This window comes from Neophocaena asiaeorientalis, unplaced genomic scaffold, assembly GCF_003031525.2.
Source record: "Neophocaena asiaeorientalis asiaeorientalis breed wild unplaced genomic scaffold, Neophocaena_asiaeorientalis_V1.1 scaffold546, whole genome shotgun sequence".
In the NCBI taxonomy this organism is placed as follows: domain Eukaryota; kingdom Metazoa; phylum Chordata; class Mammalia; order Artiodactyla; family Phocoenidae; genus Neophocaena; species Neophocaena asiaeorientalis.
Genome location: NW_020175442.1, coordinates 9,073 through 81,161, shown reverse-complemented (window position 1 = coordinate 81,161; position 72,089 = coordinate 9,073). Strand labels below are relative to the sequence as shown.

Below are 72,089 nucleotides of genomic sequence, written 5' to 3'. Positions count from 1 at the left end.
GTAACCATTAATCAGGCAAGAAACATCAATGGATGCTAAAACTAATGGGTGGAAGTAGGACATGTAACAGAAGTCTCAAAGTATCTTTCCACAAAATATAACTAATAACTGTGGAAGGCAGCATAAAAGCTCTGAAAGATGTTCAGATACTATCCTGGAACCTGTGGGTACATTTCCTTACATCGTGAAAGGGACTTTGCTGGTCTGATTAAGGTAATGGTCTTGATCTGGGGAGTTTATTCAGGTGGGCCCAGTGGAATCCCAAGGGTGCCTGTAAGTGCACGAGAGAGGCAGGAGAGTCAGAGAATGAGATGTGATGACAGAAGCAGGGGTCAGAGTCAGAGAAAGATTTGAAGATGCTGCTCTGCTGGCTTTGATGATGGGAAGAAGGACCACAAGCCAAGGAATGCAGGCAGCCTATAAAATTTGGAAAAAATCAAGGAAACAGATCCTCACTTGAAGCCTCCAAAAGTAACACAGCTGTGTGACACTGATTTTAGATCAGTGAGGCCTATCAGCCTTTTGACTTCCAGAGCTGTAAGATAAAAAATGTGTGTTGTTTTAAATCACTAAGTTTGTGGTAATTTGTTACAGAAGCAATAGGAAACAGACACAGTCACAAAAGGAAATAAAGTAACTTCACAATAGAGAAATCTGACAGATACTATCTGAATGAAAGTGATTAAAATTAACACCATCATAAACAGACAAATAGTGTATACCACCTGTGTACCATCAGATACGATACAATGAAAAAACATAGCATGTGGTATATTTTAGCTCAAAATGCATAATCTGGGTTTTATCATGAGACAGCATCAGACAACCCAAATTGAGGGACATTTTACAAAACGACTGGTCTGTCATTTTTCAAAATGCTGCATGGTCAGGCCATTCAAGATCGTTGTTCTCTTGTTGTCTGTACAACCCCTGCTTGACCGGTCCCTGCTTCACCTACACCCTACTCACATGAACGAGCTTGCCCCTTGCCCTTTAGGCCAGAACAGCTCCACCTGCTAGTTTATTAAAGGGAAACATCTGCCCTTGTAATGGTTGTTAACTTGAGGGGCTATGAGGAATGTGCCCCAGCTGCTGGTTTCCCTGGAAACTGATGAGCTAACCTGACGTCAGTTCCCTTGGTAAATTGTAGCCTCCTTTCCTCCCAGGTAGCGAAGATTCCCGCCATGTACTGCCTGTTGTCTGCCGCACACGATGGGGTGTCATTCCAGGACCTTGCTTCAGACGTGTAAGATACCCCATCTATTAAACCACTGATGTCTCAGTCGCTGTCTCTGGGCTCTATCTTCAGTCTCGAGGCTGGGCAACTACAAGGCTTGCAGTCCTGCTGGTGCAGCCCAACAATTGGTGAGCCATCCAAGAGGCCAAGGAGACTCCTGTGAGTGCCAAGATGTCAGGAACTAAAGACAGGAAACGGAAAGTTGAGGGGGTACCCCGGAAGTGGCCGACCGCTAGCATGCGGGGCCCTGTGGCAGCCGACCGCCATGAGAGATGTCTTTCTCTTCCATTACATTGACGATATTTCCAGCCCCGTGCTTATGGCTCATCTGACTGCATGGGGGTGGCTGGTGAACACAGACGAAATGCAACGACCTGGATTATCTACAAAACACAAGCAAACCCCCGACCCACCACTCCTAAACAGTTACAGACAGAGGCATTATGGATATTAACTCAGGGACAGGCTTGTGAAATGGATGTGGCCAGTTACCTGGAAGGGTTTGGTTGGGGCTTGTGGCAACGGCAAAACAATAGGTGCCCTTGGACTTCCGGCCCCAGCTCTGGAAGGGGCAGAGCCAGGATACAGTGTGACGGAACAGCAGCCATATGCGGCCTACAGTGCCTTACAACAGGTGGGAGACGTTACAAAAGGCCTACCCAAGTCATCAACGAGAAAAACCACTTTTTGTGGTCTAAAACAGCTATGCACGCTATACAGGATGCCCATGGACATTGAGAGTGACCAAGGAACCCACTTTACTGGCCATGAAGTTCAGAAATGGGCTGATAAAAACACCATACACTGGCGTTTCCACCTGCCTTAAGACCCCACCGCTGCCGGGCTAATCGAAAGGAGGAATGGGCGACTTCAACAACAATTGAGGCTCCCAACACAGGGACACACCCCAGGAGCAATTGTCCCAGTGCCTCCGCCATGTTAACCCAGAGGCAGTTAGTCCACATCATCCAAGTTCAACTGATGACCATGGAAGGACCACCGCCAGCTATTGGTCAGGACAATAACTCGCTTCTGCCCTGGCCACAGGATCTCCGCCCAGAGGAACCCACCACGGAAAGGCCCTGGGACTGGCAGGTAAGCCCCCGGTGGTTTGAGTGTGCGACCCTGTGGGCAACAGGATTAGGAAGGACTTGCCGGTTTCACCTGTCTTCTGCCTGGCCCCAGCCGAGACTACTGAGGTAAGTAACCCGGGCCCTACTGAGAAAGGCACCGCTGTGTTAACCCTGTGGTCTGCTGTTACACCACCCCTCCCGGCCTCGGCACCGGCTGCAGGCACTGAGGGCGGACAGACAGGATGGCGCTGCCGGCCAGGACAAGAGCACAGGCAGGGGTGGTGTCATCTAGAACGCTGTTACTGCTTGTAGGTCGCTTAACGGTCATGATCTTCCCGGTATCGTGCCTGTTAAACATCTCACATTTCGTCCCTAGTCTGAGCAGAGGGAATCTGTTCCTACTGGGCAGCAGTGGTGGCCTCACTGAAAACGAGTCTGATTTCTGGGTCGACAGTGAGACGCTGTTGTCGTCCTGCTCTGGACTTCGTGGACACCTGACATAAGCGCCGGGCTTCCTGTGGATACTCCTCAGCTGCTGGCGTGTGTGCTGCATTTGCGGCATCTGGTTGCAGTGCACCTCTCCACACCTGACCCCAGGGGTACTGCGGAAGAGGGGCGGACCCAGATGGTTGGGGCCGTGCGGGGTGCGTGGGGATGGAGCGTGTGGTCAGCCCCTCCAGATGGCTGTTCTCTTGCTCTCTGTGCGTCCCCTGCTCAGCCAGTCCCTGCTTCACTCCCGTGACCATCCAATCCTATGAATCATAGGGCTTAATCAGTAACTGCCTACATGCTTGCCCCCTGCCCCAGCTGCTGGGTTCCCAGGTAAGTGATGAGCCAACCTGACATCAATTCCCCCTATAAATGGTGGCCTCCTTCTCCCCCAAGAAGCGAAGATCGCCGCCATGTCCTGCCTGCCGTCTGCCGGATGCGGTGGACCCTTTGTTTTGGACGTGTAAGACCCCCTATCCCCTACCCAATATGTCACTGATGCCTCTGTCACTATCTCTAGGCTCTTTCTTCGGTCTTGAGGCTGGGCAACAAGGCTTGCAGGCCTGCAGGGTGCAGCCCAACAAATGCCAAGGTTATGAAAGTCAAAGAGTGAGGAATGTTCTAGATTGAAAGATACTAAAAGAACATGACAGGTGGAGCAACATGTGCTCTTGGATTGAATCCATCACTGTAAAGAAGCCACTGAGGCAACTGGGAAAACTTGAATGGGGTCTCTGGGAGAAGGATATAGGGGACTTTGTACTATCCTTGTAGCTTTTCCGAGTGTGACTGTTTTACCAAACATTCTGTAAATGATTGTTATGGTAATTCAAGTCTTGTGGATGGAAGAATGTCAGGGAGGTTGGTGGAAGATGGAGGTGGGTATAAAACGTGTGGCTCTGGACAAGATGGCACGTGTGTAGGATGGGAGGAGGATTCGTGTAGGGAATTTCACCAGTGCAGTGAAATGGAAATTCACTTCCATGTTACTGAATGGAAATCAGCCAACAGCCGTCTTTGCCTGAGCACCTTAGCTTTGAACCAAGGTCCACAGACTTGCCAGGTTGGTCTGTCTTCTAATACCGCCTCTGGTCAGCCCCTGAAGGTGCCTTGGGAAACAGTTATGAGAGACAGTTGGAGCCTCACTTGGAAACTTGGAAAACATGGATGTGATGACTTAATTTGGCCAGCAGATGGCAGCAGGTAATTCGGGGAAAGAACGAGAGACAACTCGAATTGGGAGGTCCGACTAGGCTGCTTCAGCGTCAGCCAGGAGAGGGCAAAGGCCCGCTGGCTCATTGAGTTGTTGGCTGTCTCTGAATTAAAGGGCTCCTGCCAGACAAAACCTCAGGCAGTCCAACCTCACTCTCTGGAAATAATGAGGGAAGAAGGAGGAAAACCAAAAGAAAGTCTTCATTGTGTTTTTAAAGAAAGAAGGTTTTATTTCTTCCTAATAATGCAAAAGAGAAAAAAGAGAAGCCATCATTTAACGACCTTGAATCAGACGCCTTGAGGGTCCCAAACTTTAAAAAGAAAGAGTTGGACTCACAAATCATGGGGCCTAAAGTGGCATCAAGTATTTAGATAATAATAAAAATAGGGCTTTGGTTTTTATCTGTAAAACAGGGATGGGGACTTGAGAATTGTGTGAATATCTGTAGTGTAGAACAGGGACTGGTATATGGTAAGCATTCAATAGAAATTAGCTGCAACTATTAATTGAGCACTTACTATGGGTCAGGCATTGAACTAAGTGTCGAGTTGTATCCTTTATTTCTTATGATAGTCTTGTACTATATATTTTATCTCAACTGTTTAAAGCTTACTTAGGAAACTTGCCACTTAAATTTGTTTAAGCATTTGCTGACAGCCTCCTAGGGCCACTGCAGATTAAGCAGAGATAAGGACAGGCACGGCCTCTACCCTCCCGGAAGCTAGTGTCCAGCTGGGTGCATATAGCTAGTTAGGAACAGAGTCAAGAGTTAAATCCAAGACTGTCTGATTCAAAAACCTGCTTCCATTACCTTCCATAATAAAGAGACCTAACTTTTTCTGATGCCTATTTTGTGCCAGGAGCTTTACATATTCAGTTTTCATATAGACCCAGTGAGGTAGCAATTGTCATTACCATTTTACAAATGAAGAAATATTAAGTGAATTGCCCCGTGGCCATACTGATAAGGAGTAAAGTATTTTATGTACCTGAAGCCCATCTTTCCATGGCAATACAGGCTACATGATTCCTAGGATCAGAAGAGATCTATACCAGCATCACCTCATTCTGTCCAAACATGAATTCCAACACTGACAGGTCATGAAATCAGAAAGGTATCTTGGTGGTAAGGATCCTCAGATCTTCAGATTCAGCATCATTTTTGTTTGTTTTCTTGGTTGGCTGTTTGTTTTTGCATGTTGGTGAGACAGCTTTAGTCTTAGCAGCACGGATTCAGAATCGAAAAATCCAGGATTGACACTCTGCTCTTTCATGAGCTGCATGATTTTAAAGCAAGTCATTTAGCCTGTCTCGGACTCCATTTCCTTACACTGGGAAACTAAAAATTCAATAAGATAATTTATGTAAAACTGCTTTGTACAGCCTAAAGGGAAATCTAAGAATTATGTCAATCTTTGCTAAAAGTTTTTGCTATTGAATCTAGTTCAGAATCTGGTATTCAAAGTCTTTTTTACTCTGGTTTCAAACTGTCTTCCCAGTCTTAATTGTTTTCTTATGTTTTTCAGTAGACATAGAAATCCTAGTTAAAATAGGAAATGAAGGGAATTCATTGATGTAATAGTTGGTTGGTTAATGAAATACTCAAGGATTATTTCAGCTTCAGGAATAGACTGATCAGAAACTAAGTTTTATCTTTCTGCCTTTAAGATGCCTTTCCTCTGTGCTGGCTCTGTTCTTAGTCAGGCTTTCCCTTCATGGTCACAAGCTGGCTGCAGCAGCTCCTGCCTCTACGTCCTCTTAATTTCAAATCAGTGGAAAGAGAACTCACAGTTGAATCTGAATAGAACTCTGCCACATTCAAAAACAAGTCCTGCATCTGATTCTCCTTGGTCCAAACTGAGTTACATGCCCATCATTGAACCAATCACTTTGGACACGGGGCTAGGTTATGCTGATTAACTGAGCCCAGTTGGGCCCACATTTGAAGCTGAAGGTTGTCAATCTCTCACAACTAATGGGATAACTGCAGGGAGGGGTTATTCTTAAAGTACAATATGGAATATCATTCCAGTAGAAGGATGAGTGACTGTGGTTGAGAGGCAAAAACAGAAGTCTCCCACACCTACATTAGCCAAATTGAACTATCAATATTACATAGTAGCTGAAGCACATCCTGTAATTTCCCACTAACAGGCCTATGGTCATGTTGTTCTCTTCATCTGGAACATTCTTCCAAGCTCTACCAACCAGTTCTCCTTGGCCCTCACAATTCAAATATGATCATGGCTCACGGGGCCAGCTGCTCCGCAGCATGTGGGATCTTCCCGAACCGGGGCACGAACCCGTGTCCCCTGCATCGACAGGCAGACTCTCAACCACTGCACCACTAGGGAAGCCCTCAACCTTTTTTTTTAAACTGAGCATCAGTACTTCTCATAGTTCTCTTATTTTCCCATTATAATTTAATTATTTGTATATTTGTCTTAACTAACCCTAAATTTTAGATTGAATTCCTTATGTTAATGCAAAAGACTCTGATGATCTGCAGGGGAATTACCATACTTAGAAATAGTAAAGATGAATATTTTAATGAATTACTTAAAAACCTGAGTCAGTAGAATCTAAATGAATGAGAATTTATTATATTTAGAGACAGATTACATTTCAAGTAAAATTTATTTTCAGATTAACTGAAGTTAACCAGACACATTTTCATTGCAACCCTTATTGAAAGATACTGAGCCATCTTGAATGCTGCAGGATATCTCAGTGCTTGAAAGTGAATCATTCCAGGAATGGGTATTCCCCTCTGAGTAAACTGTGATAGATAAATTCCCCCTTTTATTGTCTTTCTGTGAAATCTTGACACTTTAGCTGGTTTGGTATTTCCAGGACCAAGCCAGTGTCCAGGATACTAGTACTCCATAAATGTTTAAATGGAAGAGTGAAGGAATAAGAGCAATAGTGATTGGGAAAAGTATGTGCTTATCTTTTTAAATATTTTGAAAGAAATCCCCAAACATCAGGGTTTTTTGTTTTGTTTTATTCTGTTTGTTTTGTTTTTTTGCTTTCGTCTACTTCTGCTTTAAAAAAGGGCATTAAAATAATTTCTGATGTATGGTTTTGAGTCATAAGCCAGAAGAATGTTAGCACTAAAGGAACTATCCACTGTCAAATGTGCCTGCCATTTAGCAGGCATTCAAGTGGTGTGGAAATGGATATAAAAGTGGCATAGGTGAACATAAGTTTACTATGTACAGAGTTAGATCCTGAAGTCTGAAAGGTTATACAGTCAGAATTCTGATAGTCCACTCAAAATGGGTAAATGAGGGTTTTAAAAATTTCTTTAACTTTTTAAATTAAAATATAGTTAACATACAATATTATGTTAGTTTCAGGTGTACTACGTAGTGATTTGACATTTGCGTACATTATGAAATGATCACCGTGATAAATGTAACCATCTGTCCCCATACAAAGTTATTACAATATTATTGACCATATTCCTTATGCTGTATATTACATCCCTGTGGCTTATTTATTTTATAACTGGAGTTTTGTACCCCCCACCCCCAGTCTGGCAACCACTCGTTTGTTCTCTGTATCTGAGTCTGTTTTCATTTTGTTTGTTTTGTTTTTCAGATGCTACATATAAGTGAGTTCATATGGCATTTGTCTCTGTCTGACTTATTTCAATTAGAATAATACACTCTAGATCCATCCACGTTGTCACAAATGACAAGATTTCATTTTTTATGGCTGAATGATATTCCATTGTACATGTACCACACTTCTTTCATTGGTTCATTTATCAATGGACACTTAGGTTGCTCCCATATTTTGGGTGTTGTAAATAATGCTGCAATAAACATTGGTGTGCATATGTCTTTTCCAATTAGTGTTTGTTAGAATTTACCCAATTTCACTTCTTTGGGTAAATACCCAGAAGTGAAATTGCTGGTTCACATGGCAGTTCTATTTTTGATTTGAGGAACCTCCATGCTGTTTTCCATAGTGGCTGCATCAATTTACAATTCCACCAACAGTGCATGAGGGATCCCTTTTCTCCACAACCTCATCAACACTTATTATTGTCTTATTGATGATAGCCATTATGACAGGTGTGAGGTGGTATTTTACTGTGGTTTTGGTTTGCACTTCCCTGATGATTAGTGCTGTTGAGCATTTTTTCATATGTCTCTTGGCCATCTGTCTGTTTTCTTTGGAAAACTGTTTATTCAAATTGTCTACCCATTTTTTAATCAAGTTGTTTGGTTTTTTTAATGTTGTTTTGTGAGTTCTTTGTATATATTGGATATTACCCCCTTATCAGATATATAACTTGCAGAAGTCTTCTCCCATTAGTAGGCAACCTTTTTGTTTTGTTGATAGTTTCCTTTGCTGTGCAAAATGTTTCAGTTTGATATAGTCCCACTTGTTAATTTTTGCTTTTGTTGCTCTTACCTGAGGAGACAGAACCAAAAAAATATTGCTAAGACCAATGTCAAAGAGCATATGTTTTAGGAGTTTTATGGTTTCAGAATTTACATTTAAGTTTTTAATCCATTTTGAGCTTATTTTTGTCTATGGTGTGAGAAAGTAGTTAAATTTGACTCATTTGCATGTAGCTGTCCAGTTTTCCCAGCACCATTTAAGAAGCTATCTCTTCCCAATTGTGTATTCATGCCACCTTTGTATGGATTAATTGACCACATAAGCATATATGGGGACTCTCTAATCTGTTCCGTTGATCTATGTGTCTGTTTTTGCGCCAGTACCATACTGTTTTAATTACTGTAGCTTTGTAGTATAGTTTAAAATCAGGGCATGTGATACCACCAGGTTTGTTCTTCTTTCTCAAGATTGTTTTGACTCTTCAGGGACTTTTGTGTTTCCATACAAATTTTAGGATTATTCTAGTTCTGTGAAAAGTGTCCTTGGTATTTTGATAGAAATAACATTGAATCTGTAGATTGCCATGGGTAATGTGGTTATTTTAACAGTATTAATTCTTCCAGTCATGAGCACAATATATCTTTCCTTCATTTGTGTCATCTTCAATTTCTTTCATCAATGTCTTATAGTTCTCAGAGTACAAGTCTTTAGCTTTTTGGTTAGATTTATTCCTAGGTATTCTTTTTTTTTTTTTTTTTAATTTATTTATTCATTTATTTATTTTTGGCTGTGTTGGGTCTTCGTTTCTGTGCGAGGGCTTTCTCTAGTTGTGGCAAGCGGGGGCCACTCTTCATCGCGGTGCGCGGGCCTCTCACTGTCGCGGCCTCTCTTGCTGCGGAGCACAGGCTCCAGACGCGCAGAGCTCAGTATTTGTAGCTCACGGGCCCAGCTGCTCCGTGGCACGTGGGATCTTCCCAGACCAGGGCTTGAACCCGTGTCCCCTGCATTGGCAGGCAGACTCTCAACCACTGTGCCACCAGGGAAGCCCCCTAGGTATTCTTTTTGATGCAATAGTAAATGGAAGTGTTTTCTTAATTTCTCTTTCTGATAGTTTGTTAGTAGTATATAGAAATGCAACAGATTTCTGTATATTAATTTTGTATCCTGCAAATTTACTGAATTCATTTATTTGAATAGTTTTTTGGTAGGTCTTTAGAACTTTCTATACATAGTATCAGGTCCTCAGCAAACAATGAGAGTTTTACTTCTTTCTAATTTGGATTCCTTTTATTTTTTTCTGATTGCTGTGGCTAGGATTCCAACTCTATGTTGAATAAAAGTGGCAAGAGTGGCCATCCTTCTCTTGTTCTGATCTTAGGGGAAATGATTTCAGATTTTCACCATTGAGTATGATGTTGGCTGTGGGTTTGTTATATATGGCCTTTATTATGTTGTGGTATGTTTCCTCTATACCCACTCTGAGAGTTTTTATCATAAATAGATATTGAAATTTTTCAAAATATTTTCTGCACCTTTTGAGATTATGTAATATTATTCAATTTGTTTAATGAGTTTATCACATTGATTTGCGGGGATTGAACCAGCCTTGCATCCCTGGGATAAATCCCACTTGTTCATGGTGTATGGTCCTTCTAATGTATTATTGAATTCAGTTTGCTAATAATTTGTTGAGGATTTTTGCATCTATTTCATCAGTGACATTGTCTTGTAATTTTCTTTTTTGTGTGATATCTTTGTCTGACTTTGGTATCAGGGTGATGATGGCCTCATAGAATGAGTTCAAAAGTGTTTCTTCCTCTTTGATTTTTTTTGGAATAACTTCAGAAGCGTAGGTGTTAACTCTTCTAAATGTTTGGTAGAATTCACCAGTGAAGTCATTTAGTCCATGACTTTTGTTGGGAGTTTTTTTTTTTTAACTGGTTCAATTTCATTACTGGAAATCAGCCTGTTCATATTTTCTGTTTCTTCCTGATTCAGTCTTGGGTGATTGTACATTTCTAAGAAATTACTGATTTTTTCTGGGTTGTCCCTTTTATTGGCATATAATTGTTTGTTGTAATCTCTTATGATCCTTTCGTATTCCTGTGGTGCCAGTTGTAACTTCTCCTCTTTTATTTCTGATTTTCTTTATTTGGGCCCTCTCTCTCTCTCTTTATTTTTTACCTTTTGGTGATCTTTTTTTTTTCACATCTTTATTGGAGTATAAATGCTTTACAATATTGTGTTAGTTTCTACAGTACAACAGAGTGAATCAGCTATATGTATACATATATCTCCATATCCCCTCCCTCTTGAGCCTCCCTCCCACCCTCCCTATCCCATCCCTCTAGGTCATCACAAAGCACCAAGCTGCTCTCCCTGTGCTATGCAGCAGCTTCCCTTTTTTTCTTAAGGAGTCTAGCTAAATTTTATCAATTTTGTTTATCTTTTCAAAGAACCAGATCTTAGTTTCATTGATCTTTTCAATTTCTTTTAAGTCCTATTTATTTCTGCTCTGATCTTTATGCTTTCTTTCCTTCTACTAACTTTGGGTTTTGTTTGTTGTTTTTTCTCTAGTTACTTTAGGTGTAAGGTTAGGTTGAGGTTTTTCTTGTTTCCTAATGTAAGCTTGTATTGCTATAAATTTCCCTCTTAGAACTGCTTTTGCTGTTTCCTATAGGTTTTGGATCATCATGTTTTTGTTTTCATTTGTCTCTAGGTATTTTTTGATTTCCTCTTTGATTTCTTCAGTGATCTATTGGATGTTTAGTAGCATGTTGTCTAGCCTCCATGTGTTTGTGTTTTTTGCAGTTTTTCCTTGCAGTTGATTTCTAGTCTCATACTGGTATTGTCAGAAAAGATGCTTGATATGATTTCAGTCTTCCTAGATTTGAGATTTGTAGCCTAGCATGTGATCTATCCTGGAGAATGTTCCACGTGCACTTGAAAAGAATTTATAGTCTTCTGGTTTGGGGTGAAATGTTTTGTATATATCTATTTTGTATATATCTATTATATGGATAAACTAATGTATCATTTAAGGCCAGAATTCCCTTATTGATTTTTCTGTTTGGACGATCTGTCCATTAATGTAAGTGGGGTGTTGAAGTCACCTAAAATTATTGTATTACTGCCAGTTTCTCCCTTTATGTTTGTTAATATTTGTTTTTTTTTTTTTTATTTTGCAGTACATGGGCCTCTCACTGTTGTGGCCTCTCCCAATGTGAAGCACAGGCTCTGGACGCACAGGCTCAGCAGCCATGGCTCACAGGCCTAGCCATTCTGCGGCATGTGGGATCTTCCAGACTGGGGCACGAACCCGTGTCCACTGCATCGGCAGGCGGACTCTCAACCACTGCACCACCAGGGAAGCCCCTGAAGTGAGTCTCTTGTAGTTGCATATATATGGGTCTTTTTTCTTTTTATCCATTCAGGCACTCTGTGTCTTTTGATTGGAGAATTTAGCCCATTATATTTAAAGTAATTATTGATAGGTAGGTACTTATTGCCATTTTGTTAATTCTTTTATGGTTGTTTTTGTAGTTCTTTTGTGTTTCTCCTTTTGTTTTCTTTTGGATTCTCTCTCTCTCTCTCTCTCTCTCTTTTTGTATGTATCTATTATAGGTTTTTGGTTTGTGAATAGCTGAGGTTCATATATAATGTATAGTTATACATGATTATGTTGACTTTTTTCAAGTTGATCTCAAGTTCAAACACAGTCAAACCATCTTACATTTTCACTCTTTTCTCCCTCAACATTAGTGTTTTCTGTCATAGTTTACATCTTTTTTTGTGTACCCCTTAACTACTCATAATGGATATAGGTGATTTTACTACTTTTGTTTTTTATACTTCCTACTAGGTTTGTAAGTGGTTGATCTACTACCTTTGCTGTATGTTTGCTTTTGCCAGTGAGATTTTTTTTCCTTTCATAATTTTTATATTTCTAGTTGTGGCCTTTTCTTTTCCTCTTAGAGAAATCTCTTTAACGTTTCTTATATGCCATCTTAGTGGTGCTGAACTCTTTTTGATTTTGCTTGTCTGAAGGACTATCTCTCCTTCAAATCTGAATGAGAACCTTGCCAGGTAGAGTATTCTTAGTTATAGGTTTTTGTTTTTGTTTTCCTTTTGACACTTTGACTATACCATGCAACTCCCTTCTGGACTGTAAAATTTCTGCTGAAAAGCCAGCTGAAAGTCTTATGGGCATTCCCTTGTGCATAACTAGTTGTTTTTATCTTACTGTTTTTAAGATTCTCTTTAATTTTTGCCATTTTAATTAGAATGTGTCTTGATGTGGACCTCTTTGGATTCATCTTTTTTGGGACTCTCTGTAATTCCTGGACTGGGATGTCTGGTTTTTTCCTTCCCCCACAGGTTAGGAAATTTTTCAGCTATTATTTCTTTAAATAAGAAGTTTTCTGACCCTTTTGTTCTCTCTTCTTTTCCTGGGACCCCTATAATGTGAATGTTAGTACGCTTTATGTTGTCCAGAGGTTTCTTAAACTATCATTTTAAAAAATTCTTTCTTCTATTCAGCTTGGGTGATTTCCACTACTTTGTCTTCCACATTGCGGATTAATTCCTCTGTAGCATCCAATCTACTGCTGATTCTGATTCTGTGTATTTTTTATTTCAGTTATTGTATTCTTCAACTCTGTTTGGTCCTTTATATTTTCTAACTCTGTTGAAATTCTGTGTTTATTCATTCTTTCAAGTTCATTGAGATTCTTTATCTTTAAAGATAAGAGCACCTTTATCTTTATGAAGTTTGTTGAGCATCCTTATCAACTTCATGGAGCATATTTACCTTGAACTCTTTATCGAGTAGATTGCTATCTCTACTTCATTTAGTTCCTTTTCTGACATTATGTCTGGTTCCTTCATTTGGAACGTATTCCTCTGTCTCATTTTGCCCAATTATCTGTGTTTCTTTGTATGTGTTAAATAGGTTGGTTACATTTCCCAATTTTGGAGAAGTGGCCATATGTAGAAAACATTCTATGGGACCCAGCAGCATGCTCCCCTCTGGTCACCATAGTTCTGTGTTCTAGGCGTGTCCCTATGTGGGCTGTGTGCACCCTTCTGTTCTGGTCGGCCAACTACTGTGAGTGTGCTGGTAGGTGGGGCTGGCCTCTGGTCTGGTTGGCTGTGAGGCTATGCCTTGTGTGGTGGCTGTGGGTACACCGGAGGGAAGGATAGGCTTCCTGCTCTGTTGGCTGCATAGGAGGGGCACTGGTGCCAGCCCACTGGTGGGAGGGGCCAGGTCCCTGGTACTAACAGGCTAGAGGGAGTGTTCCAAAATGGCTCTTTCAAGTGCCAGTGTTATTGCAGTTAAACACCACTTCAAAAGGCCTGCTAACATCTCCATCCCCAGGGGGTGTCCCAGTTACCTCCTGTCTCTCTGGGAAGCTCTCCAAGATCAGCAAGTGGGTCTGACTCAGACTCCTTTCAAACTACTGCCTCTGCCCTGGGACTCAAAGTGTGTGAGATTTTGAATGAGCCCTTTCAGACAAGAATCTGTTTCCTGTAGCCTTTGGGTCTTCCAAATGTAAGCCCCACTGGTTTTTGAAGCCAGGCATTCTCATTTTTCCCATTTGGGCCCCCTGGGCTGGGGAGCGTGAAGTGGAGTTCAGTCCCTTTGCTCCCTGGAGAGAACTTCTTTGATTGTGATTTCCTCCCATTTGTGGGTCAGTGACCCATGGGTGGGACTCCTGACTGTACCACATCTCTGCTCCTCCTACCTGTTTCATTGTGGTTTTTTCCTTTATGTCTTTAGTTGTGGAAAATCTTTTATGCTAGTCTTCAGGTGTTTCTCATAGATAGTTAACTCTGTAAGTAGTTGTAGTCTTGGTGTGTCCATGGGTAGAAATGAGTTCTGGGTCCTCCTACTTTGCCACCTTCTCCAGTGAGGAGTACTTAAAGAAGGGACTATTTACAACAGTAGCTACATAAACCAGACACACTATCATTGCAGCAAGATTCCAAGGGATGGTATTGTACCCCAGGGCTAGCGAGAGCAATGAACCATTACTACTGCTAGATGGGATTGGGGCAGAGAATGGAGCAGTTTTCCAAACCCAAACAGAGCTGGTGGAGGGGGCCACCAACAGTAACTGTGGTCTTTGAACCTAGCCACTGATCCAGGGGAATCAATACCCTAACCTCTCTGTCCTTTCATCCCTTTTCTGCTACTTTCCTATTGGCTGAACCCAACAGGAAGACAGAGCACAGGAAACCTGTTGATGTAGTCCATCCACACAGGTCAGCCTGCCAGGACACAAACAGGGAGAGGGAAGTGCAAGAACAAGCAGAGAATAGTGACGGATCTTGGAGGCCTTCTAGTTCCATGGTTAATTTTTTTTGCAACAGAAATGTTTATTCTTTATATATTAGACTTAAGAAGGAGTCCAATGGAGAGCAATGGAGATGATGAAATTGGATGAGTGTGCAGAGAGCACTTGCTGAGTGTCCCTCAGTCTCTATGGCAAACTCTAAGGCACTGCCACAGAAGCCCCTCTCCTAGTAGAACATAGTTTGAATGTCACTGGTAGTTTAAACTGTTCATTTTACAGATGAGGAAACCGAGATTCCAAAAACTGATTAAGTAACTTGCTAAAAGTCACCCAGTGAGTTAATGGCAGAGTTCAGTTCACTAGAACTCAGGCCTGTTGGTCACCAGTTCAGTGCTCAAGCACTATTTAGGCACAGAGGGTGTAGTAGGGAATTCCCAGACATGGGAGGCTATAACGGTGGGGAGGCAGGGCAGCACAGTTCAAGTTCACAGTTAGACAGCTCTAGGTTCCAATCCTGACTGTGGGACTTTTAGGCCAATTTATTGTTAAATATCTCATCCTTATTTGCCTCATTAGTAAATTGGAAATAAAAATGCCTAGTGTTTATAGCTGTTGGAAGGATAAATAAGATAATATTAAGTACTTAGTATTGTATCTGGCACTGAAACCTCATCAATAACAGCTGGATGTTATTAATAGTAACTCTGTTTAAGGATCTCTAAAATTATACAAATAACTCATTGACATACTTTGAGAAATGTCCAAGACCAGAATGTGACCAACCAGGGAAAAGTCTCATAACAGACATTTGTAGATTTTGCTAGGAAGCTAGCATTCTTCCCCCTTGGAGAACCTCTCCCTTATTCCTAGTCCCTGTTGCTTGTGGTGACTGATCCAACCCCAGCAACAGGATGGTGTGACCCAGACCTAAGCCAATCAGTGAAAAGTCCATCTTCCTACCCATAAGGCATCAACCCAAAGATGGGTACCTCATCCAACTTGTCAGTTTAGAGTAAACCCTAGGATTTTGTCAAGAGTTACTGGAAAAGAAGTGTTCTTCTCTACTAAGACTGTTAGCAGAAAGGAATGAAATCAGCATGGAGATGCTGGAGATACATGTGACACCCAAAAGTGAAGCCATCTCAGAGGAGGATCCAAAGGCAAGAGCTTAGAGAATCCTGATGACATCACCTGAGCCCCTAAGTTAGGAGCTAGCAAACTTTTTCTAGAAAGAGCCACATAACAAATACTTTGTTTTGCTGGTTATAAGGTCTATCTTGCAAGTACTCAGTACTGCTATTGTAGCTTGAAAGTAGCCATAGACAATACTTGAAAGAACAAGCATGTCTGTGTGCCAATAAAACTTTATTTACAAAAACAGGCAATGAGCTATAGTTTGCCTGCTCCTACCCTAGACCATACCTAAAGCCAGACAACCTTAGGACTTTTCAGTTAGGTTTGCCATTAAATTCCCCCTTTGGCTTAGTTTGAGTTATTTACAATGGGAAGAGTCCTGATACAAGTTTCCATTTGATAAAATATGATCTTAATTAATCTAGTAGGTCACAGATTGCCTAATGGTGGAAAAACTGGTCATTTCTGTCACTAAATAGAAATTTTAGGGGAAAAAAATCCTCTTTCTAGGTCTATTCTACAACTGCTGGTTGTTTGGAGTCATGTGTTGCCACAGAAGTTGGATTATTTTTTTTAAATAAATTTATTTAATTTATTTATTTATTATTGGCTGTGTTGGGTCTTCGTTGCTGCACGAGGGCTTTCTCTAGTTGCGGTAAGCGGAGGCTACTCTTTGTTGCAGTGCATGGGCTTCTCATTGTAGGGCTTCTCTTGTTGCAGAGCACGGGCTCTAGGCACGCAGGCTCCATAGTTGTGGCACATGGTCTCAGTAGTTGTGGCTCGCAGGCTCTAGAGCGCAGGCTCAGTAGTTGTGGTGCACAGGCTTAGTTGCTCTGCAGCATGTGGGATCTTCCCAGAACAGGGCTCGAACCCGTGTCCCCTGCATTGACAGGCAGATTCTTAACCGCTACGCCACCAGCGAAGCCCAGAAGTTGGATTTTAACTGGTGTTTATATCCTTCTTGTCACGGAGGAGAAGCAAGTACTCCCACGAGTCTTTGCCTTAGAGCAAGTGGTCCACAAGAGACTAAAACACTCATTTGAGTGACTGCAGGACAAAATGATCCCAGAGGCTGTCATCCACAAATGCTTACAACCCTATAGAAGAGCTCTTATTCAGTCCATGTAAAAATGGGAGTGAGGGTTTGTTGTGTGGAGGGGAAGAATTGGACGTTTAGAAAAGTCAGGTCTAAATGTTCCTACTGAGGGAATTTATCGCCCTTCTTCGGAAATGACTTTGCTCTAAGGATGATCTTACGTTCCTTGGATCAGGACTACTTACTCTATATTTTCTGACTAATTTTTTGCAGTTAGTCAGACCTTCCTGGGATTAAGCCAACTTATTTGAAAGCTGAACACTGCAGTCCTGATCTCAAAACATTAAGTGGAGCTCCTTCTGGCAAGTTGCAGATATTATAAGTGTCCACTTGAGTTTCAGTGTTCACTGAGCAACCAAATGTGTTAGGAGCAGCAAAGAACCTAACAGTCGACTATGTCTCTTCCTGAACACTGAATGGATATCACCAGTGTGGGATATATTCAAACACTAAATTGTACAGAGCAAACTTGAAATGCCATCCCTGTTAGAAGAATGAGATTACCTTAGTCAGTTTGGGCGGCTGTAACAAAGCATCCAGACTGGGTGGCCAAAAAACATGTTTATTTCTCACAGTCTGGAGGCTGAGAAGTCCAGGATCACCAGATTTGGTGTCTGGTGAGAGAGAGCTGGCTTCCTGGTTCACGGATGACGTCTTCTTGTGTCCTCACATGGATTAAGGGTTGAGAGCTCTCTTGGGGCTCTTTTATTAGGGCACTAATCCCATTCATGAGGGCTCTACCCTCATGACCTAAACGACTTCCAAAGCCTTCACCTCTTAATACTATTACATTTGGGGTTAGAATCTCAACATATGAATTTGGGGTGGGGAGAACCAAACATTCAGTTCATAACAGAGATGAATGTGGGTTTCAGAATTTTGGAGATGAAGAGTGAGGACATTCAGGGTAGAGAGGATTACTGGGACAAAGACCTGGCACTGTGAATGAACATTCCATTTACTTTAACAAGTATTTACGAAGCACCTCCTTTGTGCTAGACACTGGACTCAGCTCCATGAATATAATAGTAATAAGAGGAACAGGGTCCCTGTTCTTGTGGCACTTACACTCTAGTGGGGTATGCAGGGAACACCGGTGTAAGGAGACAGAATTCATTTGTATCAATTATTAGAGACAAAGTTGGAAGGAAAGAGCAGGCCAGATTAGCTGGAGGAAGATGGAAATGAAATGACTGTTTCACGAGAGAACTTGACGAAACTGCATGGTATATTAATATATAGTATGCAGAGGGGATTAAGGTGGGGAAATGGCGGCCAAGTGTGGGATGGTGGTGGGAAGCCTGAACTTCGGCCTTGGGCTTCTTTCTGTGTCTCTTTTTGTCTGATACCTTGACAACCTGGATCCTCTTTCATTTCATACTGAGGGTAGGGACTGTTTCACTTGTTCAGAACCTTGCAAAATGAGGACCAGTTATGCCTGAGAGAAATTAAACTGGCCCTGCTGAGCTGGTGATAACATATTATGGAGAAGCAGCTGTGTATTTTTAGTTTCTGCCCGCAAGAGTAATTCCTCTGGTGTCTTTGTAGCAGCTTCAGCGAACATGAAAACTACTGTGTAAGATTATGCATCATTTTAAGAACGTTCTCAAGAAAAGACTGTATTTTTAATTTAATTTTGTTTTTTTAAATTTTTATAGTTGATTTATAATGTTGTGTTAGTTTCAGGCGTACAGCAAAGTGAATCAGTTATGCATACACATATATCCGCTTTTTTTTTTTTAATTTTTAAATTAAAAAAACATTTTTTTGATGGAAACCAATGTGTCAGCTTTATTACTGATAGAGGTGCAGCTGTTAGATGATGCTTTGGGTTAGTTAGCCAAGTGGACTTACTAATATTGAATCCCAGTATTAGGCAGAAAGAACCAATGATCAGTGCATCAACCGAAAGGGGCAGAAGTGAAACCATGCCACTCAGATTGGGACTTGAACCCATGGGTCAGGATTCGAACCCAGCCAAAACCCAGATTGGGACTTGAACCCACAGTCTTTTAACTGAGATCACACACCTGATCTCAGGACTTAATGAAGCTCAGGTTCTTGATGTCTCGTCACAGAAAGAATTCAGTGAGAGACAAAGTGATAGGTAAGAAGTGGATTTATTTAGAGAGAAACACACTCCACAGAGTGTGGGCCGTCTCAGAAGGTGAGAGTGACCTATCCACTCTTTAATATTCTTTTCCCATATAGGCCATTACAGAGTATTGAATAGAGTTCCCTGTGCTATACAGTAGGTTCTTATTAGTTATCTATTATATATATAGTAGTGTGTATATGTTAATCCCAATCTCCCAATGTATCCCTCCCCCCCCACCCTTACCCCCTGGTAACAATAAGTTTGTTTTCTACATCTGTAACTCTATTTCTGTTTTGTAGATAAAATCATTTGTAACCTTTTTATTTTAGATTCCACATGTAAGTGATATCATATTTGTCTTTCTCTGATTTACTTCACTCAGTATGACAATCTCTAGGTCCATCCATGTTGCTGCAAATGGCATTATTTCGTTCTTAAGAAAATACTGTCTTTTTAAAAATGTTTATTCTGAGTGTGCAAGAAAAAGTACCTTCAGATGTACGGTTTTCATTCAGATTCTTCTTTAAAACAAGTTTTCTCATAGAAGCTTGAACTTCAGTGAGAAAGCACGTTAAAGAAATACCTATTTGTTGTGCTAAGCCCAAGAGTATATAGTCTTCCAACACTTTACAGGCAGAGCATAAAAAACTAAGATCTCTGGATGGAGAAGATGAGGTCTTCCCTTCAGATGGACTATCATGTTCCCTCATGAGTTCTGCACAAGTGTCAGGTGTGATAGTGTAAAATCCGAGTGGGTGACACAGTTAGGAGAGAACCTCAGGAGGTGTGGAGGTGATACTTCTAAGTTAGAGAAATAGAAAAGGGCCCCTTGGAAAACTTAAGATATAAATGATGTCACTGCCACTTAGTAAAATGTTTGCATCATGTTGAAATTTAAGTGAGCCTCTAAGGAAGCCTGTTTTTTTGTTTTTGTTTTTCCGGTACGCGGGCCTCTCACTGTTGTGGCCTCTTCCGTTGCGGAGCACAGGCTCCGGACGCGCAGGCTCAGCGGCCATGGCTCATGGGCCCAGCCGCTCCGCGGCATGTGGGCTCTTCCTGGACCAGGGCACAAACCCGTGTGCCCTGCATCGGCAGGTGGACTCTCAACAACTCCGCCACCAGGGAAGCCCCAGGAAGCCTGTTTTACAGATTAAAAGTAAATCAGGTTGGGTGACTTACCTAGGGACCCTGAACTCAAAGTCAGGAGTGACTTGTTTTATTATGCAGGGGTTAAGTGGCACACAAAGCATCCTGTAAATGGATCCTGTCCTCAGAGTGCTGGACAGGAAGACCTGGGTTCTGAGGAACAGCTGTCATGAAACAGCTGTATAGTCCAGTCCATGAAAGCGTTTTTGGCTAAGATGGTGTTTAAAAATTTTTCCACTGTGGTTGCTTTGACATGGAGTATGCCTTGTCTCTGTGCCAGAGTTCGTATCACTCCCTATTAATTATATCTGACCTTGTTGTTACCTGCCTGGCCCCTGCTGCCATTTGAATTCCTAACACTTGACAGAGAGGAGGGGCAATGAGGGACAACTTGCAGTATCTGTGGGGTAGGCAGAGGAGAGGTAACAATGAAGGTTAGAAGAGAACTAGGAAAAAGTGGTGTTTTGAAAGCAAAAGGTGTTCCAAGATGGAAGTGAAATCGGTACAGAAAGTTCAAATGGAATGAGAACAAGGAGTTACCAATTAGATTACTGTTTGAGGTGGGACAAAACTAGATTGTAGTTGGGTTAAGCAATGCAAGGAATTGAACTAGGACTAGTAGCCAGTGTAGTTTTGACTAAGAAAATAATGATTCAGACTTAGAATCCAACCTTCTCACTGATATGCAGCTATCATCACCAGACTTATGTTTCTAGGAAAAAACAATCTTTCATTGAATCTTAGCTACATTGTCATACTGACTCTGAGACTGATGGAAGGATCTTAACTAAGTCATTGGGGAAAACGAAAGAGATGCCAAGGACTAAACAGGTTAATTTCTTGGCACAGGGAAGCGCATGAGGTCTTCTAGAAGCCACTAACACATTTTACATGATTGCTTAATTTCAGGAAATCCTGACTCATTGCCCCTGTAGAGTAAGAAGCAAAGGCTGGTCTCAATTTACAATCCTGTAAACCAGCTTTGAGCAGAGGTTATTCTTGGCAGAAATCTGTCTGTTTAGTGCCTATTTTAATTTGAAAATGTCTTGGTATGTGTATGTTTTATTTTCTTTGAGGAAAAAACAGGCTTTATTTGGGATGTTCTGGGAATAGTTAAGACTAAATGGGCAAGGGAACACCTTCTGGCTTAACTTTTGAATGGGAAATGGGGATACCATCATCAAATCTATGCAATCAGACAATGATTGCCTTGATAAATGGCCCAGGCAACAATTGAATAAAGAAAATGAGACGTTACAATCAGTTTGCTAAACCAGGGTGCCAGTGTTGAGTAATGCAAGAACTGGAATGCTACTAATAGTGTCACTGAAAATTTAACCACTTTCTTATTTAATCCTCATAATAATGTAGAGTGTTCACTGTTGCTATTATTAACCCTATTTCACAGATGAGAATAACATGAAAAAGAATAATTAGAAAATTGAGCCAAACTCACACAGTAGGTTAGCGAAGATCCAGGGCTAGACTCCAAATAGGAGGATCAGTGCCACTCTAGATCTGTCTTCCATCTACTTCTTCTGCGTTCCTCAGCAACTATTCCAAACCTTCTCTACAAATCCATTACTCACGCCTTTGCTTTCTCCAGTCCTGATGAATAACCTTGCCTCCTATGTCACTGAGAAAGCAGAGGTCTCTAAACTGCCCATATTGTCCTCTTACCATGTTAAGCCCTTGCCCATCCTCATGCTTGTCCTCTACACTCTCCCTGCTGCTTGAAGCCAAGTCTCTCCACACACGTATTTGACCCAATGCCTTTCTCCTTCATTTTATTTCTTCATTGGCACCTTCCCCTCTGTTTATAACACACTCAAGTTTCTCTCCTTTGACTCTCAAATCCAGTCTAGTTCCTTCCTCTTTTATTCAAGTTTTGCCGAACAGTTGTCTCTACTTCCTACCTCCCAATTTCTCTTCAGCTCACTTCTCCCCTCACTGCCCTGAAATTGGTTTCGGGCAGTGTTATGGGCTGAATTGAGTTCCCCCAAATCCATATGTTGAATTCCTAACCCTCATTGCCTCAGCATGTGATGAGGGCACAGAAGAGACAAAGCTCTAATGCACCCAGTGATCATGAGAAATCAACATGAGTCAAAATACTAAAAAGAGAGGGCAGAGGGGCTACCTTCACAGATAGTTGGCATCAGGGAGTGCGAGACTGAAGCAAATGTATCATCTATTCCAAGAGACATCTCATGAAGGGGAAAGAAAAGTCAGACACCGATGGGATAAAATGACAGGGAGTAAGAGAATCCCTAATTGTCGGTACCTTTTCCCCTCTTGGCTACTCACCAACAAATGCCGTGATTCTAGCAAGTCATATGTGATGGAAACCTGAAGATGTCACTTGCTTTGCTCTATGGTGATATGATCTATTGAAAATAACTGAGAACAAATACCTCAGCATTCTTAAACGCACCCACTCAAAAACTGAGGCGTTAGATCATATTTTTTTCCTAGTTTACAAATAACTATGTAATGTCAGACAGGATAAAATACCTGGCTACACTGAGGACAGATTACACCCATTGTTTCCCTCTGTCCTAGCAGGCCAGTAACTCTGCCAAAAAAGATTACATTGATTTGACAAGAGATTTTTTCTTCCAGAGCATGATAATTTACTACCCAGTAACTTTTCCCCTTCCGTTTGCAAATCGGTTACAAAACATTTTTTTCTCAGTATTGTTTTGTCTTTCAGAAACTTCTGAACCAACTGACATCACTGTGTACACTCAAAAGATGACTTTCTTCTTTGTGACATCTGTTAAGTCTTTTCCTGTAAACAGTGTTAAATGACTCATATAATCAGCTTTGTCGGTATATACTGTGTACAGTCAAACATAAACAGTCTCATGTGTTACTGCTAATGAGGAAAACACCACCACCTTGACAAAGACATTTTGGCTTAGGTGGCTATGAGGAGGAGCCTGTCAAAATTCTGTTAAAATTGAAAAACTGTCAGTCTGACAATCTCTGAACATAGGTTGTATAAAAAGCCTATAATAGTCTAGACTTAGCTGAGCCTTTCCTTGCAAATCTTTACAAGTGAAAGTTAATCATTAATGCACAGAGTATTGCAAGATGTATATTAGAGTTCTCTAGAGAAACAGAATCAATAGAATCCCTTTTTCCCTCTCTATTTGTTTATACAGAGATATACAAATATTTAAACCATTAAGTTTTGGGATGGTTTGTTATCCAGCAATGGAAACTAGACCAGAAGAGCTTGGCTGGGATCTGGGGCTGGGCCTTTGGGATAAGATCTAGCTGATTCTGAGTGGATATGCAAGGGGTAAGGCTGGACAACAATTTCACTCTATATGGGGAAAAACGAAAGAGTCCTGTATTGTTGGGCTAAGATGTAGAGATACGTGAGTTTAAAAGTAGATGAATTAGTCATTGCTCATAGGACTAGGTTAGGATCTGAAATGAGATCAGAGAGTCTGGGCTATAGGTCCAGCTGTTCAAGCCAGGAAGGAAGAAATGGAAACACAATTCAGGCCAGAATAGATTTCATAATCTGGAATGGCAGATAGAGCTGTCTAGTTGGGTCATATAGGTATTCATGATGTGGGATATCAGGTAAGAGGAGCCAGGGACTTGGGTCAAAAGCCTGAATGTAGGTAGGAGGTAAAACCAGACCCAAGAACTCTGGTACTAGTTATAACAGAGGTGGTGACAGAAAGACTGTCATAGATATTGAGTCACATAGCTCCAAGGCTGGAGCTTCATGTTCTTTCCTTGGAGCTAGAATTGAGATTAGTGCTCAGCTTAAAGGCGGGGTGAGGAGGACTGCCCGAGTGTGGTGTGGATTAATAGGTACCGCCTATGAGTCCACATGACTAGTGAATATTCTAAGAATCCTTTGAGCATAGATACAAATGAACACTGGAATCTCATAAAACTTAACATTTTAGTTTAGGCTTCACTTTTTGTTCTCAAAGCAAGTTGATGAGTAGTTTTAAAGAGTAAATTGTATACTAGATGCTCCTAAAGAGGCTATTAGCGCACTAGATAAAGCACTTACGTGTTTATGTAGGCATAACAATAGTTGCTGTGACATTTAGAGTTGAACTTACTGGATTTTGTCCCTCCTCTGCTTGAGGTTTTTTCCTTTTCTGGTTTTATTCTAAAAGCAACTTAGAATGCAGCTAATTCTTAAGACAGCACCAACTGGGTCCTCCTTGCCTACCTTCCCAACCTCATTTTCTACTATTCTCTCCTCAGGCTCGCTAGTTTCCAGATGCATTGGCTTCTTTCAGGTGTGTGGAAATACCCGACTTTCTACTGAGGCTGGGTCTTTTCATGTGCTCTACCTTCTAATTGGAAGGCATTTCAATTTACTCTTTTCCTGAATAGCTTCTGTTCATATTTCAGGCCTTGGTTTAAATGTCACATCCTTCAGAAATCTCTGAACTCACTAGGCCCCTTTGTAACTCTCTTCTAGTAACTTTTTTCTTCATTGCTTTTACCATAATTGCAATGCTGTATTTGTTTAATGGTTGCCTCTCATTTGTTTAATGTGACCTCTATTAGATATGGGAACATTAAAGTTTTTTTCATGACTGAAGCTGGGGAAGAGAAAAATGAATTAAAATCCAGTAAAGTGACAGAAGGCAGAAGAGGCAGGAAAAATTGAGAGAATAAAACATACCATCTAAAGAATTAAAAGAATTGCACTCTTAAGACTATTTAGTGGAGGGCACAGTGCTTAGTAACACATCTCAATGGCCCCTTACAGATGATAAGACTGTAAAATGAGTACCCTTAATGAGAGATGAATACAGGATGTGCAGAAATTAGAATTCTTGTACACTGCTGATGGGAATGTAAAATGGTTTAGCCACTTTGGAAAAGTTTGGCAGTTCCTCAAAAAGTTAAACATCGATAGTATATTACTCAGCAATTCCACTCCTAGGTTATGTATCTAAGAGAAATGAAAACATTTGCACACAAAAACTTGTGCATCAATGTATATAGCTGTGTTATTCACAGTTGCCAAAAAGTGGAAACCCAAATGTCTACCAAATAATGGATAAAATGTGGTATATTTGTATAAAGGAATATTATTCAGCCACAAAAAAGAAATGAAGGACTGATACATGCTATAATATGGTTGAACCCTGAAGACATGCTAAGTGAAAGAAACCAGACACAAAAGGCACATATTGTGATTCTGTTTATATGAAATGTCCAGAATAGGCAAATCCATAGACAGAAATCCAGAGAGACAACCTAGACAGGTTGTCGAGGACCGAGGGTAGGTGGGTGTGGGATTGACTGCCGATGCATGTAGGATTTCTTTTTGGAGTGATGAAAATATTCTAAATTCAGATTGTAGTGATGGTTGGATAACTGTATGAATATACTAAAAAACCACTGAAGTGCATACTCCAAGTAGGTGAATTTCAAATGTGAATTATGTCTCAATAAAAATGGTAAATTAGTCAATCCTCATTACTGACAGTAGTTATTATGTTCTATAAAGTCACTGCAAACACTGAATTGGCGAACACGGAACCATTGCTCTTAGGGGATACAAAGGGTTAGATTCCTGGAAGCCTCTGGTCACATTTTTGCCAACCTATCGATATATAACCTTGTTTTATGTGTTTCTGTTTAAAGGCACCTTTTTAAAAATAACTGCTGATTTACTAACAATGAACTCATGGCCAACAGCACTGTAACTCATGCCTGAACAAAACTTATCTAAAACATGTATTTTTCCCACAAGGCACATCACAGCTTTCTTGCACTTATTAGTAACACTAGACAGCACTTTAGTACTACGCTTGGGGGCCATTCTAAAGAGCGAAATCACCAACAAAAAGCACAAAAATGCAAAAAATGTGGCATTAAATAGACTGTGAAAAGGACGCTTGTTCACAGCATGAGCTGAAGCAAGGCAGTGTCACTTTGTCTGACCTTGGCTGGGAATGTGTGCACTGGGGCACTCAAAATTTTCACTGCCTTGCGCATATCCGTGGATGACTTCAGAAGTGCCAAGAGTATTGTGACTGTGGGGTTACAATTAAATTTGAATGAGCAGGTGAATTTGCAAATATAGAATTTGTGAATAAGGATCAACTCTTAGTTTTTCTACCAAAATGGTTTTTTAAATAAGTTTTGAATTTTAAGGTCTAAACTTCAATCTCTTCATAATGGTAGATAAAATGCTGTACATATTCATAGTCTATTTCAAGAGTGGCTAACAGGAAAGAATTAGTTTTAGAGGTCTCAGACAATTCTTAGTTTTATTCCTTTAGTATTTCTAGGTAATGTTTCATGTTACTGATTCCTGGGCTAAGGACCAGTTTGAAGGCAAAATGTTTATTTTAATCAGCAAAAGTCTAATTTGAATTGTGGATCATAAACGCAGACCCTCTCCTCCCAGAAAAAGTTCTCTGTCATCACAGGATATAATTAAAAGCTACTTTAATTTTCAAGTAAAAGAAATACCTAGCTGTGCTCATATCTGTAATCTGTACTCCTGCTTCCCATATTTGTAGACAGGCTTCCACATGCTAGCTACTGCCAATTTTAATTTCCAAAGTTTTGCAGTTTTGCTTTCAAAAATATTTTATGCATTTTATTAACTTTAATTTTAGACTGGCTTTCAAGTCTCAAATCCTCTTAAAACAGGAAATGTCAGTTCTTGCTCATAGCTCCTTGTAAGAGGCTTTTGCCAAATTCAGGAATTTAGAGACTCGTTAACTGTTTTAGGTTATAAGTAACATAATTTTGGCAGGGGGAGCAAATTTATAAATATCAACTATTACATATCCATATTTGTGAACTTGAATAAGCTTAATCAAATGTCAAAATTCGGCTATAAAATGGTACTTTTTTGCCTCAGTATTTATACATCCCTTTCTTAGTAATCAAGATTTGTTTCTTTAAAAAGGTTTTAGCTGTTGATTGGAATTGGTGAAAAACAGTTGGATTGGCTAATTAACTCAAACCTCCCAATTAAAATAGTGGAGCTTGGTAGATAACACATTTATTCATCAACTCAAGAACTTAAAGCTTCAAGTTCTTCAAAGTTTAAGGTTCTTCAGCCTCTTTTGATCTCTAATAATAACTTGAATATAATAGACTTTTCAGGCTTCTCACTTTAAATCCCAGTGCCAGATACTCATTTGATTGGCTCTTCCTGCTCAGAGAATAGTCCAATTAGTTTTCTATGCCAATCCCAGAAGTTCTGAAGTTTCATGCCTTCTATCCAACTATTTTTCTGTATGTGGCAGCAACTCCTCTCGTGCCGTTTTCCCCCCACTGTTCATGATTGGCTTCACCTCCCTTTTGCTCTGAAGTAATAACCACCATTAGGGATTAGTACATTATCCAGGGCCTTGTACTATCAAAGTGATGGCCCTCTCCATTACTATGGATGACCAAAAATAGACCACAGTTTGTTTGCCAGGACTTCTCATAGTATTTTTTCATTCTCAAGCTGGCTTAAAAAATGTCTTAAAATTTAAAATGACATGACATAAAATGCCAGTAAAGATTAATAACGGACTTTTGTTAAATATTCTACAAACATTTTCTGGTAGAGTTGTCTTTAAGGCTTTCAAATATCCTTCATTAAGATAGTTTAATTCAAAATAAAAGTTTCCAGATTATAAGAATTTATCCTAAGAATGAGCTGACATAATAGGATATTAGACCAATTTGTTAAGTTAGTAAGGTTTAAATGACCTAAAGTCATTTGGATGAATGCTGCTCTTAGTGAACCACCCTTTAAAAAGTCACTTTCATCACATAGAAAGTTAAGCAAAGAAAAATAATTTTTTAAAATTTATTTTTAAAATTTATTTTTATTTATTTATTTATCTTTGGCTGTGACGGGTCTTCATTGCTGTGTGCAGGCTTTCTCTAGTTGTGGCGAGCAGGGGCTACTCTTCATTGTGGTGCGGTACGTGGACTTCTCATTGTGGTGGCTACTCCTGTTGCAGAGCACAGGCTCTAGGCGCACAGGCTTCCGTAGTTGTGGCACATGGGCTCAGTAGTTGTGGCTCGTGGGCTCTAGAGCGCAGGCTCAGTAGGTGTGGCGAATGGGCTTAGTTGCTCTGCGGCATGTGGGATCCTCCCGGACCAGGGATCGAACCTGTGTCCCCTGCATTGGCAGGCAGATTCACAACCACTGCGCCATCAGGGAAGTGGAAAAATCATTTTTAATAGCTCCTAAAAAACTATATTTTAAGATAAATTCCTTACATGATACAAATGAAAATATGTTCACAAATGAAAGCACTTTGACAAATAAAAAAATCATAGACAAAATACTATTACCCACAGTAAGTTAGAAGTTTTAAACAATGTAGATATTTTAGTGTTTTTAGCTTAAAAAAAGGCTTATATGAAAAGAAAATGCACTGAGAAATATGTCATTTTTAAACATGAAAGAACAAATAGATTTCAAATTCAGATAGATTTTTGAAACATTTTATTTATATTCTGGTCTGACAAATGATAATTTTTAACTTTACTCTTCTGTAAGAATGTAAAGCACAAAAATTTGCTAAATATCAGATCCACACAAATCCACAAAAAGGTTTTCTGTGTAGTCTTCATTAATGCGAATCTTTGTGTGAATGTTTCACTCTTACCGTAGATCTTGAATCTGTTTTACAAGAATGAAGCCATACAGTTTTTATGCAGTGCATTCATTATAAGCTATAACGTTTCTATTAAAAGGAAAGCTGGGTAATACAAAAATATGAGAGGATCTGAGAAGCAGGCAATCTGTTGAGGCTCGGTGTATCTTATTTGCTTTGTAGTTTTCTGTCTTCCCTTTCAAAAAGCACACAGCACATGAGGCACCGTAATCATCTCCCTTATTAACCTCCCTAATTAAAAAATCTGTTGTTCGTAAAACTGGACCAATTATCACAAATTATCATTTGCATAATTAACCACAAGACTATTACAAAGCATTTTGTTAGTGGTATCAACAAATGGAGGATGGAAACTTATAAAAAATGAGTTTTGTTAAGCTTGCCAACTCCTTACATAACATGGGTTGTGCTGCCACTTCAACTTTTAATTAGATGTTTAATGCCTCACAGTAAAAGACTGATCAATGGAAGAAAGCAAAGCTAAATTATTTTCTAGGTGCTGTGACATTTCATTTGACAAGGTAACAAAAGGATAGGACAAAATTTAAGCAAGATTTATATGCGTTCCAACTTTTCACTCAGGAATTCTTCTACGCTGTCTGTGTTCCATTTGAGGATGCTTAGTTCTTCAGCAATGTTCCCATTGTCGTCCAAAAGCTTTAGCACAGGGTCTGAACCGCGAACATACTACGACAAAGAGGAATATCATTTTCTGCTTAGAAAGAGCCTTTTCAGTTTCAACCAAAATCCAAATCAATTCAATCCAGCTTAATTAAATTTAATAGTAATAAGCTTTTAGACATAACATCACAACAGCTCTTAAAGGAAGTCTTTTAGAAAAGAGTGTAATGGGATTTCATCAAAAATGACAATTAAAACAAATATCACATTTTACTTCTGAAGAGAAACACCTGTTGGTATCAAGCAGTTTACTTGGGATTTAAGCCTATTCTTGAATGTAACAAGTATTTACTGCATACATGACACACTCCAACTCTCAAATGAGTTGAAAATCTAATGAAGGAGGCAGACAAGTTCAAAATATTGAATGAGAATGACTCTTAAGAGCCATGTTGAAATAGGCTGTGCATACAAACTATCAGACAATCCTGTATTGGACTTTCATTAGATTTCTTAAACCAAAGAAAATTTATTCTGTTGTAATTAGTTTATAATTCGGCTGGATTCCTGAAACTTCAGACCTACTAGTGGGTTCCAGTATTTCACCAGAGAGCTCTGAGGAATTCTGACTCTGGGTAAATGTGATAACAAACCTGATCCCATTCATTAAGTGATCAGTCTTCAATGCTAAATTAAGGACCATGTAACTAAAAATGCAGCAGTGATGATGAAGGGAGCTGAGAAACTCAGCAATTATGCTTCAGTTTTACTAGGTCTTCTAGAGTTGTGAACTTCAGAGATGGAGACAAGCTCTGATGTGATTATTTGCATTTGGTATATTCTCAACCCATTTCTGGAATTTAGAAATTGGCCCCCTAAGCTAATAAACCAATAACATTACTACTAAAATCTTTTGGGTCACGTTATCTACATAAATTATTCTTAAAATTCAATTTTTTATTCAAAAACTCATTTTAGTCCAAAAATTAGAAACTACATAGCCCATAGTTGCAAAAATGTTCAAAATATTAAATCCAACAGTGTATAAAGAATTATATACCATGGCCCATTTGGATTTACTCCAAGTATGCAAAGCTGGTGCAAAATTTGAAAATGAATTAATGTAATCTATTACTACCAACAGGCTAAACAAGAAATCTTATACCAGTAGATGCAGAAGAAGCATCCTGTCACATGCTACAACATGGATGAACCTTGAGGACATCATGCTAAAGTGAAATAAGCCAGTCATGAAAGGACAGATACTGTACGATTCTGCTCATATGAAGTATCTAAAGTAGTCAAAATCATAGAAATAAAGTAGATGGGTGGCTGCCACGGGCTGGAGGTAGGAGGGAGGGGGAATTACTGTTTAATGGGTGTAGAGTTCCAGTTTTGCGAGACAAATTCTACATCTACTGTTGCACAACAGTGTGAATATACTTAACACTACTGAACTTCACCCTTAACATTTAACTTACCATCTTAACTATTTTTAAGTTTTTTTTTACCATAATTAAAATTTTTAAAAGTGAGCAAAAGATCTCAGATACACCAAAGAAGATATACAGATGGCAAATAAGCATGTGGAAAGATTCTCAATTAGGGAACTGCAAATGAAAACAACAATGAGATAACATCACACACTTATTAGAATGGCTAAAATCCAAAACACTGACAATAATGAATGCTGATGAATGTGGAGCAATAACTCTCATTCATTATTAGTGGGAATGCAACATGATATAAGCACTTTGGAAAATAGGTTAGCTTTGTAAGAAACTGCCCAACACTCTTACTATATGATTCAGTAATCGTGCTCCTAGGTAATTACCCAAATAAGTTAAACGTTTGTCTACACAAAAAATGTATACAGCACTGTTGCTCATAATTGCTAAAAACTGGAAGCAACCAACATGTCCTTCTACAGATGAACAGAAAAGCAAACCATGGTATAACAGAATACTATTCATATTATTCAGCATTAGAAAGAAATGAGCTATCCAGCTACAGAAAAGACACAAAGGAACTGTAAACGCATATTAAGTTAAAAATCTGAAATCTGAAAAGGCTATGTACTGTATGATTCCAACTATATGACAATCTGAAAGAGGCAAAACTATAGAGACAGTAATAAGATCAGTGGTTCCCAGGAGTTTGGTGGGGTGTGGAGCACAGGGAATTTTGGGGGCAGTGAAACTTCTGTATGATACTGTAATGGTGGATACATGACATTTGGTAAAACTCCTAGAACTGTACAAAGTATAAGCTCTAATGCAAACTATGAAATTTAGTTAATAATGTATCAATATTGGTTCATCAATTGTAACAAATGTACATCAGTGCAAGATGTTAATAAGGGAACTGGAAGGTGGGGGTGGGAGTACATGGGAACTCTCGAATCAATTTTTCTGTAAACCTAAAACTGCACTAAAAAATAAAGTCAATTAAAATATCTGAATAATTTTTAATTAAAAAAAGAAAATGCTGGAAAAAAGGATCACATTAAAATTGCATTACCTTGATTTGTAGTCCTCTGAATAGTCTGGGTTTATCACTCCTGACGAAAGCTTAAAAGAAAAAAATATTCAAATTGTTTACTTCCAAATCCAAGCTAGCTACAAAGATCAACATAAAAAGTAGAAATAAACTCAATAAAAAAATTAGATCCTATATGGAAAAATCAAGGAAACTAAAACACATATAAAATGGAAAGATATCCCATATTCTTCAATGGGAAGACTAAATATTTTAAGATGTTAATTTTTTCCAATTAATAAAAATCCCAAATTACCATGGGATTTTGAGGGCTTGACAAAATGACAGTAAAACTCAGCTACACAAGTAAATGTTTGAGGGCTTCCGTGATGGTACAGTGGTTAAGAATCTGCCTGCCAATGCAGGGGACGGTGGTTTGAGCCCTGGTCTGGGAAGATCCCACATGCCGCAGAGCAACTAAGCCCATGCGCCACAACTACTGAGCCTGCGTTCTAGAGCCCGCGAGCCACAACTACTGAAGCCTGTGCTCTGCAACAAGAGAAGCCACCGCAGTGAGAAGCCCATGCCCCACAACAAAGAGTAGCCCCCTTTCGCCGCAACTAGAGAAAGCCCGCGCGCAGCAACGAAGACCTGATGCAGACAATAATAAATAAAATTAAAAAAAATAATAAAAGAGTAAATGTTGGAGAACAGGACAGTTTAGAAAAAGTAAAATATGGGAGAATTTGTTCAATTGTTTAATAATATACTATGTGATACTTATACCAGAATGATAAAACAAAGAAACCGATTAGGAAATCTAGAGAGAGAAAAATACCTGGATTTTTTAATATGGTAAAGCTAGCAAACCAAAGAGAGAAAGAGAGAGAGAGAGAGAGAGATTATGTATGCGTGCATCTGGGTGTGTGTGTGTGTGTGTGTGTGTGTGTGTGTGTGTTATTCAATAAATACTTTTGAATATCTATTGTACACGAGATAGCAGATATAAAGCTATATAAAACAGAATTCCTGCTCTTATGTAGTTTATAGTCTGATGAGGAAGAAAGATGCTAAACAAGCAATCACATCACTGATAATTTCAGCTGTGATAAGTGTTTAAAAAAAAAGATTCAGAATACTACCACAGCATTTAACACAGACAACTTGGAATATGGAATATAAAATTCTTCTCTTATGCATGATCCTAAAGAAAATGCTTTATAGATGTGCCTATATAAAAATGGACACTCAGTACAGCAAAACACTACTATAAACAAAGTTAAAAGTAAAAATGACATACTGGGGAAAATTATCTCTTACACAGTATGCAAGAGAGCTTCTACTAATAAGAAAAAAATAAATACTAGGTATAGAGAAATGAACTAAGGACAGGAACATGTAATATACAAATAAACAAATGGTCACTAAACGTTTGAAATAAATGTTCAACCTCACAAATAATCAAAGAACTGTCAAAACAATGAGGTAACCTCATTTGGAGTGGCAAAAATTAAAAAGAATATTTAAGGTTAGAGAAGATTTTGCCGGGGCTTAGTTGTGGGAGAAATAATAAATGGACACATCCTTCCTGAAAGGCATTTAGCAAAATGAACCAAAAGTCTTAAAACGTGCATACTCTTTAGATCTGCAAGTCTCTTTCTAGGAACTTCTTTATTCTGAGGAAATAATTACACTATAATGCAAAGATATATAAGATCCTGCTAACCAAGTCTGGAGATTTGAAAATAATCTAAGTGTGTAAAAGGCTATTGGTTAAATAAATTAACATGGACCACTATGAAGTGCATCCAATAATTTAAAAATTATATTAATCTGTATTTAGTGATATAGATGCAAACTCATATATAAAGGTTTATAGATCAGTTTGTTCCCCATGGTTGTTATAAAAAGATGGATATATTGTTTTTATATATTTACACTAATGTTTTTATATATTTATTCATAAATATATATTTGCAAAGGAAAAAGCTTAGAAGCATTGAAAGATATCTTTAAAAAAATTAAGTGAGAAAATATAAAATACTTAGCACAATATAGCTAACAGTTCAAAACAATAACTATTATTTTAATAGGGGTTATATCTGGAGCATAGGGTTTGGGGAAGTTTTAAATGAATGTTTTCCTTTCTAGGTTGTTGTTGATCTACATTTTACCAAGTTTTTTTTTTTTTTTTTTTTTGCGGTACGCGGGCCTCTCACTGTTGTGGCCTCTCCCGTTGTGGAGCACAGGCTCGGGACGCGTAGGCTCAGCGGCCATGGCTCACGGGCGCAGCCGCTCCGCGGCATGTGGGATCTTCCCGGACCGGGCACGAACCCGTGTCCCCTGCATCGGCAGGCGGACTCTCAACCACTGCGCCACCAGGGAAGCCCCGACCAAGTTTTTAGTAATGATCACGTCTAACTGTCCAAATTAAAATATTTTAGAATACATTAAAAAAGATAAATACAAGTGGGATGTTTCATTTGGATACCTAAATGAGGACAGTTCTTAATTCCAGTTCTGTTATCATTTGCAACAGCCTCTGATTAGATTTTATAGTGATACACATGCTTTTGAGAACTTATTTTTTAAACTTAGAATTAACTAGCAATAGCACTATAGACATGTTTCACCATGAAGATCTTTATATATGTGCATCTAAGACAACTAAACAAAGACTAGTAAATGCTTTTTCTTTTTAAGGTTTTGCAGGCTTTTGGGAAGACACTCAGATATCCCATCTAAACTTCCCCTACTAAATTTAGTTCAAAATAAAACTGATTATATTATTCTGGCTTATTAGAATATCTTCTCTATTAACTTCATCCTTTAAGAGTTGTCCAATACTCCTGAATCCCCAAAAATGAGCTTATGATATGCTGTTGCATTTTATAACTATTCCTTTGGCAAATGTTATATGCACATCTGTGCAAAGCATAATTTAATACACAGTGTCGTCACTACTACATAAGAAACTTCTCTGGAGAAAAGAACTATTCTTAAGTATTGTTTTTGTATCTATAACAGAACCTATAACTTTCTGTCATTCAGAAGTTTGTTTGTTTGTTTATTTATTTATTTATGGCTGTGTTGGGTCTTCGTATCTGTGCGAGGGCTTTCTCTAGTTGCGGCAAGTGGGGGCCACTCTTCATTGCAGTGCGCGGGCCTCTCACTGTTGCGGCCTCTCTTGTTGCGGAGCACAGGCTCCAGACGTGCAGGCTCAGTAACTGTGGCTCACGGGCCTAGTTGCTCCGCGGCATGTGGGATCTTCCCAGACCAGGGCTTGAACCCGTGTCCCCTGCATTGGTAGGCAGATTCTCAACCACTGCGCCACCAGGGAAGCCCCAGAAGATTTTTTTAACAGGCCGGAATGAGGGAATAAATTGAAAAGAAATATTAAGATGAGTCACTAATGACTATTTTCATCAGTTCTCTTCTCTTCTCTCTGCTATGTATAAATCCACAAGCTTCTAATTTTGACTGAGGGCAGTATCTATTAAATACCCTGCGGTAGCAAATCACATTTTACAGGCAGTAAATTAATCTTTTAAAATATATTTGAATACTTACTATATACACATGGCACTAGGAGAGGCTGTAAGAGCACATAAGAGACTTGCAAAAAAGACCTCAGAGTAACTTATTTTACTAGTTTTCTTTCTGCTGTTTTAAAAATAACTAAGTGATAACAGTTTGGAAATTCCTAAAGAGCTTAATTCAGTCACTCTATTTCAAGAAAATGTTCCTATGCTAATTTAATTATTTGTCAATTACTAAGGCAGATTTGTAAATAACACTTCAAAACGATCAAATATGCAGAAATGATTAGAAAACATTAAGTGGTAACAGTGAATGTTTCAGTTTTGTCCTCAAGAATCTTATCAGCATGTCATTTGTGTAGCTGCCTAGGAGACCTTAGAGCCAAGTTTTGTTATATACACTGCTTAGAAAGTCATGGTACTCTTCTTATAAATCAGAGGCTCTTCAAAGTTAACTATGAAGAGTATTAAAAAATAAAAATCTATCTTCTTCCTCATTCCAAAAAGAGGATAAGTGGGGATGAGGGATAACAGGAAGGATATGTCTTGAGGTCAAAGAAAAATGTTTGAACTATGTTATTTTCAAAATCATAAACAAGTGAAAATATAGAGGCAAAATACACTTGGCTAGATCTAACAATGTACCTTTGGTCACATTACAAGTAGTCATACAATGTACTCTATTGGTTTTAAGATTTAATAAATAAGGGCTTATGGCAGGTACAATTAAGATTTGTGAATTGCCATATAAAATTACATGGAATGATAATTAGACGTTTTCCCCTTGAGTAGAAATAAGTATATTTGTATCAGAATATAAACAAAAATGTCATATCATACCCAGAAACAACAATACAAAGAGAAGAGCAGCAGCAACAACAAACAACAGAACTGAATTCTCAATTGTGCTCAGTGAAAACTGGGTATCGAAGAGTATTTCTAAAACAATATTTACTTACAAACTATCTGGAGTGCAAAATCATGAGTCATCTGGGTCCTCCCAACAAGACAATTTAAAAGCACTTAAAAACGTTCAGAGAACAGCAATTTAAATAAGAGAATTTGGGGAGACTGGAGGTACAATAATGAAGACAAGACAAACTAAAAAGATTATGACTTTTCAGATCAGAATAATAAAGTCAGAAAAGGACTATTTGAAGACTATAAATCCATAAAGGCTATATAACCAATAAACACAGGCTTTTCACCAGTTTCCCATTTGTCAAAAGTGGAGCCACCTTTGAATTAGATAAATTTAGCAAATCCATTCATTCATTCAATAAATATTTGAATTCCTCTTAATGTGAGATGCAGTGTTAGAAAGATTTGGGATACATTAGTGATAAAAAAATTTTAAAAAGTCTGGGCTTTATGGAGTTCCTAGTTTGGCAGAGGCAGAAGACCAGTAAATTAAATAAATACATTACAATATTATGTGGGAACTGCTATGGAACACAAAGGGGAGGGTGTAAAATTCTGTCCAAAAGCAATCCCAAAATAATGCTTGAACTAAATTTGGAATGAATAGGGGTTCGTCACAAAAATGGGTAAAGGCATAAGTCAGGAAGAACATGCAGTGTGTGCAAAGACTTAGAGGTCAGAGTTCAGAGAACTGCAAATAGTTCTGCACATAAACTAGATATGTGAACCTAGAAAAGAGAATCTAGGTCATGATAGGTCTTGTATATGATGCTGAATCTGACATTTATATGTGATGGGGAACTATAGGTAATTTTAAATAAGAGGGTCACATAATCAAATCTGTCTTATGGAAAAGGATTTTTTTTGGTAGTTGTGTAGGAGAGAATAGAAGAAAAGGGAAAAGAGACAGGCAGGCCAGATAATAAGTAATTAATCCTTCCAGATAAAGATGCTAAGGGGCTGATTAAAATCATAGAGAAGGCCAAAGATATGAAGGTTTATTAAGGAGGGGGAAGAGACACAACTTGGTGACTAACTGGACATAAAGTGTGAAAGAAATATTGATCATGACTCTCGGGTTTCATGCTTATACTTTGCTTGATGATACTGCCATTTGTGGAAACAGGGAAGAAGATGGTATACTTTTATCAGAGAAGAGGATTAATTTAGTTTTTGAACATGCTGGGTTTAACGCCTCTCTACTAAAAATGTAGGCCACAATCTACAGGACTGTTAGAAATATAGAATCTCAGGATGCAAACCAAATTTACAGAATTACACTCTGCATTTTAACAAGATCCCCAGGTGACTTATGTACATTGGTTTAAGATACTATGAGACCATGCAAGTGGAAACATCAATTTGCAGTCAGAAATATGGTATCTAAAAAAAGAAAGATTTAATTTAAAGATACAGATTGGGAGTCATCAGGTGAACACTGCAGTTGAAACTGAGGGAGTGGGACATCATTCAAGAGAGTAAGAAAATAACACAGACCCCGACTAACACCAATATTTGAAGTGTGGGTGGTAGATGAGATGCCAGGAAAGGAGAATAAAATGACCTGTTCACACAAGTGAAGGGAAGAGTTTCAAATGCTAGAGAGTCATGTTATCTCATTTAATCCTCAAAACAGTCCTATAGGGTAGATATTAACCGATTTTACACCACCTATTAATCCATTTTATAAATGAGAAAATTGATGAAGATAGTGCTAATGAATCAGTATTCCTTCCAGCAAAACTCCAAGGCATCATAATCCTAGGCATCACTACCAGTCAACCAAAGTGGGTACGAGAGGCAAAACGCTATTTGTTCTCAAGTTCTACATTATTTTAAAACTCCTTTCTGTGTCCGAAGGTTTATGATTCTAATACAGAGGTTGGCAAACTATGGTCCATAGGCCATATTGGGCCTCCCTGATTTTATAAATAAAGTTTATTGGAACACAGACACATGTATTCATTTAAATATTTTCTATGGCTGCTTCCATACTACAAAAACAAAGATCAATCACTGCAATGGAGACCTTGTTGCCTATAAAGCTGAAAATCTTTACTATTTGGACTTTTACAGAAAAAGTTTGCCAAGACCTACAAAATTAGGGAAAATTTACATTTTTTGATACAGACAGACTACAGACATATCCTTATCATGGTAAGACTCATGCTTGAGAAGAAAAACATACTTACTTAACATCATTACTTTTGATGTCACCACACGTGATAAAACACTAGGTCCAATATACAATGAGATGTTTTTATACATACTGACTTTCCTACTTAACCATAACATGGAAAACGAAAGTATTTTAGGAGGTATACCTGGAATTAGCTAAGGCATATGATCTGAGACTTTTTTTTTTCATAAACCCTGAGTTATTTAATGTGGATAAGACATTTCAAATTTTAAATCCTCCTCTCTTCTGGAATAATTTAACATTAATTTTTTCTTCTGTTTTATGACGTGTCTAATTTAAATTAAGTAAACTTAAAAAAATGTATTAGTTTCTCATGGGCTCCGAAAATACTGGTATTATACATAATTATATTAAATATGGTTATGGACTGTGGAATTAACAATCTTTTTAATTTAAATAAGCTTGTACTAATTAAATATTTATACACAGAATTAAAATCCAATGTTTCAAAAGGAAAAGAGTATGACTACAAATACCCACCAGTTTGATAATTTAACTATACATAAGAAATATATATATAGTTAAGTTGCAATCTAAGGATTAATAAACTACACTCAATCTTTTAAAGACTGAACTAGTAACTGCAGAAATTATTACCATGGACGTAAGAAAACCTGATATCACAAACAGGAGGGCTAATTGCAAGCTATTCTTGACCTCGTGAAAATCTGAGTCACAAAAGATTATTAATAAGACAAGTCAGTAAATATGAATAATGAATATAATTAAAAAGCAAATGCCAAGACTTTTTAGGAATAAGAATGATCACATTATCATTCAGAGAATTGATATAAAAAAAGCCAAAACAACTCTGGTACAATACTGAGTTTAAGTGTTTGAGGCAAAATAAATCATACAGAGTAAAGAATTTTCTCCCTAAGCAGAAGTGGATGTTATATTCTGTGCTACATCAGAATATGCGCTTATTCTGACAAAGAATGTATTTAATTAGATGTGCATCTGCTCTGGGTCTCATATAAAATGTCCCCAAGTCCCCAAGTTGCAATCCAAGGATTAATTTCCATGCCAAATGAGCAATATTTTATTATAAACAATTCTAGGTGAGCAATATTTTATTATAAACAATTCTAGGTCAGCAATAAAGGGAATGTGCTAATACAGGCAATTTTATAAAATACTAAATCCAAAAAATTCTCTTGCCATTAAGTAAACAAGGCAAGAAATCATGGAAAAGCAGCAGAAACAAAAACAAAATAAGGTATATAAATAGAGTTTTTAGTTAAAAAAACAAACAAACCCCAAAAAACAAAAAAACAAGTTCATTACCTTCATAAAACTGATTTTCAGCTGACATGCAAGGATGGAATAGAAAAGCTTTAGTCCAAGTCTTTTTGGAGATAACAGAGCTCCATTACTGTTTGTTGTCAACCAAAAGAATACACTTTCACAATTATCCTTCACATATTTATCTTTAATTCCTGTGAAGATACACCTGTATGACCTCCTCTCTTCTACACCTCAAGTTCTATGGTAATTAATTTTCTTCTTGATGGTTTGTTATTTTGTACATGTCTACTCTCACTTAATGCAATTGTTCCTTAGGAGTTTTATATAAATCAGTTTACATTAAAAATATTATTTGGAAGGATTACACTTCCACCTGGTAAAAGAAAGGCTCTCATAAAATTTGTACTTAGGAAAGTCTCTTCTTTTAAGAAAATAATCACCTCATCATGTGCTGTATTTAAATCTAAATTTCGTATTTTATGCTTGCTTAGAGTCAAGTAACTTAGTATTCAACAATTATTATAAAACTCCACTCCCATGAAGACAAATGTAGAGAAAATTCATATACTGTTGAGAAAGTATAACCTTAAATATTCTTATTCTTGGGAGTATTTAATGAAATTATTTTTGTGAAATGTTGATTTTAAATTATTAACTGAAATTTTACTAGAGTTGATTTTATATACCTTGGACTTGAGGGAACCTCCCCAATTTTCATCCACAGACTTCAAGAATAGCTCCTGCATACAGCTGCAAAAGGAAAAACAGGAGTTTAAAAAACTGGTTAAAATTTTAAAAATGTAGTAATAAAATAAAATTTCATAGCACAAACATTACAGTTAAGCAGATATATAGATCAAACAAATGTCAGAAGAGAAAATGGAGGCCTAAGGGTATTAAATAGTTGAGGAGTTCAAGCCCTACATGGAATATTCTCAAACTTAGCCAAAAAGATTGAAGAAGATATGGAGACTTGATGATGAACTTGAATAGGTAAGCTGTCCTAGGAAGTTCTTCACAAAATTTTAAAGACTTCCCACAGTTTTTTTAGGATGCTAAGCTGAACCCAGGTATGTATCCATCTATTCAACATAAATAATGAGAATTCTTTTTGGTTGCTTTTAAAATTAAGTGATCAATGTTTTAAAATTAAACAATACAAAAACCCAATACCTTTAAAAAGTAATTAGAGTACTATGTAAAGATATTACAGAAAAGCCAGTAAAATCTCATTATAAAGAACATAAATGCAAATATTTCCCTTAGTGAAATTCAGCTGAAATGGTAAACACTGCTTCTCTAGCTATAGAACCTGCATGTTCTCTTTATAGTAAAAGCTCATTATAAAAAACTCAAACGCAATTATTTTATTGCAATGAATTTAGCTGAAACAGATTCAGTAGTAAATATCACTTTTTTGGTGGAGGTAGAGCCTTGCTCATTCTTCTGGTAGTGACTTGGGAATGCTGTGACTCCGAGAAGGCAGGCAATCATAAGAACATACTATAACCATTTTATTTCTTCCTAGCTTTTAGACTTTTTTTAACTTGTAGGTCCAAGAGCTAAAGATGGATTTTACTTTTCAAGTTCTAAAATAACACAAAAAATCACATGCACTATGCATGTTTATTTTAGATACTTTGGAAAACACAGAAAAGCACAAAATAGAAATTTAAAAATCACTTAATTCTAACTCCTCTCCAAATAATGACTTTTAAAAAACATTTTGGTGATTGTGGGTAGGTCAATACATTTCTTAAGTTTTTGAGGGGCACAGATACTGAGAGTCTGATGGAATTTGCTTTAATTCAGGCTACTCATGGACTCTGAAAGCACTGATGGATTTCAGATTAAGAACTCTGATGATGTCTAAGATTTTTAAATAAGATTTGGTTTATCTTGGTTAGACACCCCCCCCCCGCCCGCCCCGGGCAAATCTTTAAAAGTACAAGGCCATATTACCAATGAGCTCATAAAAAGATGTTTCACATCTCTAATCATTAGGGAAATTAAATCAAAACCACAATGACATACTACTTCACACTCACTAGAGGCTATTATCAAAAAAACAGAAAACAACAAGCGGTTGGTGAGGATGTACAGAAAATTGAATCCTTGTCCACTGCTGTTGGGAATGTAAAGCGGTGCAGCCGCTGTGGAAAACAGAATGGTGGTTCCTTAAAAAATTAAAAATAGAATTATATAATCCAGCAATTCCACTTCTAGGTATATGCCCAAAAGAACTGAAGGCAGGGACTGAAATAGTTATTCGTATACCAATTATTATTCCCAATAGCCAAAAGGTGAAAGCAACCCAAATGTCTATTGACAGATGAATGGCTAAACAAAATGTGGTATATACATACAATGGAATAGTATTATTCAACCTTAAAATGGAAGGAAATTATGACACATGCTATAACAAGGATGACCCTTGAAAACATTATGCTGAGAAATAAGGCAGCCACAAAAGGATAAATACTTTTTGACTCCACTTATTGAGGTACTTCGAGCAGTCAAATTCAGAGACAGAAAGTAGAACGATGGTTGTCAGGCACTGGGGGGCGAGGAGTGGGGAGTTATTGTTTAATAACTGTGTTTCAGCTTGGGAAGATGAAAAAGTTCTGGAGATAGATGGTGACGAAGGTTGGACAACAATGTGAATGTACTTAATGTCACTGAATTGAACACTCAAAAACAGTTAAAATATTTAATTTTATGTATATTTTACCAGAATTAAAAAAATATAAGGCCATATTAAAATTTGGTTATTAGATTTATCTTTTATTTCCAAGTTTATGATCCCTGGGAAACTCTAAGTGGAGATTCCATTACCTGGAAGTACGATGGCATTTCTCTACACCACTGTTTCCCAAAATTCTTCATATCATGATACACTGAAAACAGTAATAATTGGAGCACTGGGGTAAAAGGAAGTGGCTGCTTATAACTGGAGATGACTAGCCTGGGGCCCTTGCTCACCCCAGTCTCCATTTGGTTGTCCCAAGGACTGAAGGATTCAGTATCCTAGCACACTTGTAACCCATTCTCTGCACCACAAAACACGAACTGATTATTAAAAATATTAGAAACCTATTCTTTTAATGAATAGGCAGCTCAGATGTGAGCTTCTCAAGGAAAATTTTTGTTGACCTCCTACTCTCTGTTAGGGACTTTCCTAGTAAACTTCCCCAGAATTCTGCTCTTATCATAATGTACCATAAATATCCTATAACTTGACTGTGGACAGGAAATGTCTTATAATTCCCCCCAGACCTGGACACAAAGCTGTTGTTCAATATGTGTGTGCTGAATGGACAGAACTGTTCATTTAATGGAATTAAATGACTCTTTTTTCATCGTGTAACTTTAAAAATATTTCAAGTTCCTTTCACATACTTTGTAGATTATGCTTAATTCCAGTCCAGGGTAAACAAAAAGAAAATGTAACTCAAAGCTGCCTAACATTATTAAAATCAGATTCTAAAAGCATTAATTTGTGATGCTAGTTTGGCATTTTATTTATGATTTGTAGTGTTCATAGGAAAACATTTGTTTTTCATGGTGAATAAATATGGTAAATTAACTACAAATTGTGTAAATTTTCAATGCCTTATAGAGTAATCATAAGCATCTTTGGCAACACATACATTCATACACAAGAAAATATATGCTACTTAGAATTTATCAAGGGCATGAAGTATGAAAGGATTAAAAAAGGTTAAAACTTGAAATTTCCTTGAATCTCACCTTTAGCATTTTTACTTTTTAAAGTAACATCATACAAAAATGCTGACCTTCAAACATTTGTGGAAAAATAATAGAAGAAAAATCAAAGAAGTCATCGGCAGGCGGACTCTCAACCACTGCGCCACCAGGGAAGCCCAAGCTTATATTTTTGATACCAAGTTGGTAGGCCTCTTTTCTATATGCATTAGAGAAGCCTTATTTGTATAGACAATCTAACTCTAGGCACTATCCCATTAGGATCATATTATATTAGCCCAAATAATTTATGGAAATGGAATTATTTCCATTGGAAATATTGGAATACCTTTATGGTACTGGAACATAATAATGGAAATATACGGATACCTTTAGAAAAATATGCAAATGACGCACAAAACTGAATTTGCCCCTTGGGAATTCACACCTATTTCCATATTACTCATTACTGCTAGTTTTCCTAAATGTTCTCATAGTGTCCTCTGGGTGGGAAGTAGAAATATCTAACTACTTCAGCTCTATAACTAATTTACCTTATTTGTAACAGGGTTTTTGAATATGCTAATTTCCCTCTCATTTAAAAATAAGTGATTTTAAATTTATTATTCTTAAAATAAATTTCATCTTTGTAGTTAGCTAACTTTTTTGCAATTAAAAAATATATTTTAAGCATTACCAAGATTATTATTTATACCTATCTTAATTTTAAATTCTGCACAATTCATATATTTTCCTAATACTTTGGGACAATGTACTCCCTTCATTGTTGAAAGACTTCCCTGATAATTTACTTTTGGAATATAATGATTTTTTACCACCTGACCAACCTCTTGTTATAAAATTTTAGTAAGGCTTATAATGACGTTTTCCCATATAGAAAAAGGCCAAAACCTTTACTTTGTGGTGATAACTTTGCTGTAAGTCTAACTATGTTGCTATAAAATGGATCAAATTAACAGCAAGACAAAAAAGTTGGTCTATGCTGTTTTCTACCAGATATAGCTAGATTCCTAGATAAGTTAATTTATAACACCAAACAAAGGCAACACATGTGAGTTACATAAATTTTCTAAAGAATTTTTTTAAAGTGTTGTATTTGTTAACTTTTACTGCCACCACCATATCATCACCATCACAACAAATCTGTAAACCTGGTCCAAGTCAGAAATATTCTACTACTTTCCAATACTGAGCACTTAACATATTTCTGTTGGTGATGACATCCATAGCTCTGAAGAAACATGACAGTAAGAAAACCTTGAAACAGCTAATTATTTAAACTAAGTCACACTAAATATCAAAGTTTCATACAGCATGGTATTGTTAAATTAAACAAGGAGGCCATCACACTGAGGTGGTTCTAGGGCATTAGCAGCCTATGTAACCAAACCCAAACCTAAGCCTATAAATGCTTCAAAGTTAAGAAATAAAAACTAAAATAAACACTCACAAACAGCCAACTAGGCTTTCCCAAAAAAGGCAACCACTTAAGCTATAGCCAATCAAAAAATTTCCTTGCTTTGTTTCTGCATCTTCTCCGTAAGTTTTGTCCCTAATTCCTGTTGGTGGGGCGCTCCTAACCACTTCTAGTTTGGTGTTACCCAATTTGAATTGATTTTTGCTCAAACTATTAAAAATGTTCATATACCTCAGTTTATCTTTTAAGGTACAGTGAAAAGAGCTTAAGTTATAAAATCAAATGTGTATGCGGGTCCAATTCTGGTTCTGTGACTTAAAGGCAGCAAGTCATTCTCTTTGAGCTTCAGTTTACTCTCTGAACAAGAAATATTCCCTACCTTCCAGAGTTGCTAAATGGAGTTTAAAAAAAAAAAAAGACAAAAACATGCAAAACACCTGGATTCTTTAGATGCTCAATAAGTAAGAATAGTGAATATTATAATATTTTCTTTCACACTATTGGTTATGTTTAAGGTGTGCACCCATTTTCATAGAGCTTTAGGTAGCCCTGATAGCCTATTCAGGGCTATCATTCATTGTTCCTCTGTTACTAGAATAGCCACTTCAAAATTTCTCAAGCTTTCAAATTCAAATGACCTTAGAGCAGTGTTTTCAACCCTTATTGTATACTTGGATTACCTGAGAAGATTTTGAAACTTACTGATCCCTGGAACCCATCCCAGTCCAAGTAAATCAGGATAGTTGGGTTGAGATCTAGGCATCAGTATTTTAATTAATATTACTACTTTTAAAGCTACCCAAGTGATTGTAAAGGGCAGCCAGGGGTGCCTTGGACTATACTCAACTATTAATGAGGCAAAAATTACAAAACAATCAAACAGTAGAGGTTTTTGCTCAAGAGACTAACCAAATTAATTCTAAAAGGTAAACCAGGTAAACACTGACCAGAGCAAGACAAATGCTGCAATACTTTTTCTTCTCATGTGAAGTATTGCTTGCAGCCATACATTCTTACTTTTGAAATCCTTTTATTTAAAGCAAAACTTTAGAAAAAACTGAAAAAACTTTGAATATTAAGTAGCAATATGATGAAAATGATCTAATGTTAGGTGAAAAAAAGGAAAAATTTTGACTGCTGAACGAATTCAGATCTGAGGAGTAACTATTTTATAGGTCTTCTGAAGGCTTGCTCTTAAATAAAATGTAGGAATTTAAAAATAAGTAAGTATGGCTATAACATGATAAAAGCTAGGTATTATTTAGAGATCTTAAATGAAAACCTATTATGATATGTTCAAGTATATGTGAACCACTCTTTAAACATTAATTATATCCAGTGTAATTTCTTAAAGTCAACTTTACTCCTTTCACATACATCTGGGTAGAGGAAAAATATCAACACATCACGCAGAAGCTATTTTTTTTAGCAAAATTTAGTCAGTTAATTCTCAGGGAAAATGTTTCCATCTAAAACTACGTCTAGTGACCTGCTGATGTTTTAAATTTTAATTATTTATCAAGGTCATTCCTGTATTTTGTGATTTTTATTTTTATTTATTTATTTATTTATTTTCTGCAGTACACGGGCCTCTCACTGCTGTGGCCTCTCCCGTTGCGGAGCACAGGCTCTAGACACACAGGCTCAGCGGCCATGGCTCACGGGCCCAGCCGCTCAGCGGCATGTGGGATCCTCCCAGACTGGGGCACGAACCCGTGTCCCCTGCATCGGCAGGCGGACACCCAACCACTGCGCCACCAGGGAAGCCCTGTGATTTTTATTTTTTAAAGTGCCCTATAGTGATAGAAACAAAAAGCTACAATTACACATGGACAAATAACCAGGGTACTAAATAGTTTGCAATCTTACAGTAAGCTTTGGTCAAGATTTTAGTTTGTCACCTTAAGTGTATAAAGCAAATAGTGTATTTATTAACATTTTCATACACACACTGACTGATGGCATTCTTACATAGGAACGATGAATGAATATGGAGGAATAGGGAAATAACTTGGGTTTTACAATTTTAGCAAACCAAGCTGGTAAATAATGCTCTAATATTATACCCTTGAGATTAAACTATTCATTTTTAGGTACTTTCTACCAAACTCTGAAAAAATATAAAACAACTGTGCCTAAGGAAGATCCCTAAGTTTAAAACTTATTCTACTACACTATTAAATTGCTATTCTTCTTTGAATCTCGCGTCTGACTTGGGATTGAGAAAACTAGAAACAAGCAAGGTAATATCTACCTTAATTTAAATTAGGCTCTAAAGAAGGTAGGAGTACACTGGGGGAATATTTCCATAAAGATACAATTACTGTTCCACTAAAAAGCTCAATGAAAATGTACAAAAATAAAATAAAAATGTTTCTCTGACATCACCACAATCTAAATTAGACCATTTCAACTATGAAATTTGAGGAAAAAAAAAGAACGAGGCTTCTTTCAATACTGTGATAAGAAGGAGAATTTGTATATATACCTAAAACAAAGAGAATTTCATCAGCAAGAGGTTAAGACTGTAGCTATTAGACTTTCACCTGGAAACAAATACACCCACAGATACAGACACACACACATTCCTATACATACTTCAGCTACAAGTATGAATAATTCAGGGTATCATTTGGGAACAATGTATTCAATCCTACTAATACCTAGGGAATATCACACAATATAAAGAAATAACTTGACACAATGCCACTATATTTCCTGAGGTCAAAATATCCAAAGAATGGTAAAAATGACCCTAAGCTTGACTATCTTAGTAAGCAGTTTTGAAAATAAAACCAATTAGCCCCTTGGTAACATGTGTAAGTAAAGAAAACGGTAAAAAAAATTCAATGTATTTTTGCTCCTAAATGTTTGAAAATTATAACGTATATCCCTGTTAACTTGAAAAACTGAGATCCTGTTAAAATACAGTTCAATATCCAACCGTTTCAATAGCCTCAAAAAATGTCATGAAAGTGCCATATACGGCAGGAAAACCTGCTTTTCAAAAGAGAATTCAATTCTTTGTGTTAGTGTTCCCAATACCACTCCAATACTGAACACTGTTTGTCATAAAAAAAGGGGCAATTATTACTATCTTTAAGAAAGGTTACAAATATCTGAAATAAAAAACAGGAGTTGGCTCAAATGATTTTATTCTATTAAAATTAATCACCTAATATATTTTAACTTTAAGAACAGATACAAAAAAAAGCCATAATAATCCCAAAGTTAAACAGTACACAAAAATTAAGAGCAACAATATGAAATTAGAACAAAAGAACTAGGCCATTCCACACATTTTTATTTTTTGTGCACGCTTTGACAAGTATACTATCTATTTTAGAATTGACTATGGTACCAGATACAATTCATGGCCTGCTAAATTAAAACTTAACACTTATTTCTTCAAAAAGAAAACTGAAAAGGCAGTTTGGAGCTAAGGGTTGTATGCTATATTAAAAATTATCCTCTGTTGCTGTCCCTTTTCCCATCCACCACCATCGCCTTAAGGGGCTACCTTGTAGTTAGATGGAAGTTCTTTGCAGACTTATGTTGGGGTTAGCAGTTTCTCAAATAAGAACACTGGAAAGTATCCTCACTCATCCCTTCCCCATTCCAATCCAGTCAGTCAATAAATCCTGTAAGTTTCATTGCCTAAATCTATTTCAGATCTGTCCCTTCTCCATTTTTACTACCAGTGTGTTAGCTTAAGCCCCTGTATCTTGCCTCTGGAAACTGGCAATCGAAGTTCTTTTTCTGGCAACAGTATTCCCCTCTGCCCTGTCAACTATCATTCACAACACCAACAAAAGTTATTAAAATACAAATCTGATGTCAATTCACCACTTATAATCCTTATATTTTGTCCCCTGACTACAGGATAGGGTCCAAACTTCTTATCAAGGCACTCTGGACCTACTTAATTACCTATCGTTATCTCTCCTCATAATAAGCTATCTGATTTATTTTAGACACCCATCTCTCTCATGATGACCCTGTATCTTTGCATTTACTTTTCCTTCTGCCAGAGACGACCTTCTCCTAATTATTTTCCAACTTATTATAAGCATCAACTTCTACATAAGCAAGTGGTAATATTTACCTGGCCTGTCAAATGGTTATACCCTTCCTTTTACGTGCTTTCATACCACATATTTTGTTTACAGCACACATCTCACTGAATCTTTGAAAGAATCAATGCATCTGGAAAAATAATAAAAGGAAACAGTACAGAAGGGTATAAAAGAAGAAGTAAAAATTTTCCTTTGCCTCCCATCTCATTCAATAACTTTTAAACTGTTTTTAGTTCCTCTACTGGTCACTTCCATAGTGATTAATATGGTTCTATCTATAGTCCTTGATTATGCCAACTTTAAGAGATTTACTGATTCCTTCCTCCTTCCAACTTTTATTTATTTTTTATTTCTAATTTTTTTAAGCAGCTATAACATTGGATATTATGCTTTAGCCCAACAGAATATCCTGCCAACTGCATTCTAGTAGTCCAATTTCCATATCTATTTCTTCATGTCCTCCAGGACAGTGACTATTGTCTTATTTTGGCATTCTCAGAACCTATAGTAAGAAGTAATATTCAATATATAAACAGAAAGTTTATTTTGACTCTGAGGTAGGTATGTCTAGGAAATGCAGTTGTAAGACAGCCTGGAGATAGATTATGAATTATTTTAAGGATTTATTTCCCTTTTAAATATTACAATCTGCAAAGGTGACAGAATGTTTTAACATGCTTACATAGAAGCTGATCCTGATTTGTAAATACCTAAAAAAATTGACTACATTTAGTTTTCATATTAAAGGCAGAGAAATGCCACATCTAGAAAATATAAAAAATAAATTTAAATGATATTTTCAGTCCACTGAATAACTGCACAAAAGAAACTTTAAAACTTTTGTTACACAAATATATGACACATATGTTTATTGCTACTTGTTAGCTGTATGACTTTAGGCAAGATCTCCGTGCCCCAGACTCAGCTATGAAATGGAGATGATAATGGTAGTCACCTCGTAGAGCTGTTGTGAGGATTATACAAGTTAATTCATGTAAAGTCTTGGAACAGCACTTTCATATTATAAGAACTTAATGAATGTTAGTAGCTATTAAGTAAATATTTGTGTCATTATTTACTACTGTTGCTACTCAGGAGTCTTACTTAGTGATTCTCACACTGAATTTGAACTGTTGCCAAACATTACTCAGATTTGTTTTTTTTTAAAGCTTATTTCTGGACAATGTTTTTATATTATAATTAGAATAATCTGTTGAATTATATTTGTTTCCTTTGAAGAAATCAATTCATGTATTTGATGCTACCGACACTACAAAACTGAAGCTATTTTAAGCAACTGTGAAATTTCTTTAGCAACTACAATTTCACGCAGTAGCTTAACCTCCATTTCATCCTTCTATGTTTTAGACACAGTAGCATTCTGCTTTTGATAGGCTAAAGCTTAAAATTTACCACTGTTTTGCATAATGCTGTTTAAGCTGACTTAAATTACTCTAAAGCTGGCTACAGAATTTCCATGTAAATTGAAAATAACAAAATGTTTCAATGCTCTTTTATCAGAAATAAGAAAAATTATGTGACTTACTTAAAATGTTTGGTTGGGCCTTCAATAAAGCCAAACTCATTAACATATTCTTCAAAAACACCAAGTAATGGAAGCCATTAAAGTCTGTGGTAAACTGAGGAGTAAAGATTTGGTAATTTTAAACAGAAACTAGTAATGGGACTGTGTTATTAAATTTGTTAAATATAAATGCAAAAGGGGCAGACCTTCAGAAAGCCTGTCTGGTGTTTTACATTTAACTCATTCATTTTCCTACAGTAACTCTGTGAAGTAGGTATTACTGTTAAGATTTTCAAGATGAGAGGCAAAACAGTGTCGATGTTTAAAAACTTGGGGCTCTGGAGTCAAGAGAGACTTGAGATGAAGCCAGGTTCTGGCACCAGTTTGCTGGGTAACGTCGGGCATACTACACCCTAGTTTCCTCTTCTGTTAAATAGGGGTAATAGTATTTACCTTATAGAACTGTTGTCAGGATTAAATAGATAACATAGGTAAACCACTTCAGTACATAACCAAGGTAAAATAAACACTTAAAGCTGAGCCAATGTAATTATTAAAACAAAACTGAAGATTTTTAAGGTAAATAAAATCCTTTTATCAAATACCTGAACTGTTGAGGTATTTTACAGAACCAGTAATGGTATAATTTGGTGATCTGCAGCCTAGGTTTCTACTGATATTCTGTGAATAAGACCAAGATGTTCCAAAATTCAAACAAAAGAAATCTCTTCTCAATCTGTAGAGTTTAAAAAAAAAAATTCACTTCTAAGTTTTTCTCTTCAAAATTTTCTTAAACTTTTGAAATCTGTTTCTAAGTATTAGATTAAAAATTGAGCTCCACTTTATCAATGGTTTTGAATATTTTTTAGTAGCAAAACCTTTTCTCTTCAAATGCAATCTTTCATTTGGCATTTAAAAATAATCAAAATGCTACACATTTTTAAAGTACAAATTTGCAGTATTTTCCTTATTAAAAATGTGTCAACCAAGGAGTCAAAAAGTTGAAATCTAGGGTTATGTTTGACATAATTCTGTATTTTGCTGCACATAAGCAAGTAATTACAAATGGTCAAAGTCTTCATACTACTAATTATTTTATCATAAGATATTTCTTCTTGATTCAACTGATCCAAGAGCTTGAAAGTGGAATAATAGCAAATTTTGTTCCAAATTTTTATTACTGGTAAATCTAATAGTTCATGTTATATCTCTTATCTATTTTCTTTTACCCTATTTTTCCAATAGCAATAATTATTACGTTATCCTCTGAGTTCTCCAAATTTGCTGTTTCTTTCTTGTTTTTCCTTCATCAGCAAATCAGATACTACTACTATTACTGTCATCACCACCAGCCCCAAGTATTTACCTGGTAATTATTATACGCCAGGCACTATTTTAAGCAGTGTATGTATATTAACTTACTTAATCCTCAAACCACCTTAGGATATAGGAACTATTATTACCCCCAATTTATAAATGAGGAAACAGGCACAGAGGGATAAGTAATTAGTCCAAGTTACCAAATTGAATAGCAGGGGATCTGAACCTAGGTAGTTTGGTTTCAGAGCCTGTGCTCTTAAGCACTACTCTAAACTCCCCCCTCCACCCCCCAATACAATCAAGACTGAATGAACAGCAAATTAAGTTGAAATAAGTTGCTTATTGGTTCATATATATAAGTAATTCGGCTAACTGGATTCTTTTCTCCCAAAAGGTACTCTGGTTCGGTAAGTAGCCAAACTTTCAGAATAGTGGTTCAGAGATAAAGTAGGTGTGAATGCAAAAGAATAGAAAGTACTAAAAACCAATTAAATAAAAATAATCTGAAAGAAGAAAAAAGCATTGGGACTATAAGATATTAAAAAAACAGGTACTAGCTAAGGAAATATGGGCATATAACTAAGGAGAAATACAGAAGTTCTACAGTAACAATGTCTGGAAGAAGCTGATATCATTAAGATATGAAAAGTTAAATGAGACAGGAAAAAAAAAAGCACCTAGCTGACAACATTCAGTTTCACAGAACTGGGAAGATTATAAAAATATGAGAAAATAACCCATTTATTGAAATACTACATTTAATCTTATAACCCTTAGGAAATAGAAGTTAAGAAATTCTTAACAATCAAAATGATTTGATTGATTGTTCTCACAGGAAAATCCCAGGAAACTCTTTTAACTGGATGGTCATGTACTCCTTGAAAAAGTATCTATTAATGTTTGTGATCAGACTGGGAACACTAACAATTTGTGCTATTAACATCTCTTTTTTTAGATAGATTTGGGAAGCTTATGGTATCCTTATAAGTAAGATACAGAAATGAAAATTCTATATTTATAGTTACATGAACAATTAGTGTTACTAACAGATGACTGAAATCATGAAGACAAACTTTCTTATTTTTTATATTTAGGATATATAAGTGAAATACATGAAAAAGGTATTTAACAAGCATCTACAAAGTTCAAGTATATTTTCAACATAATTTTAAAAAATGACCTTTTTTAACTTGTTCTTAGTAAAAACAGCCTTATTCAAGGACAAAAACTTATGAAATACTGTAAGCTAAAGGCTGGGGATTCAGAAACATAAAACATAGCTCCAGACTTCAAAGAGCATGAAACACTGGGAGAGAAAAAAAGCCAAACAACAGATACAGTATAGTGGTGGTTAAGTGCAAATCAAGGGTATCCTCAGGTGCTTTGGGAATACAGAGGTGTAGCTAACATAACTTGGAAGGGCCAAGGGTAGTGAGTAAGGAGGAGAAATTGGGGAGGAGTTCCCAGAATAGGGGACACTTGAGCTAAATCTTTAAAATAGCTCAAGGAGAAGTGATTTACTCTAGTAATTGAGGAAAAAAAAAATAGCCTGTTCTTTACCTAAGAGCTGCTTCATCCACCTGCTCCCTAGTGCAACTATCCACATAGCTAGTGTGGCAGCTAAAGGTTCTTAACATTATTCCATGATCCTACCTAATAACTGATTAGTGACCCAACTTGAGCTAGTAACAATCCTTGTTTAAAATACTTCAAAATTGTAAATGGGGAAGAATTAGTCCTTTTCTGGTGGGAAAAGCTATAAGGAACTGGCTGTTATCAATACTATGTTTTCCCACCACAAGGAAAAAGTCAGTCAGCAGTGAAAAGAAGAATGGTCCCTCCCATTCCATCTTAAGATTCTATATATAAAAAGCTGAAGTCACTTATCCTATTTAGTAAATATTAATAGCACCAAGAATTAAATATTTTTTTCTTTCATTAGTTTACCTTTTTTTACTTTAAGCTACAAATTAGAACGCTCCTCATAATTCAGTCAACATCCTTACTAACGTTTGTAAACTGTACCTAGGTATGTATTTATGAGCAAAACTAGTTAAAACAGTAGTAAAATAGCTTACAAAAAAATTTCCTTCTAGGTAGTATTTGTGATGCTTACTTAGGTCCTTTATGATCAAAATGGGGGGTAGGGGGAGAGAAATAAGACCAAATAAAAATAATAAAGGAATATCTATTTGCAGAATAAGGGATTTTGAAGACATTTTCTGCATTTATTATGAATAAGGTTTTTTTTTTTTTTAAAAGCAGATTTTATGCTTCTGCCTATCAAAGGCTAAATTCATCCTGTTGAATGAGTAAACATTCGAAAAATGATTAGCCTCATCCCTGGACAGACCTATAAAGCATGCAACTAAGCAAGAACTAAAATGAGTATTCAGGTAACATTTCTTTATTATAAATTGCCAAAACATTCCTGCATATAAACTACAATTTTTCTCTTCTAAAGAATTTATATTCCCAATGACTTACACACACACATGGCCATGTTTAAGTATTTGTAATATTTTTGATGTAAGGCACTAGTCTACATACTGCATATTTTTACTTTTATTAAAATAGGACTAAATTAAACTATAATTTCAAAATTAAGCCTTAAGCCAGAGTTGAATGAGACAGAAAAATTGTTATATATATTGTTACCTATAATTATGTACCAATAATCCAGAGGGCAATACTGTACAGATTAAATCAAGTACCACTTCTATACTTGAATGCATTTTGCATCTAAATGGAGGCTTGCCTGACATGCCTTACTTTTCTATTTCCAGTACTATTTTAAGTGTTCTAGTTCCACTAGGCTTATTTAAAAAAAAAAACATTCATTTATTTTGTACAACACTGTGCTAGCAAATGCTTAATGAGAAGTACATCTTAACAGATTATGGGCAAGGACTTAAGAAAAAAACAATGGGTACAGTATAAAAGGTACATTAGGATACAGGCTCACTTGCACTGAGATATAATAATTATTTCTGTTTGTAATTAGTTAGGCATATATTAAATGATGGACTACTTGCCTACTATTATTGCTGAAGAAGCAATACATAGCTCAGTTAATAATGAAAACTGAACAGGAATATAATGAATTTGCAAAGTGTGTGACTGAAGTTTGGTTCCACTAAAGTTATACCACAGGGACTTCCCTGGCGGTCCAGTGGTTAAGACTCCGTGCTTCCACTGCAGAGGGCTCGGGTTCCATCCCTGGCTGGGGAACTAAGATCCCTCATGCTACAAGGCATGGCAAAAAACCAAAAAAAATTACACCATAAAACTGGTAATATTATAAAGAATTACTAAAGGGGCAATTAGTAAAAGCTTTTATATGCACTTGGTTTACAGTTTAGGCACATCTGGTATCAAAGGGCAGACTTTCTCAACTTACCCTTAATTACAAACCGGGTGTGTGATAACTTATTATAAAACACCCCTTGTTATTCAATCCTTGTAAGTTTGGTGTCTCACAAATAATCATTGTTAGTTGAGTAATCGTACAGACCACAGAATAATAGCTTAAAGATGAGAGGATGAATCACACTTCAGCAATTTGTCCCATGTGAATATGTCATTGATAAAACGAAACAAGAAACAAGAGGGAAGGGTCCTACTAAACTAGTTAGGTCTAGGTCTTAAATCTATTTATTTAAAATCAAGTTTTAAAAACCTGTTTAGATTTTATTTACTTGCAATAAAGACTAACTTATATGTATGGAAATTTTCTAAACATTAAAATATATCATTGGTATATGTGAACCAAGAAAATGAAAAACATGGAAGACTTGGAAGCCATTTGTGGGACACAGGAATTTCAGGTTTACAACTGAGAAATCAAGTGTAAATTCTGGTTGAACACTAACATGGTGAAAGCTTGTCAGCTTGTTTTTCTTACAGAACTAGAAAACTGTACTCAGTGTTAGAAGTAAACCTTTACTACCTAATAATGAGAAGATACAATTACTGTTTGAAAGCTTTACAAACCATAATGCCTCAAACAGGATTCAGTAAGTACAACTCAAACAGAATATTAAAAGGAAACAAAGCAGAGAAATGCTAATTTTTTTTTCTCAAACACAGGGTCCTCATTAATTCAGCTTTATTTGGATGATATAAATGACCTTTTCAGTCTACTTTATAAATTAAAGAAGTCTAAGGGTTTAATGAAAAGATTTAAAAATTGAGCAAGTTTACTATTATTCTGAACAGTGGGTAAAACAGTAGCAGATTTTATTGGACTGTTAGAACTACCTATTCCTGGCTGTTTTCAGGTGTTAAAGGTGAGATTAGGTATCAGGAAACATTAGTTATAGATGTGCAAATTGTAACAGACCATATTCTTTGTTAACCAGATTAAAAGTTATAATTTAGGGTTTCCCTGGTGGCGCAGTGGTTGGGAATCCGCCTGCCAACGCAGGGGACACAGGTTCGAGCCCTGGTCCGGGAGGATCCCACATGCCGCAGAGCAACTAAGCCCGTGCACCACTGATACTGAGCCTGCACTCTAGAGCCTGTGGGCCACAACTACTGAGCCCGCGTGCCACAACTGCTGAAGCCCGTGCGCCTAGAACCTGTGCTCTGCAGCAGGAGAGGCCACCGCAATGGGAGGCCTGCGCACCACGGCGAGGAGTGGCCCCACTCACCGCAATTGGAGGGCCCGCGCGGGTAGCAGCAAAGACCGAACACAGCCAAAAATAAATAAATTAAATAAATAACTTTATAAAAAAAAAAGGAAGTTATAATTTATTGTTGACAATTATGTGCCAGATAATAGGTGCTTTATTTTCATCTCAAATTTCACTATAAGACTGGGTTCTTATTACAAATGAATAAAAGCATCTAATTAATTATTCTTTGGCTTTATGTGGCCGGAAGTTAGGAAGACTGGATAGATTTACAATCTAGGCATGCTATAGTAATTCTGCTTCCCTTCTGCTGGACAACCATGGTAGGATGGTATTATCAATCTGTAACCATACTTTTCCTCCCTATTTGCTTTGATTGATCTAATGGGTCTGCAAGAAATCAGTTGAGTTTCTAAAACTACAAAATGTAAAAGCTAAAGACTTCTTTATATTTAAGTTGATTAAGCAATTTAACATTTTACCTTATCTAAACTAAACCATATAATGGAAGAGAGATACTATAAAACAATACCTTTTTGGTTTCAAATTGTGCTTCTTCCTGACAGCATCCTCTACAGTCAGGATCCAGTTGAAGAAGGTTGAACTGTCCAAGCAGATCACAGGAGCTGCAGAGCAAGTTGCTGGAGAAGCCTAACTCTCTGCAAGTCTCTGATGAAAACTCTGCCCCAAACACAGAGACCTGAAAACAAAAAATGAGGGGAAAAAACCCCTTAACTTCATGTTTACATTACATGTAAACTTCATGTTTACATTACATGTAACTTCATGTTTACATTACATGTAAACTTCATGTTTACATTACATGTAACTTCATGTTTACATTACATGTAAACTTCATGTTTACATTACATGTAACTTCATGTTTACATTACATGTAAACTTCATGTTTACATTACAAAGCTTCCAAAAAAGGAGAAACTAGGATTGTCAAAATCTAATACACTAAAGACAGTTAGTGAAATGCCTCATTTGGAGACAAATTCTTATTTTTATACTTTATAACTTTATATGAGTCTTTGGTTCTTCCCACATCCCCAACAAATTTATTTCTTAAAAATTTGTCATATTACAGCTTGGCTAAAACACGGATTAACAAAAAAGATCATATATTATTTCTTTATGATATATATATTACATATCTTTTGAAGAAAAATGAATTTCCATTTTAAGAACATAGCACCTGTTCATACGATGTATGGAGTAACATTAACTTCTAGGTCCCTACTACACCCTACAAACTTATCTTCATTCACATCTAGCAGGGGAAGAGTACAGAAAGGGATGAAGTTGGGGAGAGCGGGAGCACATCAAAAATAAAACTTCGGGGTTTAGGTGCCAGTTCCACCACTTACAAGATGTGTGACTCTGGGCAAGATGACCTCCCTGAGTTTTAATTTCCTCACTGATAAAGCAAGAAGCATCCCACATAAAATAGAGTTCAGTAAAGATTAAATGAAATGACTTATGTAAAGTAACCAAACAGAATGACTGGCAAAAACAGGCTTCCAAAACTATTCTCTTCCCTTATCCATTCTCCTCTCATGTCTCAGTGAGTGTGGTATACCTACATCTGTCTAAGGTCAATACCTGTACCTCTGCTTTAACTTCTGTCTTCTGCCATCTCCACAGGGATTTACTTTCATTGATAACTCATATCTTCAGTGTACCCAAGACCCATAGTTCTAACTGCTCTCCCCACATTCTGTTATTTCTGAATTGTTACTACAGTCTGGTTTCTGATCCCACCACACCACTCAGCTAAACATGCCAAAAATCACTAAATGCAATGGCATTTCAAAACTTTTCTGCTCCAGCTGCTTCTTCCATGGCTTTCCCTCTCCTTCTTCTGCTATTTATCTCTTAAATGATGTTGTTTCCCATTTCTATTCTTGGCTCTCTCTTTGCTTTGCATACTTTCTATAGAGAATTGCATCTTTTCCATGGCTTCAAATACTCAGTTATTGAAAACTCCCAAGTCTTTTTAAGTGTCAAGTTTCCAAAGCCAACAGCCTACCTGAGATCTCATGTAGATGTTGTACAGGCACTGCAAATTCAAACTCTCCAACAGTGAAACATCTTTTCTCCTTAAATCTATTCCTTCCCATGTATTCAGTATCTTGGCAAAATGACACCATTTTCCCTGACCACCTAGTTGCCCCAGTCAGTTCATCCTAGACTCCACGTTCTTCACCATTCTTACAATCAGTCAATTAACTTGTTTGTTAAAAAAACAAGTTTTGACAATTCTGTCTCTTAAAGAGCTCTCAAATCTTTTCCTGCCTCAGTGGATTAAATGGTCAGCTACTCCTATCTCTCATTACATCTCCAATCCCATTCTACTTTTCAGCTATAATGAATTCCTATAGTAACTGAGAATATAAAACCCCTACTCAAATGGACATTTGCTCATACTTTTCTACTCTAAGGCTCTTTTACACTTTTCCACCTTGTTAAATTCTACTTATTTCTAAGAACCCGACTGGTATATCAGTCTTCTTAGGAAGCCTTCTCTGAAAAAAATCAGATCTCAGTATTTAGCCATTTGTCTTTTCTGAGAACGAAATTTATGCACAGCTGTAAAATAGCACCACTCACGACACTGTACTATGTAAATCTAGGATTGTCTGATTCCCCAGTAATATTGTGAACTCTTTCAAGGGCAAGCATTAAGTTATTTCTCTGTATTTCCAGCACTTGTGCTAATTCTCCTGTGTGTTAAGCAAATGAATTGGTCAAAACCACAGCCTCAAGTAGGGGGAATTTCAGATTGTTTGACTGTGCCTGGTTGATCTTCTAGACCAAGGGTCTGCAAATTTTATGTAAAGGGCCCCGTAGTAATTATGTCAGTCTTGGGTGGCTATATAGTTTCTGTTGGAACTACTCAACTCAGCTACTGCAGCACAAAAGCAGTCACAGGCAATAATAAATGAATGGGTGTCTGTGTTCCAGTAACACTTTATTTACAAAAACAAGGCTTGCTGGATTTGGCCCACCAGCTGACTAATCATGCAGATTAAAACCCAAAGGCATAACCCAATGATATGTGATAAAGTTTTCACTTAAAGTGAAAAACTTTAAGTACTGCTGGCATACTCTTCCAAAATGCTGATCATCCCATTGACCTAACAGTAAGTCAACATCCTAATTTGATACCATATACATACATCTTTTACCTTATCTCAGTAAAAATGTGGACTGTATATCATAATATATCAAAATAGATCAAGTATCCCAGTCTAGTGGGAGGGACTTAAGACTCTTGCTATTATACTAGCACTTTGAGTAATTTATTTACTAGTAAAGTGATCTGCTTGATCAATTTCACAGGTTAATTTCTATTTTTTCAGAAGAGGGCCACACCAATATATACACATCATCCCACCTGTGACTGACAGTCCTCCACTGAGGAGTGGGAGTCTATGTTCCCTCCCCTTCAACCTGGGCAGGGGCTTGTGACTGTTCTGGCCAACAGAGTGTAAAGGAAGGGATACTACATGATTTCTGAGGGTAGGCCATAAAAAAGGAAACAATTTCTGCTTGGCTAGTGCTTGCAGGTGCTGTTACCTGTTTCTCTATAATACTCGACTTTGGAATTTAGCCACCATGCTGTAAGGTAGCCTAAACTACAGAGAGAATGTAGAGAGGCCCATGTAGAGAGCACCTGAGGCCTCCAGCTGACAACCAGCATCAACTACTAGACATGTGAGTAAAAAGCCTTCACATTTTAGTCTTTCAGTCTCAGGTGGAGGTCTGAGACACCATGGAACACACAGCCATCCTGCTGTGCCCTGTGTGAACTGCTGACCCATAGAAATTTGAAAGCAAAATAAACAATGGTTTTACACCACTAAATTTTAGGGTGATTTGTTTTGTAGCCATAGTAACTAAAACAGGCAATAAAAATGAAATAACTTTGAAACTATGAACTGCTTAACAAACATATTGTTACCAAAGCATGTTTTACAAAACAAGAATCTCAAATCAATAATCATGGGATCATAATACTTGGTTTTATTCTGGCATTTACTGAGCACCTACTGACAGGTAGCATGAACATGCAGAACATGTATTTGAGTCTGATGACATCTTGATTCAAATATCAGCACAGAGCAACCTTACTTCTTAATTTCTGAATAGGAATAATGACCACTTCACAAAGTTTTCAGGATTAAAGGAGAAAAAGTACAGAAAGCATCTTGTATCCTGCCCAGTACACAGTGAGTACTTAATAAATTTTAGAATTATTCCCACCTTCCACTGTGAAAGCACACTTAAAAACTACAAAACACTACTTATTTTTAAGTCATTATATTAGACATGGGATAGAGATAAGCGTAGGGGAGATATGTATCTTTTAAATTTTTTAAAATAAATTTATTATTTATGTTTTTTTAATTTTTGGCTGTGTTGGGTCTTCGTTGCTGTGCGCCAGCTTTCTCTAGCTGCAGTGAGCGGGGGCTACTCTTCGTTGCGGTGCACAGGCTTCTCATTGTAGTGGCTGGCTTCTCTTGTTGCGGAGCACAGGCTCTAGGCATGCAGGCTTCAGTAGTTGTGGCTCACGGGCTCTAGAGCGCAGGCTCAGTAGTTGTGGAGCACGGGCTTAGTTGCTCCGCGGCATGTGGGATCTTCCCAGACCAGGGATCGAACCCGTGTCCCCTGCATTGGCAGGCGGATTCTTATCCACTGTGCCACCAGGGAAGCCCTATTCTGGAAACTGGCAATCGAAGTTCTTTTTCTGGCAACAGTATTCCCCTCTGCCCTGTCAACTATCATTCACAACACCAACAAAAGTTATTAAAATACAAATCTGATGTCAATTCACCACTTATAATCCTTATATTTTGTCCCCTGACTACAGGATAGGGTCCAAACTTCTTATCAAGGCACTCTGGACCTACTTAATTACCTATCGTTATCTCTCCTCATAATAAGCTATCTGATTTATTTTAGACACCCATCTCTCTCATGATGACCCTGTATCTTTGCATTTACTTTTCCTTCTGCCAGAGACGACCTTCTCCTAATTATTTTCCAACTTATTATAAGCATCAACTTCTACATAAGCAAGTGGTAATATTTACCTGGCCTGTCAAATGGTTATACCCTTCCTTTTACGTGCTTTCATACCACATATTTTGTTTACAGCACACATCTCACTGAATCTTTGAAAGAATCAATGCATCTGGAAAAATAATAAAAGGAAACAGTACAGAAGGGTATAAAAGAAGAAGTAAAAATTTTCCTTTGCCTCCCATCTCATTCAATAACTTTTAAACTGTTTTTAGTTCCTCTACTGGTCACTTCCATAGTGATTAATATGGTTCTATCTATAGTCCTTGATTATGCCAACTTTAAGAGATTTACTGATTCCTTCCTCCTTCCAACTTTTATTTATTTTTTATTTCTAATTTTTTTAAGCAGCTATAACATTGGATATTATGCTTTAGCCCAACAGAATATCCTGCCAACTGCATTCTAGTAGTCCAATTTCCATATCTATTTCTTCATGTCCTCCAGGACAGTGACTATTGTCTTATTTTGGCATTCTCAGAACCTATAGTAAGAAGTAATATTCAATATATAAACAGAAAGTTTATTTTGACTCTGAGGTAGGTATGTCTAGGAAATGCAGTTGTAAGACAGCCTGGAGATAGATTATGAATTATTTTAAGGATTTATTTCCCTTTTAAATATTACAATCTGCAAAGGTGACAGAATGTTTTAACATGCTTACATAGAAGCTGATCCTGATTTGTAAATACCTAAAAAAATTGACTACATTTAGTTTTCATATTAAAGGCAGAGAAATGCCACATCTAGAAAATATAAAAAATAAATTTAAATGATATTTTCAGTCCACTGAATAACTGCACAAAAGAAACTTTAAAACTTTTGTTACACAAATATATGACACATATGTTTATTGCTACTTGTTAGCTGTATGACTTTAGGCAAGATCTCCGTGCCCCAGACTCAGCTATGAAATGGAGATGATAATGGTAGTCACCTCGTAGAGCTGTTGTGAGGATTATACAAGTTAATTCATGTAAAGTCTTGGAACAGCACTTTCATATTATAAGAACTTAATGAATGTTAGTAGCTATTAAGTAAATATTTGTGTCATTATTTACTACTGTTGCTACTCAGGAGTCTTACTTAGTGATTCTCACACTGAATTTGAACTGTTGCCAAACATTACTCAGATTTGTTTTTTTTTAAAGCTTATTTCTGGACAATGTTTTTATATTATAATTAGAATAATCTGTTGAATTATATTTGTTTCCTTTGAAGAAATCAATTCATGTATTTGATGCTACCGACACTACAAAACTGAAGCTATTTTAAGCAACTGTGAAATTTCTTTAGCAACTACAATTTCACGCAGTAGCTTAACCTCCATTTCATCCTTCTATGTTTTAGACACAGTAGCATTCTGCTTTTGATAGGCTAAAGCTTAAAATTTACCACTGTTTTGCATAATGCTGTTTAAGCTGACTTAAATTACTCTAAAGCTGGCTACAGAATTTCCATGTAAATTGAAAATAACAAAATGTTTCAATGCTCTTTTATCAGAAATAAGAAAAATTATGTGACTTACTTAAAATGTTTGGTTGGGCCTTCAATAAAGCCAAACTCATTAACATATTCTTCAAAAACACCAAGTAATGGAAGCCATTAAAGTCTGTGGTAAACTGAGGAGTAAAGATTTGGTAATTTTAAACAGAAACTAGTAATGGGACTGTGTTATTAAATTTGTTAAATATAAATGCAAAAGGGGCAGACCTTCAGAAAGCCTGTCTGGTGTTTTACATTTAACTCATTCATTTTCCTACAGTAACTCTGTGAAGTAGGTATTACTGTTAAGATTTTCAAGATGAGAGGCAAAACAGTGTCGATGTTTAAAAACTTGGGGCTCTGGAGTCAAGAGAGACTTGAGATGAAGCCAGGTTCTGGCACCAGTTTGCTGGGTAACGTCGGGCATACTACACCCTAGTTTCCTCTTCTGTTAAATAGGGGTAATAGTATTTACCTTATAGAACTGTTGTCAGGATTAAATAGATAACATAGGTAAACCACTTCAGTACATAACCAAGGTAAAATAAACACTTAAAGCTGAGCCAATGTAATTATTAAAACAAAACTGAAGATTTTTAAGGTAAATAAAATCCTTTTATCAAATACCTGAACTGTTGAGGTATTTTACAGAACCAGTAATGGTATAATTTGGTGATCTGCAGCCTAGGTTTCTACTGATATTCTGTGAATAAGACCAAGATGTTCCAAAATTCAAACAAAAGAAATCTCTTCTCAATCTGTAGAGTTTAAAAAAAAAAATTCACTTCTAAGTTTTTCTCTTCAAAATTTTCTTAAACTTTTGAAATCTGTTTCTAAGTATTAGATTAAAAATTGAGCTCCACTTTATCAATGGTTTTGAATATTTTTTAGTAGCAAAACCTTTTCTCTTCAAATGCAATCTTTCATTTGGCATTTAAAAATAATCAAAATGCTACACATTTTTAAAGTACAAATTTGCAGTATTTTCCTTATTAAAAATGTGTCAACCAAGGAGTCAAAAAGTTGAAATCTAGGGTTATGTTTGACATAATTCTGTATTTTGCTGCACATAAGCAAGTAATTACAAATGGTCAAAGTCTTCATACTACTAATTATTTTATCATAAGATATTTCTTCTTGATTCAACTGATCCAAGAGCTTGAAAGTGGAATAATAGCAAATTTTGTTCCAAATTTTTATTACTGGTAAATCTAATAGTTCATGTTATATCTCTTATCTATTTTCTTTTACCCTATTTTTCCAATAGCAATAATTATTACGTTATCCTCTGAGTTCTCCAAATTTGCTGTTTCTTTCTTGTTTTTCCTTCATCAGCAAATCAGATACTACTACTATTACTGTCATCACCACCAGCCCCAAGTATTTACCTGGTAATTATTATACGCCAGGCACTATTTTAAGCAGTGTATGTATATTAACTTACTTAATCCTCAAACCACCTTAGGATATAGGAACTATTATTACCCCCAATTTATAAATGAGGAAACAGGCACAGAGGGATAAGTAATTAGTCCAAGTTACCAAATTGAATAGCAGGGGATCTGAACCTAGGTAGTTTGGTTTCAGAGCCTGTGCTCTTAAGCACTACTCTAAACTCCCCCCTCCACCCCCCAATACAATCAAGACTGAATGAACAGCAAATTAAGTTGAAATAAGTTGCTTATTGGTTCATATATATAAGTAATTCGGCTAACTGGATTCTTTTCTCCCAAAAGGTACTCTGGTTCGGTAAGTAGCCAAACTTTCAGAATAGTGGTTCAGAGATAAAGTAGGTGTGAATGCAAAAGAATAGAAAGTACTAAAAACCAATTAAATAAAAATAATCTGAAAGAAGAAAAAAGCATTGGGACTATAAGATATTAAAAAAACAGGTACTAGCTAAGGAAATATGGGCATATAACTAAGGAGAAATACAGAAGTTCTACAGTAACAATGTCTGGAAGAAGCTGATATCATTAAGATATGAAAAGTTAAATGAGACAGGAAAAAAAAAAGCACCTAGCTGACAACATTCAGTTTCACAGAACTGGGAAGATTATAAAAATATGAGAAAATAACCCATTTATTGAAATACTACATTTAATCTTATAACCCTTAGGAAATAGAAGTTAAGAAATTCTTAACAATCAAAATGATTTGATTGATTGTTCTCACAGGAAAATCCCAGGAAACTCTTTTAACTGGATGGTCATGTACTCCTTGAAAAAGTATCTATTAATGTTTGTGATCAGACTGGGAACACTAACAATTTGTGCTATTAACATCTCTTTTTTTAGATAGATTTGGGAAGCTTATGGTATCCTTATAAGTAAGATACAGAAATGAAAATTCTATATTTATAGTTACATGAACAATTAGTGTTACTAACAGATGACTGAAATCATGAAGACAAACTTTCTTATTTTTTATATTTAGGATATATAAGTGAAATACATGAAAAAGGTATTTAACAAGCATCTACAAAGTTCAAGTATATTTTCAACATAATTTTAAAAAATGACCTTTTTTAACTTGTTCTTAGTAAAAACAGCCTTATTCAAGGACAAAAACTTATGAAATACTGTAAGCTAAAGGCTGGGGATTCAGAAACATAAAACATAGCTCCAGACTTCAAAGAGCATGAAACACTGGGAGAGAAAAAAAGCCAAACAACAGATACAGTATAGTGGTGGTTAAGTGCAAATCAAGGGTATCCTCAGGTGCTTTGGGAATACAGAGGTGTAGCTAACATAACTTGGAAGGGCCAAGGGTAGTGAGTAAGGAGGAGAAATTGGGGAGGAGTTCCCAGAATAGGGGACACTTGAGCTAAATCTTTAAAATAGCTCAAGGAGAAGTGATTTACTCTAGTAATTGAGGAAAAAAAAAATAGCCTGTTCTTTACCTAAGAGCTGCTTCATCCACCTGCTCCCTAGTGCAACTATCCACATAGCTAGTGTGGCAGCTAAAGGTTCTTAACATTATTCCATGATCCTACCTAATAACTGATTAGTGACCCAACTTGAGCTAGTAACAATCCTTGTTTAAAATACTTCAAAATTGTAAATGGGGAAGAATTAGTCCTTTTCTGGTGGGAAAAGCTATAAGGAACTGGCTGTTATCAATACTATGTTTTCCCACCACAAGGAAAAAGTCAGTCAGCAGTGAAAAGAAGAATGGTCCCTCCCATTCCATCTTAAGATTCTATATATAAAAAGCTGAAGTCACTTATCCTATTTAGTAAATATTAATAGCACCAAGAATTAAATATTTTTTTCTTTCATTAGTTTACCTTTTTTTACTTTAAGCTACAAATTAGAACGCTCCTCATAATTCAGTCAACATCCTTACTAACGTTTGTAAACTGTACCTAGGTATGTATTTATGAGCAAAACTAGTTAAAACAGTAGTAAAATAGCTTACAAAAAAATTTCCTTCTAGGTAGTATTTGTGATGCTTACTTAGGTCCTTTATGATCAAAATGGGGGGTAGGGGGAGAGAAATAAGACCAAATAAAAATAATAAAGGAATATCTATTTGCAGAATAAGGGATTTTGAAGACATTTTCTGCATTTATTATGAATAAGGTTTTTTTTTTTTTTAAAAGCAGATTTTATGCTTCTGCCTATCAAAGGCTAAATTCATCCTGTTGAATGAGTAAACATTCGAAAAATGATTAGCCTCATCCCTGGACAGACCTATAAAGCATGCAACTAAGCAAGAACTAAAATGAGTATTCAGGTAACATTTCTTTATTATAAATTGCCAAAACATTCCTGCATATAAACTACAATTTTTCTCTTCTAAAGAATTTATATTCCCAATGACTTACACACACACATGGCCATGTTTAAGTATTTGTAATATTTTTGATGTAAGGCACTAGTCTACATACTGCATATTTTTACTTTTATTAAAATAGGACTAAATTAAACTATAATTTCAAAATTAAGCCTTAAGCCAGAGTTGAATGAGACAGAAAAATTGTTATATATATTGTTACCTATAATTATGTACCAATAATCCAGAGGGCAATACTGTACAGATTAAATCAAGTACCACTTCTATACTTGAATGCATTTTGCATCTAAATGGAGGCTTGCCTGACATGCCTTACTTTTCTATTTCCAGTACTATTTTAAGTGTTCTAGTTCCACTAGGCTTATTTAAAAAAAAAAACATTCATTTATTTTGTACAACACTGTGCTAGCAAATGCTTAATGAGAAGTACATCTTAACAGATTATGGGCAAGGACTTAAGAAAAAAACAATGGGTACAGTATAAAAGGTACATTAGGATACAGGCTCACTTGCACTGAGATATAATAATTATTTCTGTTTGTAATTAGTTAGGCATATATTAAATGATGGACTACTTGCCTACTATTATTGCTGAAGAAGCAATACATAGCTCAGTTAATAATGAAAACTGAACAGGAATATAATGAATTTGCAAAGTGTGTGACTGAAGTTTGGTTCCACTAAAGTTATACCACAGGGACTTCCCTGGCGGTCCAGTGGTTAAGACTCCGTGCTTCCACTGCAGAGGGCTCGGGTTCCATCCCTGGCTGGGGAACTAAGATCCCTCATGCTACAAGGCATGGCAAAAAACCAAAAAAAATTACACCATAAAACTGGTAATATTATAAAGAATTACTAAAGGGGCAATTAGTAAAAGCTTTTATATGCACTTGGTTTACAGTTTAGGCACATCTGGTATCAAAGGGCAGACTTTCTCAACTTACCCTTAATTACAAACCGGGTGTGTGATAACTTATTATAAAACACCCCTTGTTATTCAATCCTTGTAAGTTTGGTGTCTCACAAATAATCATTGTTAGTTGAGTAATCGTACAGACCACAGAATAATAGCTTAAAGATGAGAGGATGAATCACACTTCAGCAATTTGTCCCATGTGAATATGTCATTGATAAAACGAAACAAGAAACAAGAGGGAAGGGTCCTACTAAACTAGTTAGGTCTAGGTCTTAAATCTATTTATTTAAAATCAAGTTTTAAAAACCTGTTTAGATTTTATTTACTTGCAATAAAGACTAACTTATATGTATGGAAATTTTCTAAACATTAAAATATATCATTGGTATATGTGAACCAAGAAAATGAAAAACATGGAAGACTTGGAAGCCATTTGTGGGACACAGGAATTTCAGGTTTACAACTGAGAAATCAAGTGTAAATTCTGGTTGAACACTAACATGGTGAAAGCTTGTCAGCTTGTTTTTCTTACAGAACTAGAAAACTGTACTCAGTGTTAGAAGTAAACCTTTACTACCTAATAATGAGAAGATACAATTACTGTTTGAAAGCTTTACAAACCATAATGCCTCAAACAGGATTCAGTAAGTACAACTCAAACAGAATATTAAAAGGAAACAAAGCAGAGAAATGCTAATTTTTTTTTCTCAAACACAGGGTCCTCATTAATTCAGCTTTATTTGGATGATATAAATGACCTTTTCAGTCTACTTTATAAATTAAAGAAGTCTAAGGGTTTAATGAAAAGATTTAAAAATTGAGCAAGTTTACTATTATTCTGAACAGTGGGTAAAACAGTAGCAGATTTTATTGGACTGTTAGAACTACCTATTCCTGGCTGTTTTCAGGTGTTAAAGGTGAGATTAGGTATCAGGAAACATTAGTTATAGATGTGCAAATTGTAACAGACCATATTCTTTGTTAACCAGATTAAAAGTTATAATTTAGGGTTTCCCTGGTGGCGCAGTGGTTGGGAATCCGCCTGCCAACGCAGGGGACACAGGTTCGAGCCCTGGTCCGGGAGGATCCCACATGCCGCAGAGCAACTAAGCCCGTGCACCACTGATACTGAGCCTGCACTCTAGAGCCTGTGGGCCACAACTACTGAGCCCGCGTGCCACAACTGCTGAAGCCCGTGCGCCTAGAACCTGTGCTCTGCAGCAGGAGAGGCCACCGCAATGGGAGGCCTGCGCACCACGGCGAGGAGTGGCCCCACTCACCGCAATTGGAGGGCCCGCGCGGGTAGCAGCAAAGACCGAACACAGCCAAAAATAAATAAATTAAATAAATAACTTTATAAAAAAAAAAGGAAGTTATAATTTATTGTTGACAATTATGTGCCAGATAATAGGTGCTTTATTTTCATCTCAAATTTCACTATAAGACTGGGTTCTTATTACAAATGAATAAAAGCATCTAATTAATTATTCTTTGGCTTTATGTGGCCGGAAGTTAGGAAGACTGGATAGATTTACAATCTAGGCATGCTATAGTAATTCTGCTTCCCTTCTGCTGGACAACCATGGTAGGATGGTATTATCAATCTGTAACCATACTTTTCCTCCCTATTTGCTTTGATTGATCTAATGGGTCTGCAAGAAATCAGTTGAGTTTCTAAAACTACAAAATGTAAAAGCTAAAGACTTCTTTATATTTAAGTTGATTAAGCAATTTAACATTTTACCTTATCTAAACTAAACCATATAATGGAAGAGAGATACTATAAAACAATACCTTTTTGGTTTCAAATTGTGCTTCTTCCTGACAGCATCCTCTACAGTCAGGATCCAGTTGAAGAAGGTTGAACTGTCCAAGCAGATCACAGGAGCTGCAGAGCAAGTTGCTGGAGAAGCCTAACTCTCTGCAAGTCTCTGATGAAAACTCTGCCCCAAACACAGAGACCTGAAAACAAAAAATGAGGGGAAAAAACCCCTTAACTTCATGTTTACATTACATGTAAACTTCATGTTTACATTACATGTAACTTCATGTTTACATTACATGTAAACTTCATGTTTACATTACAAAGCTTCCAAAAAAGGAGAAACTAGGATTGTCAAAATCTAATACACTAAAGACAGTTAGTGAAATGCCTCATTTGGAGACAAATTCTTATTTTTATACTTTATAACTTTATATGAGTCTTTGGTTCTTCCCACATCCCCAACAAATTTATTTCTTAAAAATTTGTCATATTACAGCTTGGCTAAAACACGGATTAACAAAAAAGATCATATATTATTTCTTTATGATATATATATTACATATCTTTTGAAGAAAAATGAATTTCCATTTTAAGAACATAGCACCTGTTCATACGATGTATGGAGTAACATTAACTTCTAGGTCCCTACTACACCCTACAAACTTATCTTCATTCACATCTAGCAGGGGAAGAGTACAGAAAGGGATGAAGTTGGGGAGAGCGGGAGCACATCAAAAATAAAACTTCGGGGTTTAGGTGCCAGTTCCACCACTTACAAGATGTGTGACTCTGGGCAAGATGACCTCCCTGAGTTTTAATTTCCTCACTGATAAAGCAAGAAGCATCCCACATAAAATAGAGTTCAGTAAAGATTAAATGAAATGACTTATGTAAAGTAACCAAACAGAATGACTGGCAAAAACAGGCTTCCAAAACTATTCTCTTCCCTTATCCATTCTCCTCTCATGTCTCAGTGAGTGTGGTATACCTACATCTGTCTAAGGTCAATACCTGTACCTCTGCTTTAACTTCTGTCTTCTGCCATCTCCACAGGGATTTACTTTCATTGATAACTCATATCTTCAGTGTACCCAAGACCCATAGTTCTAACTGCTCTCCCCACATTCTGTTATTTCTGAATTGTTACTACAGTCTGGTTTCTGATCCCACCACACCACTCAGCTAAACATGCCAAAAATCACTAAATGCAATGGCATTTCAAAACTTTTCTGCTCCAGCTGCTTCTTCCATGGCTTTCCCTCTCCTTCTTCTGCTATTTATCTCTTAAATGATGTTGTTTCCCATTTCTATTCTTGGCTCTCTCTTTGCTTTGCATACTTTCTATAGAGAATTGCATCTTTTCCATGGCTTCAAATACTCAGTTATTGAAAACTCCCAAGTCTTTTTAAGTGTCAAGTTTCCAAAGCCAACAGCCTACCTGAGATCTCATGTAGATGTTGTACAGGCACTGCAAATTCAAACTCTCCAACAGTGAAACATCTTTTCTCCTTAAATCTATTCCTTCCCATGTATTCAGTATCTTGGCAAAATGACACCATTTTCCCTGACCACCTAGTTGCCCCAGTCAGTTCATCCTAGACTCCACGTTCTTCACCATTCTTACAATCAGTCAATTAACTTGTTTGTTAAAAAAACAAGTTTTGACAATTCTGTCTCTTAAAGAGCTCTCAAATCTTTTCCTGCCTCAGTGGATTAAATGGTCAGCTACTCCTATCTCTCATTACATCTCCAATCCCATTCTACTTTTCAGCTATAATGAATTCCTATAGTAACTGAGAATATAAAACCCCTACTCAAATGGACATTTGCTCATACTTTTCTACTCTAAGGCTCTTTTACACTTTTCCACCTTGTTAAATTCTACTTATTTCTAAGAACCCGACTGGTATATCAGTCTTCTTAGGAAGCCTTCTCTGAAAAAAATCAGATCTCAGTATTTAGCCATTTGTCTTTTCTGAGAACGAAATTTATGCACAGCTGTAAAATAGCACCACTCACGACACTGTACTATGTAAATCTAGGATTGTCTGATTCCCCAGTAATATTGTGAACTCTTTCAAGGGCAAGCATTAAGTTATTTCTCTGTATTTCCAGCACTTGTGCTAATTCTCCTGTGTGTTAAGCAAATGAATTGGTCAAAACCACAGCCTCAAGTAGGGGGAATTTCAGATTGTTTGACTGTGCCTGGTTGATCTTCTAGACCAAGGGTCTGCAAATTTTATGTAAAGGGCCCCGTAGTAATTATGTCAGTCTTGGGTGGCTATATAGTTTCTGTTGGAACTACTCAACTCAGCTACTGCAGCACAAAAGCAGTCACAGGCAATAATAAATGAATGGGTGTCTGTGTTCCAGTAACACTTTATTTACAAAAACAAGGCTTGCTGGATTTGGCCCACCAGCTGACTAATCATGCAGATTAAAACCCAAAGGCATAACCCAATGATATGTGATAAAGTTTTCACTTAAAGTGAAAAACTTTAAGTACTGCTGGCATACTCTTCCAAAATGCTGATCATCCCATTGACCTAACAGTA

The 72,089-nt window shown here is 36.8% G+C and overlaps 1 protein-coding gene across 1 annotated transcript; it reads right to left on the bottom strand.

The window, feature by feature from the left end:
* Positions 1–28,585: 28,585 nt before the first annotated feature.
* On the bottom strand, positions 28,586–58,526 carry SELENOF (selenoprotein F). Its single transcript, XM_024767881.1, has 5 exons — positions 58,515–58,526; positions 57,012–57,179; positions 40,468–40,531; positions 31,916–31,965; positions 28,586–29,461 (listed from the first exon to the last, which is right to left on the bottom strand). The coding sequence occupies exons 1-5, from the start codon at positions 58,524–58,526 to the stop codon at positions 29,330–29,332; spliced, it is 426 nt and encodes a 141-aa protein (XP_024623649.1). The 3' UTR covers positions 28,586–29,329.
* Positions 58,527–72,089: the final 13,563 nt, after the last annotated feature.